Source organism: Polistes fuscatus, unplaced genomic scaffold (genome assembly GCF_010416935.1).
Source record: "Polistes fuscatus isolate 324 unplaced genomic scaffold, CU_Pfus_HIC Scaffold3, whole genome shotgun sequence".
NCBI classification, from domain to species: Eukaryota; Metazoa; Arthropoda; class Insecta; order Hymenoptera; family Vespidae; genus Polistes; species Polistes fuscatus.
Genome location: NW_025113107.1, coordinates 16,310,971 through 16,383,059, shown reverse-complemented (window position 1 = coordinate 16,383,059; position 72,089 = coordinate 16,310,971). Strand labels below are relative to the sequence as shown.

At 30.2% G+C, this 72,089-nt stretch overlaps 1 protein-coding gene across 1 annotated transcript; it reads right to left on the bottom strand.

Moving 5' to 3' along the window:
* Positions 1–23,158: 23,158 nt before the first annotated feature.
* LOC122519451 (sodium/hydrogen exchanger 9B2-like) lies at positions 23,159–65,834 on the bottom strand. Its single transcript, XM_043638872.1, has 6 exons — positions 65,530–65,834; positions 64,934–65,440; positions 64,023–64,397; positions 41,904–42,168; positions 24,003–24,203; positions 23,159–23,347 (listed from the first exon to the last, which is right to left on the bottom strand). Exons 2-6 carry the CDS (start codon positions 65,266–65,268, stop codon positions 23,159–23,161), a joined length of 1,365 nt encoding a protein of 454 aa, XP_043494807.1. The 5' UTR covers positions 65,269–65,440; positions 65,530–65,834.
* Positions 65,835–72,089: the final 6,255 nt, after the last annotated feature.

Sequence of the window (72,089 nt, the reverse complement as noted above, 5' to 3'; positions counted from 1 at the left end):
AATCATTTTTTGAAACGATCATTTCCCTAAGAATATTATATTAAATTTACTTTAAAAATATATCTTCAACATTTTCATTTATTACAAAGTATTTTTATAATATTCCATATGTATATCTAATGTAAATGGATTTACGTATTACTTCCTTCTACCACTTTTATTATTTATTCCCTTTGAAGAACTAACCCTCCTTCCCCCTCTCCCAAGAAAATCAAGAAATGCATGGAAAGAAAATAGAAGAAAAAAGAAAGAAAAAGGAATGGAAAAACGGTAAAAGATATTTTCTCGTTTCGAAAGAAAAAGAAAAAGAAAATGAAAAAGAAAAAGGACAAGAAAAAGAGGTGGGGGGAAAAGAAATGATTATTTTTATTCAGTTCACGTTCGAGGTGTTATGAAATTTTTCGGTGGCATAGAAAAGACTTACACGAGATATCAAAGTGATATAAAAAATAGAATGAAAAAAAAAAAGAAAAAAAGAAAAAAAAAAAAAAAAAAGAAACTAAAGATACCGTCGATAAAAAAGAAATACGCGTTATCTTTTAACCTCAAACCCTCCCATTCCCCCTCCTCCTTTCTCTCCTTTAGCCCCCACCCTCCTAACCCTCTTCCAACTCCTTTTACCATCTTCTGCGCATAGATTCTTTCGTGAATGCGTTGGGATATTGCCGTAAGTCGAGGAATATTGCGTTTTTGTGACACCCATCTCCGTTTTCTGTCCATTTCCATCCCTTTCTCACGATTTTATCGATCATTTTCTCTCCAACACATAGGATTTTGCCTACGTGTGCCTTCGGTCACGCACAAGTGTCCGAGAATGAGAGTGTCAGATATAGACTTCCGGGAAGAAAGAAAAAGGAAAAGAGAAAAAGAAAAAGAAAAAGAAAATAAAAGAAAGAAAAATGGAAGAAAGAAGGAAAGGAAAAAAGGAAGAGGAAAAAAAATCTAATGGTCGTGCGTTAAAACGTGTATTTAACATTAAACGAGCGTTAACAAGAATAATATAATTAGTATGCTAATGTTATAATGAACTAGGTTTTATGTTACGCGAACGAATATTCAAGATTTTAAAGAAATTTGTTGAAGTTTTTTTTTATTTAATTCGTAGATAATTTTATTTGTTCTTTTTTTTTTGTTTTTCTTATCAATATCGTGATAAGTATCGTTTTGTTTGCATATTATTTGGATTTTTATATATTTTATTGTATTTTATTGTACTGGTAATTAATCGATTATTAATGAGTTAGGTTTCTAAACATTTTTAAATATATTATGTTTCTGAAATTATTTAAAAAAAAAAACAAAAAAATAACAAGAAATTAAAAAATAATGCACAAAGATCGTTCTATATAACGTTGGTACAAAGATATTAATTAATAGAAAATAAAATGACTAATACATCTTAAAAGTTAGACAATCGAAGTAGTAACTACAAAAACAAAAAAAGGATATGAAAGAATAAAGTATTGTATTTTGACGTAAGAGAACCACGAGAACGAAGAAGAAGAAGAAGAAGAAGAAGAAGAAGAAAAAGTAGGATTAACTTTAAGAGAAAATCTAAATCATTGCGAATTCGCTAAGAAAACTCGTTCGTAAAGGTTTTGGAGAGATCGAATAGAAAGTGGAAAGCCAAGGAACAAAAGTTACGAACTAAGTTCAAAAGTTGAAGCAACACCTGCTTAAAGCACGAATTTCTTTTTTTTTTTTTCTTTTTTTTTTCTCATTTATTTCTTATTTCGATCACGTTGCACTTACGTATGTATTTTTTATTTACGCACACACCACACACACACACACACACACACACATGTATATATATATATATAGTAAATTATTATACACGCACAAAAACACGTAAGAACGTATTATACACCTAAACACTTATGTTTTCTACCTGTATTGGAAATATCGATTGCCACGAATTTGAGATTCAATTTATACGTTGAAAGTTTGAAAGTTTAGTAGACGACTTTAGGTGCCTAGAAGGTACGCCTATCGATTTGCCCGAATTAAATGTTTGTGTACGAATTCGGCCAACTTGTTTGCCGCATTGGCCACCTGCATTGCTGCCTTCCGTAAAACCTTTTCCCGCGTATACAATTAATCTATCAATTTTGTTGTTTTTTTTCTTTTTTCTTTTATCTATTATTTTACCTTCTAAAAATACAAAACCTTAGCGCGAAGTCTGTCCGTGTATTTAGTATAATTATATTTCGTATTAATTTTAAATGAATACTATTAAAAGAATTGCAACTTAAATGAATGGCCTTTAAACTATTATACGACACAGATTTGAAATTCTTAATTAAATAATGCAACGTTGCATTATAATTTAATTACATTTCTCCATTCGATTTAAATAATTTTGAATTTTGTTTGCGATATAATATAACAAAAAAAAAAAGAATTAAAAAATTGGTGTGTGTACTTATGTACGCACGTAAGAAATTATACTTCTTTTGCGTACCAAAACAAATATAACCTCAATAACCTCAAAAATAACTTTAAAAAAAAAGAAAGGAAACATATTTTCAATCGATCGATATATTACATATAAGAAAGAATACAAAACAAAACAAAAAACAAAAATATCAAAATATAGATATCAGTGCATACTAAATATAAAGGAGATATATCGAATTACTTGACGTGTAAACAGCCATGGCGCTGTGATAGCATAGGTTCCCGCTCGATCATTTAAGGGGTTATACGCAGTTGCGAGGCTCGAAAAAGACGTATTTTCATGAATTTTTTCTAGAAACAGTTTTTATTTCTCAAACAAAAGTGATGGTAATTCAAAGAGAGCCAACTTTTGAGAATACAATAGCGTGTCGATTATGTAAAAATATTAATCTGCACCGTTCCTGTAGATGATTTCCTGAACGTCCTCTAAGAAAAGACGTTTGGCGGTGATCTTCATTTTGGCGGTTTGGATTATTGAAATTAAAAAATATGGTTGATTCTTTTAAAGGATAGATTATAGCAGGTATTAAAACCAAGGAATAATAAAAATTTTGATTTTTAACAAAATGGCGTCTATTTGAAAAAAGTTGTTGTTTTTGACTAAAATTTTCGCTCTAAATTGTTACAAAAAAATAGTAATAAATTTTTTAAAAATTATTCCTTATACTTAATACCTGAGGAATATATCTAAGAAGATTGTGTAAAAATTCGAAACCGATCGGTTAAGCCGTTTTTGAAAAATCGAGATCACCGACTTTGAAAATACCGTTTTGAGAAAAACGCGTTTAAAGTTTCAAAGAGACGTTTACACATAGTTAAAAATTTTTCTTTGCAGCTTACATGAAGTGAAGAATATTTGTCGGATCGATTTGAAATTTTCAGAGAATATACTTAAATATGTACATTCCGAAAATGAAAAAAAAAGAATCGATTTTTTAAAGATTCTAACTGCGTATAACCCCTTAAGTAAAGCAGCGCTGAGTATGATTAGTACTTGGATGGGTGACCCGCTTGAGAAAAAATGCAAAGAAGAAGAGAAAAGACAACTTCATGCCGTAAACTTGAAATCGTTTTTCCGCGCGTCATAAATACCGACAAACTTCATGGTGTCGTTTTTCCAGACGCTCAGAACAAAATCACTCCCCATTACATTTTCCCCAACGCGCCAAAAGAAGTATAACTTAAAAAAAAAAAGATTAAAAGCAACTCGTTTAAAAAAGATGTTTTTTTAATATAGTTTCGATCGAAAGATATTTTTAAATTCCACAAAATCTCACGCCCAATTTATCGAAGAAATTTTCTTCTAATCTCATCGTACGATCGTCAATTTTAATAACAAAAAAAAAACTTTTCAACTAAAATATATTATATATTGTACTTTACGACTTGGTAAAAATAAATGGATGCTTAACCTCTTCTGCATAATATAGAATTGTTGAAACATTCGTTATTCCAGATACCAAGAAGATTGTCTGGAATTTCTCAGGATTCTGCCCAATTATCGTATGTTCTCTAACCCCCCCCTCCCTCTTTCCCCTTACTCCCCACACTCCTATTAGCTATCTAGCAAATCCTTGCCAAAAGTTTCGAATACTTTATCTCACTTTCTCGCTATTTCTCTCTTTTGTTAACTACTCTGACCCGTGAAATTTAAAATCGTTCATCAAGGACAACCTAGTAGTAGTCGGAGGGAAATAGTCGAAATATCGCATGTTTGACTTCTCTCGAAAATACGAGGATTATACGCAGGCTTTGTGTTCCACTACCCTTTAATACCACCTGTTTCGAGTTTATTGAAGGACGCTCCTAGAAAGTTTCGTTGTACGGGGATGGGTGGATGGGTAAAAGGGGGGAGAGGGTGGGGGGAGAGGACGAGGACAAGTGGCTTATGTTTTCAAAGTTTCCTCTGCAGTGTGGGAGGATGGATTTGGTGGGTGGTCAAATTATTTCCAAATTTATACTCTATCTTACATTATTTAACGATAATATAATTTACATTTGCCAGAAAAGAAACAACATCTTGTGGCCCGTTTTAAATATCAATTATAAGAGACATATTTATATTTCAATTATATTATTATTTTCCTAGGGAAAGACAAACGCGTTGTCTACGAACCGAATTAAAAAAATTGTCATCTTTCGCGATAAGTGGAATGACAATTTGAACGACGATATATTGAGAAATTTGTCAAGAAGGTTAAAAAAAATGGTTAAATTAACCGTAAAAATAAATTATCCGAGATAAATCCGATCGTTGTTTCTTTCCTTGGTGCTTCATGCGGAACGCTAATGTGTTTAACCTTTTACAATAAAAAGAAAAAAATAAGAAGAAGAAGAAAGAAAAAGAAGAAAAATGGTAGTACAAGGAAGAGATTAAAAGGAAGAAGAGAAGGATGATTTATGCGGTCGCACGGTGGTATTACACACTGCTAGTGTATCCCGAATGCACATCCTATAACGATTTTCTTTCGTGTTTCCACTTTCCGTTATTCCACCCAGGAGTTTTTTGCGACAACAATAAAACGCTGATTGGTAGGTTGGTTGGTTGGTTGGTTGGTTGGTTGGTACGATGGAAAATTGGATAGCTAGAGGTACTGGCTTGTAAGAATATATGTATCTTTTTATTTCTTTATCCTTCGAAATCCTTTGGTAAAAACCTCTGTCTACCTACCACCCAACTTACCACCACCCCATAGAAGACCAAAGAAATATCGTATTCACGAATTCTCTGATAAATGCAAAATTCAATCCTCCCGGAATTGGAAAGAAGACATTTTTGTTTCTGAGAGTTAGGAAAAACAAACCGTTCTACGATATTACTGAAAGATTTTAAGGACGAGTAAGGGGAACGGGGTGGTGGAGGGGGAAAGGTGGAGGTCAGGAGAGTATCTTCGAATCAATCGAAGAAAGTTTTGCGAGTTAGGTTTTCAAACCGAAAAAGATCATTTTCGAATGACAACAACGAGCCCGTAGTAAAAGATTCGCATTTTTCCTTAAATCTAATGAAAGATTGCATCTTCGACACTTCTATTTATCATATAGCAAAAGAGGGTATATCCTCTGGTAGCTGATAAAAAAGTATATCCTAAATCATATTTCTGAACAGTCGTCGTTTCTCTCGGCGACATCTTACGATAGATCGAATTTATAGATAGAGTTAGTTTCACAAATATATTCGAAAAGTTGCGATTAAGAATTATTCCTTTTTTTTAAATCTTTATATTTCGATCTTTTTTTTAAAAAAAAAAAAAGAAACAATAATCGTAGATATTGTTTCGATGATTTTAAATTATTTCGTAAATAAAATACAAAAATACGAAGCCAAGAGAGAGAAAATGATTCTACACGTTATATAACGTAGGAAATATATTTTTGAAAGTCACTGTACGTGCATGCACAAAATAATACATTCAGGATGCAAACACACATTTGATAGCGTATGCGTATTGAAAACATCTTTGTATCTTGGGGACTATGCTGCTCATGTTTGATGCATATTGCAAATATTCTCGATAGCCTTGCAATATAAATTATCCCCCTCTCTCTCCCCCCTACACCTCTATTGAGGAGTTGAAAGTTCCTCCTCCTCTTCCTATTCTTCCTTTTCTACAAAACTGTTGGATTAATGTCGTTATCCTTCCTCTCTCTCTTCGTGAAAGTAAATAAGAGAAAATGATCGAGAATAGTACTCCAGCCACCAACAACTCGATTAACTCGACAAAAGTTTACGGGTTATTTAACGCGAGTCAAATCAAAGAACCACTTTTTAAGCTCAGCAACCAAATTGATTATTATCCCCCTTCCTCCCCACCCCTCTCATTTAATTGTCCGAGATTAAACTTTTGTTTGAGATCGTACTCGTTAACAACCGATTACGAGAATATACTACAATGAATGCTTGAAAAGTTGATTGTTGTTTGAATTTTCCATTCTCTCGATGTGTTATTTCTTTTATTCTAATTATTATTTAAAAATTGTATTTTTATAATACGTTATTCGACCATTTGTTGCATTGGAAATATGCATTGTCAGGAATGTCGTGATATTTTAGTTCGAAAACATTTTTAAAGACGTTGTTACTGTTTTGATAGTAGTCAGTCAGTTATCCTAAGAATAAAAGTAACGTGTCGCGTGCGTCAACTCGAATTGCTTTTCCACGTCACTTCATTTACGAGCAAACAAAGGTGAACATTTTGTCAAGAAAATTTTCATCCCCGGACGGTTTAAAAAATAACTTCTCGAAAAATGACGCGAAGTATGAGCGAAAAAAAAAAGAGGAAAAAAAAAATGTATAGCGAAACTGTCTAAGAATACAAGCAATGCGTCTCGTTGCATCAAATATTCCGAATTGTATTCGAGTGTATCCCACCCCCTCTCCCACCCCCACAACTGTACAAAATTAATTAATATTCGCGTAAGATGAGTAAAGAGACTAAATTCTTCTCGAATATTATAAATTTATATGATTTATTGAATTATTTAAATAAACTTTTACGAGCAAACAAAGGTGAACATTTTGTCAAGAAAATTTTCATCCCCGGACGGTTTTAAAAATAACTTCTCGAAAAATGACATGAAGTATGAGCAAAAAAAAAAACAAAGAGAAAAATAATTTATAGCGAAACTGTCTAAGAATACAAGCGATGCGTCTCGTTGCATCAAATATTCCGAATTGTATTCCAATGTATCCCCCCCTCCCCCCACAACTGTATAAAATTATTAATTAATATTCGCGTAAAATGAGTGAAGAGACTAAATTCTTCTCGAATATTATAAATATATATGATTTTATTGAATTATTTAAATAAACTTTTACGAGCAAACAAAGGTGAACATTTTGTCAAGAAAATTTTCATCCACGGACGGTTTAAAAAGTAACTTCTCGAAAAATGACGTGAAGTATGAGCAAAAAAAAGAAAAAGAGAAAAAAAAATTTATAGCGAAACTGTCTAAGAATACAAGCAATGCGTCTCGTTGCATCAAATATTCCGAATTGTATTCGAGTGTATCCCCCCACTCCCCACACCCACAACTGTATAAAATTATTAATTAATATTCGCGTAAGATGAGTAAAGAGACTAAATTCTTCTCGAATATTATAAATATATATGATTTTATTGAATTATTTAAATAATCTTTTACGAGCAAACAAAGGTGAACATTTTGTCAAGAAAATGTTCATCCCCGGACGGTTTAAAAAATAACTTCTCGAAAAATGACGCGAAGTATGAGCGAAAAAAAGAAAAAGAGGACAAAAAAAAAACTTATAGCGAAACTGTCTAAGAATACAAGCAATGCATCTCGTTGCATCAAATATTCCGAATTGTATTCGAGTGTATCCCCCCACTCCCCACACCCACAACTGTACAAAATTATTAATTAATATTCGCGTAAGATGAGTGAAGAAATTAAATTCTTCTCGAATATTATAAATGAGCCGTTTATTTTGAAAGTGGCCTAACTCCATTTAACCTTAAATTGAGATATTTAAAGGTTTGCGTTTCAATGCAATTAAAAATATACGTGAAAAATAACAATGAGTTATGTTGCTTAAGTGTATTTAAAGGTGTTCAATTTACAGTTCCTATTAAAATAATGGCAATTATTAAGCGAATAATATGCGTTTTCTTACCAAGAATGGAGTTAGGCCACTTTCAAAATCAACAACCAGATTCGTTATAAAATCTGAAGGAACCGAAGTCCATTCAATATAATTTAAGATGCTTCAAATTGCGAAAAAACAATACTTATTTTATTTTACATATCTTTATAACACTTTAAAAACATAAATTATGCGATTCAAAATATTTTTTGCAAACATAAATTACAAAACAATTTTCTACTCATCTACATTTTGTGTATGTGAAAGGGATTTAAAGAAATCATGATGTTCCGGTGGTATATATCGTAATAAGTCAATTATGACCTTGAATTTTGCGGTTGTAATTTGTCTTATATTTTTATACAGTGATGTCAATACAATATTTTCGAACTTTCTTGGTCTACCCCGACATGGTATTAAATTCAGGATTTTCAAATTTTCGTTCTCATTCATTGATGTCTTATAGAAAATTGTATACGGTTCATTTTTGACCGTATTTACTCGGAATATAAGAAATCTTAAATGCTTTATTGATAGATAATTTGAAGCTGTACACGTTACCGTGGGTAACTGGAAATAATTGACAAATTGAGTTAGGCCACTTTCAAAATAAACGGCTCAAATATATATGATTTTATTGAATTATTTAAATAAACCTCGTTATCGTACAATTATGTATACGCATCGAAACGTAAAAGAAACGAAACTTTGAATAAATCACGTTTATTTGACCGGTTCCGATATATATGCTTTAAAACTGTCGATAGTGTTAACATTTTACCGTGACGATCGTCCGTATTTCCGTTACGCGATTCTGATTATTACGGCCAGATGTCACGTGAAAAAGCAAACATTTACATATTCACTTTTTCATGTGACATCCAAGCGCATATAAAGAGAGAGAGAGAGAGAGAGAGAAGAATTTGGTTCGAGCGTCCTAGAGCAAATATATTCTCCGTTGGGTTTCTTCATTATAGTAACAGACTGCAACACTCGCAAAATGAACTGCTTCATTGACCTAGCCTTTCCTGTATTCGCAATTATCTATATACCGTGTGTTATACGTCATATATTGGGTCGAGGAAAAAGTTTCTTCGTATTTTTCCGATAAAATGTTTTTTTTTTTTAAAGTAACCATAAATTCTGATAATATTTATTGGATCTGTCAATACTTCTTTGGTGTTTACGTTCGATAGATGAAATATCATAGAGTGATTATTGAAATAAAATGGTTGTATTTTACAAACGAATGAAAGTAAAGAAATTCTTCGGCACGTTTTGTAATTTTTATATCACAAACAAGGATAGAATTGTTTTATTCTCAAGAAATTTAGAATATTGGTGACGTTATCGATACACGAGTGGCATAAAACTGGTGAAATTGTTAATCTGAAAATTTGAATGTAAAATAAGCTACGATAGATCAATTGCTAGAAAATTCGATGAAATAATGATAATATTTGAGCAAAATCGGCATATTAACAATAGTAATATACATAAACCATTAAATTTCGATTCTTGAAATTATTTGGAAAAGGATGTATGAGAAAATATAATATAAACAAAATTTGTTTTTTTTTCCCCTTTTTTGCATTATAAAATACGAATAAACTTATTCCCCGACCCAATATAAACGTATATGCGTATAGGTAGGTACGCTTTTATGAAAACACGACGGATTGTTGGGTGGCTATCGACGTAATTCGTCCCTTCGCTACTTTACGAACCCTATATTTCTCTTTTTCATCTCTTTTTATCTCATTTTTGTAATTTGCAATTCATGAGAATGGGGAGAAAAAAGACACTACCTTTTATTTTTTTATTTTTCATTCTTCTTCTCTTTACTTTTCTTTTCTTTTCTTTACGCCATTTTTCATCTCGTTTATTCGAAAAAAGAAAGGTAATATTATATAACATTTCTTTTATATTCTCTGTCTCATTCCATTCTCGTTTTAGGAAGATTTGTTTGATAAATAAAATACCTAATTTTGAGTACTCTCTTACTTTTCAGTAATGCGTTGTATAGTCGTTCCTTTGATAACAAATAGATTTATTTCTATGCTAATATTTTCAAATCATATTTACGCGCATACATACACATTATATATATATTTCTGAGTTATTTTTAATATTTATCATTCATCAAATTTACATATATACAAGATATCCTAGTTATTCTTGTTCTGCAAAATTTTACATGGAAAAATCAAAACAAAATGTTCGATAAATGTTGACATTAAAATACTTTGTTAAAAAATTATAACGAAAATACGAAATGACTAATAAAATGTTTTATTGTTCGATAATAATATAGGAAATAAATTATCGATATCGAATTATAATTTCATTTCATAAATAATCTTTATAATATTATTTAATATATTTAATGATTTAATTAAATTCGTACGAATTCTACATATATATATTTATAAAGAAAACATATGTATATTATAAATATGACGAAGATAAATTATTGGTGAGGGGGAAACTTACTGAGATATTGCAATGTATATTCAGGTAAATAGGATCGATATTCATTCGTCCAAATATCGAGAGATAATACCTTTCGTGACGTAGAGAGTATTTACATTAATATGGAAATTGCAAAACATTATGCTACATTCAATATCCTTTCCCGAATGTGGCATTCATTTGATAGAACGCACAATGTGTGTACATACAACTTATTTTTACAAACTCCGATCATCGATCGTTTTCGTTTATCTCTCTCTAAAACGTATGACAAATATTGAAAAAGTTCAAAGATTTTCAAATTGATTGATACGATGTTAAAAATGGAGAAATAGAAATAAACAAAAATAATAACGAGAAATCAAGAAAGAAAGAAAGAAAAAAAGAAAACGAGACAGAAATTAAAAATAAATAAACGTGTCAATAATTTTAGTTAAAAAAAAGACAAAAAATATATATGTATGCATACATAGTTCTTATCTAACAGAGAATCGTGTTACTATTGAATTGTATGTAAACACCACTCCGCGCATTGATAGCTATTCATCAAAATTTTTGTCTTCCCACCATCTCCTACATACAACGAATTTTAGTTCTATATCATCACTCTTTCTCTACACCCATTGGTGGTGCACACCTGTTTGAAACGGGACAGTGGATGGTTGATAAACGATCTGGGTCGCGTCCGCCGCATTCAAAATTTACGGAAACACTGAATTCGATAGGCTTTCGAAAACCTTTTTCAATTCGATGTAATAAAAAGTCGTGCATTTATTGCCATACACACACACACACACATACATATATATGTATATATACGTAGCAACTTGTAATAGTTACATTTGTACAATGGTACAATTATAACGTTAACACGAGCTGACGTACTCTTCAATGTGTATTATTTAAACAACAGCAAATATCAAATTTTAACATAAATTCATTTCTAACAAATATCGAACTTATAGAAGACTTTGCAGTGTTTATTGTTGTTTTAGAAATTGAAAATATATCAATAATATATTATATATATTATACTCATCTTAATAATATACAAACCACCATTCGTTTGTATATAAAAGTATATACTTTACGTATTCTTGAATGTATATTATTTAAACAACAACAAATATCTAATTTTAACATAAATTCATTTTAATAAATATCGAACTTATAGAAGACTTTTGTAGTGTTTCTTGTTGTTTTTAGAAATTGAGAATATATCAATAATATATTATATATTAGTATATTCATCTTAATAATATACAAACCACCATTCGTTTGTATATAAAAGTATATACTTTTACGTATTCTTGAATGTGTATTATTTAAACAACAGCAAATATCAAATTTTAACATAAATTCATTTCTAACAAATATCGAACTTATAGAAGACTTTTGTAGTGTTTTTTGTTGTTTTTAGAAATTGAGAATATATCAATAATATATATTATTATTCTACTCATCTTATAATATACAAACCACCATTCGTTTGTATATAAAAGTATATACTTTTACGTATTCTTGAATGTGTATTATTTAAACAACAACAAATATCAAATTTTAACATAAATTCATTTCTAACAAATATCGAACCTATAGAAGACTTTTGTAGTGTTTTTGTTGTTTTTAGAAATTGAGAATATATCAATAATATATTATATATATTATACTCATCTTAATAATATACAAACCACCATTCGTTTGTATATAAAATTATATACCTTTACGTATTCTTAATTGTGTATTATTTAAACAACAGCAAATATCAATTTTAACTTAAATTCATTTCTAACAAATATCGAACTTATAGAAGACTTTTATAGTGCTTTTGTTGTTTTTAGAAATTGAGAATACATCAATATATTATATATTATTATACTCATCTTAATAATATACATACCACCATTCGTTTGTATATAAAAGTATATACTTTTACGTACTCTTGAATGTGTATTATTTAAACAACAGCAATATCAAATTTTAAAATAAATTCATTTCTAACAAATATCGAACTATAGAAGACTTTTGTAGTATTTTTTGTTGTTTTTAGAAATTGAAAATACATCAATAATATATATATTATTATTATACTCATCTTAATAATATACAAATCACCATTCGTTTGTATATAAAAGTATATACTTTTACGTATTCTTGATGTGTATTATTTAAACAACAAATATCAAATTTTAACATAAATTCATTTTTAATAAATATCGAACTTATAGAAGACTTTTTTGCAGTGTTTATTGTTGTTTTCAGAAATTGAAAATATATCAATAATATTATATTATTATATTCATCTTAATAATATACAAACCACCATTCGTTTGTATATAAAAGTAAATACTTTTACGTATTCTTGAATGTGTATTATTAAACAACAGCAAATATCAAATTTTAACATAAATTCATTTCTAATAAATATCGAACTTATAGAAGACTTTGTACTGTTTTTTGTTGTTTTTACAAATTGAAAATATATCAATAATATATATATTATTATATTCATCTTAATAATATACAAACCACCATTCGTTTGTATATAAAAGTATATACTTTTACGTATTCTTGAATGTGTATTATTTAAACAACAGCAAATATCAAATTTTGAAATAAATTCATTTCTAACAAATATCGAACTTATAGAAGACTTTTGTAGTGTTTTTTGTTGTTTTTAGAAATTGAAAATATCAATAATATATTATATATTATTATATTCATCTTAATAATATACAAACCACCATTCGTTTGTATATAAAAGTATATACTTTTACGTATTCTTGAATGTGTATTATTTAAACAACAGCAAATATCAAATTTTGAAATAAATTCATTTCTAACAAATATCGAACTTATAGAAGACTTTTGTAGTGTTTTTTGTTGTTTTTAGAAATTGAAAATATATCAATAATAATTATATATTATTATTCTACTCATCTTAATAATATACAAACCACCATTCGTTTGTATATAAAAGTATATACTTTTACGTATTCTTGAATGTGTATTATTTAAACAACAACAAATATCAAATTTTAAAATAAATTCATTTCTAACAAATATCGAACTTATAGAAGACTTTTGTAGTGTTTTTTGTTGTTTTTAGAAATTGAAAATATATCAATAATATATTATATATTATTATACTCATCTTAGTAATATACAAACCACCATTCGTTTGTATATAAAAGTATATACTTTTACGTATTCTTGAATGTGTATTATTTAAACAACAGCAAATATCAAATTTTAACATAAATTCATTTTTAATAAATATCGAACTTATTAAAGACTTTTGTACTGTTTTTTGTTGTTTTTAGAAATTGAGAATATATCAATAATATATTATATATTATTATACTCATCTTAATAATATACAAACCACCATTCGTTTGTATATAAAAGTATATATTTTTACGTATTCTTGAATGTGTATTATTTAAACAACAGCAAATATCAAATTTTAAAATAAATTCATTTCTAACAAATATCGAACTTATAGAAGACTTTTGTAATGTTTTTTGTTGTTTTTAGAAATTGAAAATATATCAATAATATATTATATATTATTATACTCATCTTAATAATATACAAACCACCATTCGTTTGTATAGAAAAGTTTCTCAATTTTGTCAAAATTAATTGCTTTCGATTATTACGAGCAAAATTTGGATAGTATATTCCGATTTGTTTGTTCGATCGCCAAATATAATTTTACAAATAATTTGCAATAACGCGACGATCAACAAATACAACCGGTATAATTTAAAACATTGATATTATTATCTATTTTTACAAGAATAAAATGTGCAAGAAGTGTTGTCTCATTTCTCGTTAATAAAATACATTTTTCGAAAAATATCAAATATTTTACATTGTTGTGCGTATATGCATATAAAAATCTATTCGCGGAGTAGAAGAAGAATACATGAAAAGAATAAAGAAAAATTTGAATCGGTTTCTGGTTTCTGCATTTTCCCTTTTTATGGTAAAGACGGACGTAAAAAGGTCTGCTTTGGCACGAAGAAATGGACAAGTGCATACTATACTCATACACATACACAAACACACACCTATTTGAGAATCATTGAGCATAGATGTAGAAACGTACTAACACATAAATCTTCGGGTTACTTATATTCAACTCAACTATACACACACACACATACGTATGCACTCAACAGTGAAATCTTATATCCTAGAAGCCCAGATCGACATTCGTATCCTTGAAGGGGAACATTTTTGATGCACTTTATACGTACTGCGTCACTATTTTAACTGATGTGAGGTAAATATTAAAAAGAAAAGAAAAAAAAAAGAAAAAAAAAATAATAACCAATTTTGATTAACAAAAATGCATTTAAATGAATAACAATGTGCGATCGATTTTGATATTTTCGCGTTATCTCTTTTGTATCGATCTCTACGCACTTTTTCGTAGCCATCCACGTTTTATTGTTAACAATAGAATAAATAACGAGTTGGCTATAGTTAAAAAATAAATCATACTATTGAATAAGCATCTACATACGTAATAATTTGTAAACCAAACGTAATTCGTATATCCTAACAATTGATATACCTAAATAAACGCGTATATATTCATTGTAAGTATTTATATTTTTTTATCGTATGGCTAACCTCCAACGAGAAATACAATATCGTAAATTTGATGGGCGACCATAGATTAAATTGTATATTAAACCGAATAAATCGATAATGCGATTCACTTCGTAGAGCTTTGCGATTTACGGTTAGCTCATAGTATATTTAGATTTCAAGAATACAAACCAACCAATATTAACATCAACACTAATACCATGCCAACTACTACCACTACTATCAACTATCTCAATTGCAATAGTACTGTCACCTTCTTTTCACCCTCCCTCAACTCCTTGTTCGTTCATTCGTTCGTTCGTTCGTTCGTTCGTTGGTAGAGGAGGAGTACAACCGAAGTAGATTTATTCGACGAAAGTGGATTTATCCGATTCCGTGCAAGAGATCCAGATTTGTAAGCAGCTGTGAGGGTGCATAGGAGAGAAAAAGCCAGAGGGGTGGATGACCCTATGTATCTTCTTTGACCTACTACCCTCTTTTACGTATTCTCTCTTTCCAATCCCTGCATTTACCTATCTGCACTCATACATTTATATATATGTATATATATGTAAACGTAGATAAATTTGATATATTATTTTAGCACATTATACTATTAATTTATATTACTAATATTTATATTCAATTAATATTTTATTTGTCATATATGAATATATTTATTTAGTTATATAATAATATTAATATATACTATATTACACTATTATATAATATAGTAAAGGGCATTTGAAACATCTATGAAGATAAATTGTTCAAGATTATTGAAATACATTTATATATAAATTATTTTCATTGTTTTCTGTGTTTCCTCTTCTCCACTCTCGAATATTCGTCTCACATATCACGAAATATTCTATATATTATTATATATTTACTAGTAATAGTATGTATGAGTTTCTGGACATGTTTTAGAAAGATTTCAATACTAGCTGAATTTGTATAGAATTTTGTAAAATAATTGCGCAAATTCTACGAAATCGAGGATTTTATTTTTTATTTTATCGGTTTTAGACGAGACAAAATTTTGTCTAAATTTGAATACGCGTTGTATAGAAGTACGTCGTTGGTAGCATACTCGAAGAGAGAAGAAACGCAATTGGTTAAATATCCCTTTAACAACTCGACCTACAAGTTTCTCTCTTATTCTCTTTCTCTTTTTCTTTTTCTTTCTTTCTTTTACTCTCGTTTCTAACTAAAAGAGCCCCGTTCAGTTCCGTTCCGTTTTCAAAATCGTCCGGTTTATACTCCGTGCTCTCTTTTTTCGCTGTTTTAACCTTAAAGTTTTTAATTTCCATGCCGTGCTACTTTACCTTGTCGCGTCGTCCTGACGTTTATTCAACGACCTCGAAAATTTTCCAGTTATTTTTTCTCGCTTTTTTTTTATTCAACACCCCCCACCCCCACTCACCCCCCCAGAATTTTGGTTATCAACATTTTTACGTAAATATCGAAAATTAATTTCACGCGTTTCGTACATTAATCCTTTTCCTTTTCTTTTTTTATTCTTCTTTTCTTTTTTTCTTTTTTTCAAATTTATATCTAACTACCTTTAACGAAAATAAATTGATTTCGTTTGAGAGATTATTTCGAAACGCATTTCCATGAAAATTTTACAGATATATTATTATTATTATTATTATATAATAATAAGAAAAATAATATTTTCGTATGTAAACGCGAAACCAGAAATGTTTTCGAGATTAAATTATTTTTGTTTTTATAATATTAAAACAAATTTTTTTTTTAATTATTAAAGCAAATAAAATGAACGCTTTAAAAATGAACCACCTAAAATTCGTACTAACGCTGCCCCGGATAAAATCAAAATGAAATTAAAGAAAATCAAACATTCATACGAATGATAATTCGATAAAAGTTTCATGAAAAAAAAAACAAAAACTCAAATAATAATAATAATAATAATAATGAAAATTCGTGTAACTCTAAATCAGTAATTTGAATTACATTTTTCATAACTTTCATATTAATCGTTTTCGAATACGTATAATATAAATATTTTTTTTTTATATGAGCCGTTTATTTTGAAAGTGGCCTAACTCCATTTTTCATTTTTTTCCGGTTACCCACGGTAACATGTACAGCTTCAAATTATCTATCAATAAAGCATTTAAGATTTTTTATATTCCGAGTAAATACGGTAATTCTGGACACATAAGTTTTCAGAGTTATTTGAATCACTGAACCGTTTATTTTGAAAGTGGCCTAACTCCATTAGGAGTAGAGATTTTGGTGTGGTAGAAATGGCATTAAAAAAAAATAATATACTGTTTGAGAGTATTATAATATTATTAAAAAGTGTCGGGAAGGTAATAACTTTATTGTACATGAAATGAGACAAGAAGATTTTGTATCAACAAAATTATTAGAAGACGCAATTTTTAAAAGGGTCAAGAATTCTAACGGAGAACCAATAAACTGGTTAAAAATATGTTGGATGCGTTTTGTCAAAAATGAATAAGATTTTCTATAAGACATCAATGAATGAGAACGAAAATTTGAAAGTCCTGAATTTAATACTACGTCGGGGTAGACCAAGAAAGTTCGAAAATATTGTATTGACACCACTGTATAAAAATATAAGACAAATTACAACCGCAAAATTCAAGGACATAATTGACTTATTACGATATATACCACCGGAACATTATGATTTCTTTAAATCCCTTTCACATACACAAAATGTAGATGAGTAGAAAATTGTTTTGTAATTTATGTTTGTAAAAATATTTTGAATCGCATATTTATGTTTTTAAAGTGTTATAAAGATATGTAAAATAAAATAAGTATTGTTTTTTCGCAATTTGAAGCATCTTAAATTATGTTGAATGGACTTCGGTTCCTTCAAATTTGATAACGAATCTGGTTGTTAATTTTGAAAGTGGCCTAACTCCATTCTTGGTAAGAAAACGCATATTATTCACTTAATAATTGCCATTATTTTAATAGGAACTGTAAATTGAACACCTTTAGATACACTTAAGCAACATAACTCATTGTTATTCTTTACGTATATTTTGAATTGCATTGAAACGCAAACCTTTAAATATCTCAATTTAAGGTTATATGGAGTTAGGCCACTTTCAAAATAAACGGCTCATATATTTTTTTTTTAAATATTTTTATTTTATTTATACGTATAATAATAAATATTTAAAAAAAAAGCGATTATAAAATATTAGAAATATTATTTCGTTTAACGTGTGCAACTAAGAAAAAAAAGAAAAACAAGATGGAATAAATTGTTTATCGATCGATACATTTGAGTATCGTTGAAGAACGAATAAAATTATCGATTTTTGTTTGAGACAATTTTTAGTAAGACGATGCCTTGGAAAATGTAGGAAGCGAATTTCAATCAGTTTCTCCCACGGCAAATCGATTTCCATTTTCGCCATCGAAAACGATTTATTTCCCTTCGTCGTTCCGCGACTACTACTACGGCAAACTACTACGAGAAAACTCAACGATTCGAAACCCTATAATTCGCTCGCTAGTTTTCTCTTTTATTTTCTTTATTTCCTTATTTATTTATTTCTTTCTTTCTTTCTTTCTTTCTTTCTTTCTCGAGCAACCGATTCCGTTTGCCGAAAAAGAACATTTCGCGAATTGATCGATCGTTTTAAAACTCTACCAATACAAAATCCTATCCTAGATATATTATCAAGAAAGACAATGCGTTTAACAAATTATCTGTCGGGAAAAGGAAAATTCATGTTAAACGTTTAACGTGGAAAATTGTAAATGTCCCGTTGTTAGTTCCAAACACATTTAATAATTCGACTAATATTTTAATAGGATCATTTCTATATATCAAAATAAACTTGTAAGTTTGTTTGTTTGTTTTATTTCTTTTTCTTTGAATCAAAAAATTTATATTCAAAGGTGCGAACATTATTTTTAATCGAATAATTTTTATCTTTGCAAAGTAAATTTTCTTCTTAAAATGAATAGGAGATAAATATTTTTTCTTTTTTATAAGAATTAATAGGAGAGATTAGAATAAGTCGATACATTTTAATTATTTTTATTGAAACCTTTAAACAAAGTATAATATATATCAAACAATCCTTATAAAAAAAGTATAAAAAGAAAAGAAAACGAAGTAACACAATCCAATTTTATACATATATAAATATATACAATGTCCAGATAATTTTCTTGTATTGATCTAACCTTGTATCAAGTTACCCTAATAATTTCTATCTTTGCAAAGTAAATTTTCTTCTTAAAACGAATAGAAGATAAATATTTTTTTTTTATAAGAATTAATAGGAGAGATTAGAATAAGTCGATACATTTTAATTATTTTTATTGAAACCTTTAAACAAAGTATAATAATATATCAAACAATCCTTATAAAAAAAAGTATAAAAAGAAAAGAAAACGAAGTTTTACAATCCAATTTTATATATATATATAAATATATATACAATGTCCAGATAATTTTCTTGTATTGACCTAACCTTGTATCAAGTTACCCTAATAATTTATATCTTTGTAAAGTAAATTTTCTTCTTAAAATGAATAAGAGATAAATATTTTTTTTCTTTTTTATAAGAATTAATAGGAGAGATTAGAATAAGTCGATACATTTTAATTATTTTTATTGCAACCTTTAAACAAAGTATAATAATATATCAAAAACAATGCTTGTAAAAAAGAAAAAAAACGAAGTAACACAATCCAACTTTATACATATATAAATATATATACAATGTCCAGATAATTTTCTTGTATTGACCTAACCTTGTATCAAGTTACCCTAATAATTTGTATCTTTGCAAAGCAAATTTTCTTCTTAAAATGAATAGGAGATAAATATTTTTTTTTTATAAGAATTAATAGGAGAGATTAGAATAAGTCGATACATTTTAATTATTTTTATTGCAACCTTTAAACAAAGTATAATAATATGTCAAAAACAATGCTTATAAAAAAGAAAAAAAACGAAGTAATACAATCCAATTTTATATATATATATATATAAATATATATACAATGTCCAGATAATTTTCTTGTATTGACCTAACCTTGTATCAAGTTACCCTAATAATTTATATCTTTGCAAAGTAAATTTTCTTCTTAAAATGAATAAGAGATAAATATTTTTTTTCTTTTTTATAAGAATTAATAGGAGAGATTAGAATAATTTTAATTATTATTTAAATAAATAAAAAAACATTTATTTAAATAAAAAAACATTTTAATTATTTTTATTGCAACCTACAAACAAAGTATAATAATATATCAAACAATCCTTATAAAAAAAAAAGTGTAAAAAAAACGAAGTAACACAATCCAATTTTATACATATATAAATATATATACAATGTCCAGATAATTTTCTTGTATTGACCTAACCTTGTATCAAGTTACCCTCTATTCCCCAATATGAAAAAGGAAAACTTAGTAAACTAAAAGTAGGAAGTATAGGTATAACGTAGCCTCTCAATCCGTCATTAATGCACTTTATTGTATCTCAAGATGAGAGTGCTCTGCGGCTTTTTCGGTCGATAAAGAAGAGGAAGAGAAAGAAGAGGAAGAAGAAGAAGAAGAAGAAGTGAAGAAAAGTAGGAAAAGAAGAGAGCCAAAAGGGGAGAAAGAAAGAAAGAAAGAAAGAAAGAAAAGGAAGATCTTCTAGCTCTTACCCTTAACTCGATCGAGGACAATCGATCTTCCTAGCGGGATAATGCACGTCTCCAAACTTGTCTTTCTTTTGCTCTCTTTTTTTTTCTTTTTTTTTTTCCTTCTTTGTTTCGTCTTCTTTACACGAAGGGGAAAAAAGGTCGAATGAAAGAGAAAGAGAGGAAAGAGAGGATAATGGAAACAACCGTTTGCTTCGACAGTTTACACGAGATCACGATACTCTTTCTTTGGAAGTCTATAACTTCTGCTAAAGATGTCTCGTAAAACGTGACCCCCCAGCGACGTGAGAAGAATTAATTTTTTTTCTTCTCTTTTTTCTTTTTTTTTCTCTCTCTCTCTCTCTCGATCGATAACCGTATTATAAGAAGCTCGGAAAATGTTGACAAGGTGGTAGATTATTTCGTTATAAACGAATACTTGACCCCCTGTGTATTTTATTTTTCACACCTCGGATCAAATAATATCACGATTAAATGTTTAGCTTAGATCGTTATTCGTTACTTATAATTCCATTTATTATTGAACATTTTCAAACGTAATCGTGGAAATATTTAGAATAACTAATGTTAATGCGAAACGAACGATTCGAAAAAATTAATTAATAATTAATAATTTAGTATCGAGACTAACAGGTGGAATTAGTTGCGAGGGCTTTTAACACCGTTAACTCGATGATACATTGCTCAAGGATTTTACAGTTGATATATCATTTTTAAAGAAGAGTATACAGAAAAGGTGAAGATAGAGCAGTTGTAAGCAAATGTAACAGCGTTCATTTTTTAAAAGAGAGATAAGTAAGAAATCATTTCATCTAGTCTAACTAAAATAAAATAAAAAAAGAAAATAAAAATAAATTATGTTTAATTTTATACGAGCTCCGTGGAAATAGGAAAGATCTTTCAAACGATTCGTTCGAATGATATTACATAATTATCTCGAATAAAATATTCGAAAGAAGAAACGCGTACCGGTATTTTTTTATTTTTACAAATTAGAAGAACACCGATATAACATTAATAAACGAGAATAACTACGAACGATATCGGGAAGAAAATGATAATGCACGAGTAAGATAAAAAGTTCGAAATATCCGTAAAAAACTAGTGTGTGTACTTATATACGCACGTAAGAAATTATACTTCTTTGCCGTGCCAAAACGAACATAACCTCAATAATCTCAAAAATAACTTCAAAAAATAACTTAACCAAAAAAAATATTTATTATCATTATTATTATTATTAAAAAAAAAGGAAGGAAACATATTTTCAATCGATCGATATATTATATATATTAGAAAGAATAATAAAATATCAAAATATAGATATCAGTCCATACTAAATATAAGGGAGATATATCGAATTATTTTATGCGGCAACGGCCATGGCGCTGTGATAGCATTGGTTCCCGCTCGAACATTTAAGTAAAGCAGCGCTGAGTACAATTAGTATTTGGATGGGTGACTCGCTTGAGAAAAAAATGGGAAGAAGAAGAGAAGAGACAACTTCATGCCGTATACTTGAAATCGCTTTGCCACGCATCGTAAATACCGACAAACTTCGTGGTGTCGTTCGGAAAAAAATCACTCCCATCACATTTTTCCAAACGCGCCAAAAGAAGTATAACTTCAATAACATAATATAACGTATAATAACGCAGATAATATAGCAGTTGGCAAGGTACATTAACGAGCTAATACGACCATAATCGTTGCATATGCTTTCTCGTATTCGCGAGAATACAGTCGTCCAAGAAGGGGGGGCGTCGATAAATCAGTAACGACGGGAATCGTCATACGCTTCGTCGAATGCATTTCCCACAACGATGAACAAACGCCGAGGACATTAAGTCCTATTATACTAGTGCGATCATGCCAAGACAAGTGACAGACGATTGCAACGATCTACGGGAACGTAGTTTGACCCTTCTACTGACCTGGACCTGGACCTGGACCTTTCCCCGACCTCCCACCCTTCACCCCTTATTCGACATCCCTCCCCCCTCCCCAATTATCCAACAGATTTCGAATGGAACCTCTTTACGTAATACCAATCAAATTTTCGGATCGATGCGTTTGCTTATAAGTTATATGCTAGTGCTGTGCTGGCAAACTGTAACTCCTAAAAGCTCTTCTATATAGTTACTGAGAGAGAGAGAGATTAAGTTATTTGTTTGTAACATTTCTAGGTTATGTTATTTTTGAACAAAATGTTCTATGAATCGCGAGAAATATTATAGCTTGTATTAATATCGATATAAATGGAATATCAATATATTATTTTGATGTATATTAATTAAATATTCTACATTTTTGTTTGATGTATTTAAATGTATAATAGTTATGGGCGATTTTGAATACTAGGATTAATAGAATTAGTGGAAATTTGAACAGCATGTTGGAGAATTATAATTCCTAAAGTTTCTCTTTGTTGTTGCCGAGAGATTATGTTAGATTTTCGTTCGTTGAAAATTTGTTGGTTCCTTATTTCAAACAATTGTTGTATGGATGTTGTGTGGTATAGTGTTGTCTGTATCAATGTTGACTTTTATGTATTATGTTCAAGTTTTCTCTCTTTTTTTTTTTAAAGATACATTAGTTACAGTTATGGACAATTTTAAATACTAGAATGAATATAAAAACCAATGGAAAAATGATTTATAAGTTATATGCCAATGGTGTATTGGCAAACTGCGATTCCCAAAGCTACTCCTGTACCGGGTCCTGATATATTGGACTTCGTTGCAATATTTTTTTCCAAACTTTTGTATTAACAATTTATGGTAGTGTAGTGTCTATCAATGTTAGAATAATTTTTTATTTCTTTTTTTTATTACCGAGCACCGAACTTTTATCTCGTCCACATATAGGATGTAAATAAAACATTTTTATTTATTATTTCAGAAATTGATCTATTTAAAAGTAAAGTAAAAATAAAATAAAATAAAAAAAAAAGAATCATAAGTTTCATAATAAAAAATGCGATTTGAACAATCATTCCACGTATCATTGTCAATTAGATTTCAATTAGATCGTAAGATATTTCAAGTAAGTAGTATCTCGAATAAAATGATAGTATACCCTAATTTAATCTAGCTCGTTGATTTATTTTAAATGTCGCAATAAACTGCAACGTTAAACAAATAGGAAAAAGATTTAAAGAAAGAATGAAAGAAAATACTCACGTCTCCCTTTTCTGGAACGTATTTCGCCAAACAGCCCCAGAGTATACCAAAGCCGAGACCACCGACTATAGCGATAGGTCCTTGAAGAATCTGATACCAAAGCTTGTCGTGAGAGAACATGACGCTTTTTACGATGCCGTATATTGCAACCGATGCAGCATCGTCAATTCCTGCTACTGCTATGATTAGCGTTGGGATACCCTGTACGAGAAAAGAAAAGAAAAGAAAAGAAAATAACAATAAAAAAAAGAAAAGAAAGGAAAATGACGATAATAAAAAAAGAAAGTAAGAACATTAAGATAAAAAAGGAAAAAAAAGAAAGTTAGAAAATAATTCAACGCGTAATATAGTTGCGCGAAATGAAACTTATTCGTTCCCTTTTTTTTGTTATTTTTTTATTGAAAAGTCAATACAGGAAAAAAGAACAAACGGGGTTAGAATTAAATTTATATTTGATTATTATTCGAAATCGGTTTTTTCTTTTCCCCTTTTTCAATTTTTATTTTATTTTCATTTCATTTTATTGAAATTTATAACACGAATTATTCCCCCTTTCTTGTCAAACGTGTTTGAATTTTGATTGCATAGAAAAAAAAAAAAAAGAAAATAAATAAAAGATCGATGAAACGATGAAGTTATACGTAGAAAAAACGACGTTCTAGGTGAAAAATATTTTTGGTTAAATTTTGATAGTAACGTTTTTATGATTTTAATCCCTTAATGTTCGCATTTTTCTGACAACCTTGAAAAATGACTAGATACGGGAATGAAGAAGTTTCATTTCGGTTTTGAAAGGAAGTTTAATCGTGAATATATATTACCCCGGTAGGATAACTCGAACGATTTCGTTCGTTTAATTTATCTTTCGGGTTTTATCTTTTTAATAAATCGTTAGACAAGTTTCGAAACTTTGCCGATAGATTAAAAGATAGGGCATAAACGTTCGACTATAATTCTATGAAAACTATTTGGTTTGGTTGATATCTTCTTCTACGAGGTAGTGGTTTAACTAACTCGAACGTTTGAAATATTTATTTGGGATTTGCATTGATAACAATTTAATCGAAATATGAAATCGTTCGATTTAACAACAGCTAGTAGTTTTCATTTACACAAGTTTGCCTAGGGTGTGAAGATTTTTTAGCGAATTAGGGCTGGATCTAGGATACATGGATACATTAAGTACCATTGTTTTGTTTATTGCTAATTATTTAATATATTTGAAACTACGCTTATTTCTGTATTTTAATTCTTTATTCCTAATTTATTTTTAATTTTATTTTAAAATTCTTTACTCTATATAATTTTTCATCCTAAATTATTTGCTCAATTTGTTAAATTAATAATTTGAATTTCTCGTCCTTTATTTCCTTATTTAATTATTTTATTTGAATATTTATTCTTTAACTTTATATCTTCTTTTCTATCCCTCTCTATTAGTTTAAAATAAATGTAAAAAAATCGAGTAAACTTCATTATAGAACGTGATTTCATTTTTTATAACAGGTAAGATATCTTAGAGTCTCAGAAGAATGGAAAATCGTAAGTCGGATAGATGATAGCGAAAAGTTTTGTCAGCGTGTTCGGTGTCGCTATCGAAAAGAATTCAAGATTTCTAAGATAAAAGTTAAGAATGAAGAAAGGAAAATGAGAAGAAGTAAGGACACTCGAGGACTCGTTTGTAATCTCCTCTGAGCTATCGTCAAGGAACACGACGACGAATACCATGATGATAGCTCTACTGGGATTTCAGATTGTCGATTCTTATGTGTTCTTCCAAAAAGACGTTACACGAATCGTGACTCACGTTCGTCCAACCTTCTGGTCTCTTAAACTTTCTCTACTGTTTTATTGAACACGATTCTATTCTAAAAACTTTGTTAGATAATACAATTTTTAGTTTAAAAGTAGTCATAACCAAATATCAGTTTAGTTTTCCATATTATAATAATATAAAATTAAGTTACTTTTTTTTCAATGGAAAATAAGTAGCTGAAAAAAGAGTACAAATAAAATTATGAATATCTGAAAAGCGATGAGAGATCACACGAAGATTCATTATGGTATTGGATCTGAAAAAGATTAATTGTTTATTGATTAATGATTTTATTAACAAACATATTTAAAATCATCGATAAATTCCCACTAATATTAGAAGTTATTTTTGTTACAGAATTGTAAATAATTTTATTTCCTATTAAGCGTTTATGTATGTGTACCTTCAGAAATGCATTTATAAGTATATGTAAAGATGAAGCAATTTAAGACACTCAAATAAAAAAGAATCCACAAGGTTCGATGAAAAATCCAACGATGATCACCTGCAGCAAGAAGAAAATTATATTACCCATACAAATCAAGTGACACAATAGCCTGACATATAAATCGTCCAATTCGGAGATACACTTTTCAATTGAATTCTCTATTTATTTTTATCAAATCTTTATTTAACGTTGCAATAAAAAGAATTAACGCGTGATTTTACATATACATAAAATGAAAAAAATAAAAAAATAGAAAAAGTGAAAATACAAAATTACTAAAAAAAATAATATCTATTAATTATTGTGAAATACTTCTAAACTGCATTTTATAGAAAAGAAAAATTGCAAATTTAATAAAATACGAACACAATAAAAATTTAAAAGACGAAACAAGAAAAAAGAAATTACTGTAATATTTGCCGAACGTTATTTAAGCTTCATAATTTAATGATTCAAAAATTTAAATATTTCTGACTACAACTAAACACGTATGCATCTTTATGACGATATGGACACAAATTTGATGTCCCAAGGAGATGAAATGGTCCATCATCTCTAATTACAACTACAAATTAATGACGAGCAGAAAAGTGATATAATAAAATATAAAAAATGACTAGAGAGCTATTTTCGAAAAGTTCGAACTTGCTGTCGAACCTTTGAAAATAACTCAATAACCTCAATAGTAGTTGCCCTCTTCAGCCACATTAAAGTGGGGACCTCTTCAGCATTAGCCTCTTCGACATTTAGCCTCTTCTTTCTTCATGCCCTAAACTCTGCTGTGAGGCTTATTCTAAGCGCATTTTACAATACAAATCGTACAGTTACGTTAACTCGCATGCCTCAACATATATTGATCTAATCGATGAACCTATTATTAACACTTTGCATTTAAAAAATTAAATAATATTAAACAAAAGCAGAAACTTTGTCATACACATCTTATGGTCTTACTTTTTTACTCGATCACTTTTATCATTTATCTTTACTCTACTTTGCATTTACTATACATGTATAACAAATAAAGTATTCAGTAAGAATTACTAAAGAGCAAAGCGTTAATATGCGTAATATTAAGTAAGTATCAAACGTATTTAGCAATCTTCACTTTTTCGAAAAAAAATAAATTTTTAAGAAAACGCAAAGAATTGTGAAACGTTCGATACTGATTTATATCTCGCAGTACAGAGTATCAGCCATATATGGAAAAAATACAAGAAATATTTAAATGAGATAAATGAGATTAAAGGTTGCTGAAACTTTGTATAATATCCGGAGAAGAAATTTTCCACTCCTGAGTGGAAATTAAAATCGCGCGACTTCTCCGGTCACTACCTACTTACAGATTAAATAAACATTCACACCTAAGTACGCTACCTGTTTGTCTATTAGACATATTTAAAAAAGCAAACATGCATACCCACCCACTCACTCCACGATTCTCTCACATACCACCAGGGTGCAAAAGCCTAAACTAGAGAGCATGCCCCGGGGCACCTCCGACACCCAAGTTCAAACGCGTGTTTTCTAAACTTATGGGAGTACGTACCAATTGCTGTAATCGTCTGCCAAGGCTAGTGATTATTGCATAAATGACTAATGCAAAAATACAAGTATACACTAGTATGTATGCATACTAGTTATATACGAGTATATTATAGTTTCCACAAATAAATGCCGTAAACTCTACTATGCAAAGCGATTGTTTAAAAAAATAAAGAAATTCGTATCGTACGCGTGATTCTACAAGTTATTTTTATTTAATAACTTTAAAAAATGCGCGGTATTACGTATCGCGAAACGATGTACAATGCACACACCTAACGCGCACACAAGTGCAATGTACACCGTGCAATCACTAACACAATGACAGCCGCCAATATGGGGGAAAAACTTAAAACGAAACCTACACTAACCGTTTCTCACCCATACGAGTAGCACCTGGGCACACGCATAGATGAGAACGCAGAAAGAATAGGGGTGAGAAACGGGAGATTAGTATATTAGAAGCTGAAAATCCTGATCTAAAAAATACGTTTAAAAACACATAAATACATAAGATATAAATACATTTTTATAGAAATTTATCTAAGCGGCTAAGGACTCTACAATTTATTTGATAAATATTAACTTTTAATATATTTTAACATCTTTTAATATATTTTAATTTATTTTTAAAAACCTCGGACGACTCCTTTCATTAAGTTGGCTGTTCTAATAAAAGAACCACCCAGTAACCACCACTTAATTGCTAGAATCTATCCGTCGCGAATTGGTTTGTCTTCTTGCTCAATTATTTAATAATATCGACGTATCGATACATCAAAATTAATCGCGATTAGAAAAACTAAGTACGAAGCGATTCATGTAAGACATTTATTACATGCTTTTCTGAATGAAAACGAGTAAATTAATGCTCGATTTCACCACTACTAATCTCAAACAAAACACGTAATAAAAAGGAAGTTCATTAATAAATTTCCTTATTAATTAAATGAATTTAATCGGTGAGACAAGAAAACCTATCCTGAACTAATATCATAAAACATACAACACAATATAATATAATACAATATAAATTTTCATGAGTAATTCCTAGAAAGGAATTACTCATGTGCTCGTCAATAATTTATTTAATAATTACAACCAGTAGCACGTGCCAATTAGGACCTTTCATCCTCGACATGATTCAGCACTGGAGGGACTTTAAATTTTTGTACTCACGACATAAGAAGTTCTACGATGGCTCCAAAACACTCCTACTTCGTAGCAAGTATTGCTGTTCAACGCTCGCAAAGTTCCTCGGTTTTCTATTGCAGAAGATCCATCGAAGATCATCCGAAGATCTGTCGAAGAATTATTCGACATCTTTTGAAAGGTAAAAAATCCGTCGTCATATCTATAACATAACATAAAACAAAACAATAAGTTATCTGCAATATAATCCAAAATCATATAAAATAAAATCGAATAAAATGTAAATGAAAATGAATACTTACAATGCATTCTAATCGGACGAAGCATAATGGCACCATGGCGATGCATCTCGCGTGAATCTAATAACGCGGTATAAACGAAAATAAGAAACTATAGATGAGTTTCTTATCGCGAAACCGAAAGTTAATTATACGGCGAACAACACTGATTCTAATTCGCGTTTGATTTGAATTTCTGGTTTACGCCCGATCACTGACTTTACACAACTAATCCAAAGACTGCTTTGCACGCAGTTAATGATTGTAAAAAAATTACACACTTTATTTTAAATCTTCATGTATGCACTGACTTTAAGACGCGAACAGTCTGTGCGACTGTTTAGAGATAAAAATAGAACTTTACTCGAACAAACTCTAATGCAATTACTGCTTTGATCGCAGTTAATTAATTATATAAATTTCAAAAAAAGTTCGCGAAACGCAATGGAATTGAAATTGACGAACGAATGTGCTTCTAATCCGTGATTTTAATTATATTTATACGATCAAACACTCCCGTACATTGCTTCGCGCACGATAGCAATCTAAAACAGAAATAAAAAACAATACTTATAATATCATTACTATTATTGAAAACCATTGAAATATCTGTGGAATTATTGAATAAAAAAGTATACTTACTTCGAATCTTCATCGATGAATGCACGATGGGTCTCCTACCCTTAGGATGACGATGAATAAAACTTTTTAAACGAAAATAAGAAACTTGCGAGTTTCTTAACCGAGCAACGAAACTTTAACATGCGACGATCAACACAGACTCTACTCTTTCCGATTCTTTTATATTTTATTTTATCGATGCAACACGCGATTACTACATTGCCTACGCGCTCGATTGCAATGATGTTCTGAAACGGAAAAAGAAAAAGAACTATTAATGTCATCGTCGTAATAAAAAACCATTGAAGTTATCATAGAAATGTTTGACAGAAAAATATACTCACTTTTAGTCTTCATTGATGACTGCAGGATGGGTATCCTACCCTCAGGATGACGATGAATAAAATAAAATAAAATAAAAAATCTGAAAAGCTGAAACATTCTAAAGATTATAGAACAAAATTCCCTGTAAATCATTTCTGAAGGTAAAATACATTAAAATAGTACTTGCTTTGTATTTTAATATGCAAATTCAAGCAATATCAATTGATTAAATCTCCTTACTTGTATGAAATTACATAGAAAGGATGTAATGTTAATAAAAATTGTTAATAAAAATCTTTAAAATTGTCTAAAGATGACAATAACTGTAACAGTAAACACAATGAAGAATAAGCAAACAATTATATCAATTTTTTTACTGTCCAATGCTATAAAGAACTTCCTACAATATTAAATTAATCGTTATAACGTTAGAAATAAAATTAGAAAATAGTTTAGTACGTTACACGTTCGTTAGATCTTAACTCGTTGAAGGACGTAAGGGGAATGGAGATCTCTCTGTGTGTATCTCATAGGAGTGTCGAATGCTCGGTGCTCGTCTGTTTTCGTTTTGTTTTTGGCTGTTTTTCTTCTCTTCTTAGCTCGTGAAATTCCTGGAAATATACATACACGTTCGTTATTGCTTGTAGGTCGAATGTATTGTATTCTATTTCTTTCTTTCTCACTCTCTCTTTCTCCCTCACACTCTTTCTATTACTCTTATTTACATTATAAAAGAAAAGAGATAGATTAACCTCGTCAAATATGAAGGGGATAAAAAAGTTAACACTATAATAAGATTAAGTACGTGTATTAGTTCTGGACTCTCTAAATGCTTGGAAATCTATAAAAAAGTAAAACAAAAATTAAAATACATTAGTACAATATAAAGAAAATCAAATATATGATTTTACGTGTACGAGATACCTATACTTATGTATATATGCCTGTATATGTTTGAAGGTTATAAAAATTGAATTTAATACGAAATACGATCTTTGAAGACATAATTTTGACAAATAATTAATTAGAGCATCATTAAAGATTGTAATAAGTATTGATACCGTGAAAAAGGTGGAAATTAGAAAAAAATATTTTTTAGTAACATCAGTGAAATTTGACGCGACGCCGAGAATAATCGATAATTATATTTTTACAAATAACTTTCGAACTTTTTAATACTTCGTTTTGAAAACACTCCCGTATGAAAATCTTGCTTGTAGCTATCGTTTAATATATAATAAAATGCTGTACGTTAGAAAATATCTTTTAATTACCTGAGACTAACGGGACGACGTATTATCCGTGCGATTTCCACCACCGACGCAACGAAAAAGGAAGAAGGACATTAGCAATGAGCGCTGCTGATTGGCTGATAATTATTTCGAACGTGAAGAACCAATTAGAAATCATTTTAGTAGAAATGAAATACGCATACAAGCTTGCCTTACTCACACGTACTTGCCGTAACTCGGCTTTCTTTATAACCACGTTAGTCAAGGGTGATATGATAATTTATATATTAAATAAATTAAAAAGTTATCTTTTTTTTCTATTTGAGCTACCCGTGTCCTGTTAATATTTAAAAAATAACCTGTAGTATAAAGACAATACACACTAAAAACTTTATCACATCGCACTGAAAAACACAATCGTAGAGAAAGGAGACGTCGTTGCAAGTATTCAAAAAACAATTGACATGTTACATGCAGCTGTTGTATGGAACTTAATAGATAAGCCAGATCATTAAGGCGAATTTTGCCATTATCGATACAAATTACGCGAATTTTTTGTTTCACAGATGGCATGCATTGTCACATACGATTTCAATTGTTTTTTGAATACTTGCAACGATGTCTCCTTTCTCTACGATTGTGTTTTTCAGTGCGATGTGATAAAGTTTTTAGTGTGTATTGTCTTTATACTGCAGGTAATTTTTTAAATACTATCAAGATACGAGTACCTCAAATAGATAAAAGAATAAATTTTTGATTTATATAATATATAAATTATCATATCACATTTGACTAACATTGTGTAAAGAAAGCCGAGTTACGGCAAGTACGTGTGAGTAAGGCAAGCTTGTGAGCATATTTCATTTGTACTAAAATGATTTCTAATTGGTTCTTGACGTTCGAAATAATTATCAGCCAATCAGCAGCGCTCATTGCTAATATCCTTCTTTCTTTTTCGTTGCGTCGGTGGTGGAAATCGCACGGATAATACGTCGTCCCGTTAATCTCAGGTAATTAAAAGATATTTTCAAACGTACAGCCTTCTATTATATATCAAATGATAGCTACAAGCAAGATTTTCATACGCGAGTGTTTTCAAAACGAAGTATTAAAAAGTTCGAAAGTTATTTGTAAAAATGTAATTATCAATTATTCTCGACGTCGCGTCAAATTTCACTGATGTTACTAAAAAATATTTTTTTCTAATTTCCACCTTTTTCACGGTATCAATATTTATTAGAATCTTTAATGATGATGTAATTAATTATTTTTCATAACTATGTCTTCAAAGATCGTATTTCGTATTAAATTCAATTTTTATAACCTTCAAACATATACAGGCATATATACATAAGTATAGGTATCTCGTACACATACACTCATATATTTGATTTTCTTTATATTGTACTAATGTATTTTTATTTTTGTTTTCCTTTTTTATAGATTTCCAAGCATTGGGAGAGTCCAGGTCTAATACACATACTTAATCTTATTGTAGTGTTAACTTTTTTATCCCCTTCATATTTGACGAGGATAATCTGTCTCTTTTCTTTTATAATGTAAATAAGAGTAATAGAAACAGTGTGAGAGAGAAAGATAGAGTGAGAAAGAAAGACATAGAATACAATACGTTAGACCTACAGGCAATAACGAACGTGTATGTATGTTTCCAGGAATTTCTCGAGCTAAGAAGAGAAGAAAAACAGCCAAAAACAAAACGAAAACAGACGAGCACCGAGCATTCGACACTCCTATGAGATACACACAGAGAGATCTCCATTCCCCTTACGTCCTTCAACGAGTTAAGATCTAACAAACGTGTAACGTACTAAACTATTTTATAATTTTATTTCTAACGTTATAACGATTAATTTATTATTGTAGGAAGTTCTTTATAGCAATGGACAGTAAAAAAATTGATATAATTGTTTGCTTATTCTTCATTGTGCTTACTGTTACAGTTATTGTCATCTTTAGACAATTTTAAAGATTTTTATTAACAATTTTTATTAACATTACATCCTTTCTATGTAATTTCATACAAGTAGGGAGATTTAATCAATTGATATTGCTGAAATTTGCATATTAAAGTACAAAGCAAGTACTATTTTAATGTATTTTACCTTCAGAAATGATTTATAGGGAATTTTGTTCTATAATTTTTAGAATGTTTCAGCTTTTCAGATTTTTTATTTTATTTTATTTTATTCATCGTCATCCTAAGGGTAGGATACCCATTCTGCAGTCATCAATGAAGACTAAAAGTGAGTATATTTTTCTGTCAAACATTTCTATGATAACTTCAATGGTTTTTTATTACGACGATGACATTAATAGTTCTTTTTCTTTTTCCGTTTCGGAACATCATTGCAATCGAGCGCGTAGGCAATGTTGTAATCGTGTGTTGCATCGATAAAATAAAATATAAAAGAATCAGAAAGAGTAGAATCTGTGTTGATCGTCGCATGTTAAAGTTTCGTTTCTCGGTTAAGAAACTCGCAAGTTTCTTATTTTCGTTTAAAAAGTTTTATTCATCGTCATCCTAAGGGTAGGAGACCCATCGTGCATTCATGGATGAAGATACGAAGTAAGTATACTTTTTTATTCAATAATTCCACACATATTTCAATGGTTTTTAATAATAGTAATGATATTAATAGTATATTTTTTATTTCTGTTTCAGATTGCTATCGTGCGCGAAGCAATGTACGGGAGTGTTTGATCGTATAAATATAATTAAAATCACGGATTAGAAGCACGTTCGTTCGTCAATATCAATTCCATTGCGTTTCGCGAACTTTTTTGAAACTTATATAATTAATTAACTTCGATCAAGGCTGTAATTGCATTAGAGTTTGTTCGAGTAAAGTTCTATTTTTATCTCTAAACAGTCGCACAGACTGTTCGCGTCTTAAAGTCAGTGCATACATGAAGATTTAAAATAAAGTGTGTAATTTTTGTACTATCATTGACTGCGTGCAAAGCAGTTTTTGGATTAGTTGTGTAAAGTCAGTGATCGGGCGTAAACCAGAAATTCAAATCAAACGCGAATTAGAATCAGTGTTGTTCGCCGTATAATTAACTTTCGGTTTCGCGATAAGAAACTCATCTATAGTTTCTTATTTTCGTTTATACCGCGTTATTAGATTCACGCAAGATGCATCGCCATGGTTCCATTATGCTTCGTCCGATTAGAATGCATTGTAAGTATTCATTTTCATTTACATTTTATTCGATTTTATTTTATATGATTTAGGATTATATTGCAGATAACTTATTGTTCTGTTTTATGTTACGTTATAGATATGACGACGGATTTTTTACCTTTCCAAAGATGTGGAATAATTCTTCGATGGATGTTCAATGGATCTTCTGCAATAGAAAACCGAGGAACTTTGCTAGCGTTGAACAGCAATACTTGCTACGAAGTAGGAGTGTTTTGGAGCCATCGTAGAACTTCTTATGTCGTGAGTACAAAAATTTAAAGTCCCTCCAGTGCTCAATCATGTCGAGGATGAAAGGTCCTAATTGGCACGAGCTACTGGTTGTAATTATTTAAATAAATTATTGACGAGCACATGAGTAATTCCTTTCTAGGAATTACTCATGAAAATTGTATATTGTATTGTATTATATTGTTTTGTATGTTTTATGATATTAGTTCAGGATAGGTTTTCTTGTCTCACCGGTTAAATTCATTTAATTAATAGGGAAATTTATTAATGAACTTCCTTTTTTATTACGTGTTTTGTTTGAGATTAGTAGTGGTGAAATCGAGCATTAATTTACTCGTTTTCATTCAGAAAAGCATGTAATAAATGTCTTACATGAATCGCTTTGAACTTAGTTTATCTAATCGCGATTAATTTTGATGTATCGATACGTCGATATTATTAAATAATTGAGCAAGAAGACAAACCAATTCGCGGCGGATAGATTCTAGCAGTTAAGTGGTGGTTACTGGGTGGTTCTTTTATTAGAACAGCCAACTTAATGAAAGGAGTCGTCCGAGGTTTTTAAAAATATATTAAAATATATTAAAAGATATTAAAATATATTAAAAGTTAATATTATATTTATCAAATAAATTGTAGAGTCCTTAGCCGCTTAGATAAATTTCTATAAAAATGTACTTATATCTTATGTATATATGTGTTTTTAAACCTATTTTTTAGATCAGGATTTTCAGCTTCTAATATACTAATCTCCCGTTTCTCCCCCTTATACTTTCTGCGTTCTCATCTATACGTGTGCCCAGGTGCTACTCGAATGGGTGAGAAACGGTTAGTGTAGGTTTATTTTTAAGTTTTTCCTCCCATATTGGCGGCTGTCATTATGTTAGTGATTGCACGGAGTACATTGCACTTGTATGTGCGTTAGGTGTGTGCATTGTACATCGTTTCGCGATACGTAATACCAAACATTTTTTAATGTTATTAAATAAAATTTACTTGTAGAGTCACGCGTACGATACGAATTTTTTCTTTTTTTTTAAACAATCGCTTTGCATAGTAGAGTTTACCGCATTTATTTGTGGATTCTATAATATACTCGTATATAACTAGTATGTATATATACTAGTGTATACTCGTATTTTTGCATTAGTCATTTATGCAATAATCACTAGCCTTGGCAGACGATTACAGCAATTGGTACGTACTCCCATAAGTTTAGAAAACACGCGTTTGAACAAGGGTGTCGGAGGTGCCCCGGGGCATGCTCTCTAGTTTAGGCTTTTGCACCCTGGTGGTATGTGTGAGAATCGTGGAATGAGTGGGTGGGTATGCATGTTTGCTTTTTTAAATATGTCTATTAGACAAGCAGGTAGCATACTTAGGTGTGAATGTTTATTTAATCTGTAAGTAGGTAGTGACCGGAGAAGTCGCGCGATTTTAATTTCCACTCAGGAGTGGAAAATTTCTTCTCCGGATATTATACAAAGTTTCAGCAACCTTTAATTTCATTTATCTCATTTAAATATTTCTTTTATTTTTTCCATATATTGCTGATACTCTGTACCGCGAGATATAAATTAGTATCGAACGATTCAAAAGTCTTTGCGTTTTCTTAAAAATTAATTTTTTTTCGAAAAAGTGAAAATTGCTGAATACGTTGGATACTTACTTAATATTACGTATATTAACGCTTTGCTCTTTAGTAATTCTTACTGAATACTTCATTTGTTATATATGTATAGTAAATGCAAAGTAGAGTAAAGATAAAAGATAAAAGTGGTCGAGTAAAAAAGTAAGACCATAAGATGTATGACCAAGTTTCTGCTTTTGTTTAATATTATTTAATTTTTTAAATGCAAAGTGTTAATAATAGGTTCATCGATTAGATCAAATATCTGTTGAGGCATTCGAGTAAACGTAACTGTACGATTTGTATTGTAAAATGCGCTTAGAAAAAGCCTCACAGCAGAGTTTAGGGCATGAAGAAAGAAGAGGCTAAATGTCGAAGAGGCTAATGCCGAAGAGGCTAATGCCGAAGAGGCCCCCACTTTAATGTGGCTGAAGAGGGCAACTACTATTGAGGCTATTGAGTTATTTTCAAAGGTTCGACAGCAAGTTCGAACTTTTCGAAAATAGCTCTCTAGTCATGTTTTATATTTTATTATATCACTTTTCTGCTCGTCATTAGTTTGTAGTTGTAATTAGAGATGATGGACCATTCCATCTCCTTGGGACATCAAATTTTTGTCCATATCGTCATAAAGATGCATACGTGTTTAGTTGGAGTCAGAAATATTTAAATTTTTGAATCATTAAATTATGAAGCTTAAATAACGTTCGGCAAATATTACAGTAATTTCCCTTTTCTTGTTTCGTCTTTTAAATTTTTCGTTGTGTTGGTATTTCATTAAATTTGCAATTTTAATTCCTAAAAAATGCAGTTTTAAAGTATTTCTCACAATAATTAATAGATATTATTATTTTTAGTAATTTTGTATTTTCACTTTTCCTATTTCTTTATTTTTATTTATTTTATGTAAATGTAAAATCACGCGTTTAAATTCTATTTTATTGCAACGTTAAATAAAGATTTGATAAAAATAAATAGAGAATTAAATTGAAAAGTGTATCTCCGAATTGGACGATTTATATGTCAGGCTATTGTGTCACTTGATTTGTATGGTTAATATAATTTTCTTCTTGTTGCAGGTGATCATCGTTGGATTTTTCATCGAACCTTCTGGATTCTTTTTTATTTGAGTGTCTTAAATTGCTTCATCTTTACATATACTTATAAATGCATTTCTGAAGGTACACATACATAAACGCTAAATAGGAAATAAAATTATTTACAATTCTGTAACAAATATAACTTTAAATATTAGTGGAAATTTTTCGAAGATTTCAAATATGTTTGTTAATAAAATCATTAATCAATGAACAATTAATCTTTTTCAGATTCAGGACGATAATGAATCTTCGTGTGATCTTTCATCGCTTTGCAGATATTCATAATTTTATATGTACTCTTTTTTCAGCTACTTATTTTGCATTGAAAAAAAAGTAAATTAATTTCTAAATAATCTAACATGAACGAAATTTAAGAAGGAACAAAAAAAGAACACTTATTTCCTCTTTCGAATTAAAATACGAAGAAACATGTTCTTCGAACTAAATATATCTACTCATTATTAAACCAACGGTTCTTCTATCACAAATAGCAAAACGATGTAAATCAAATGAGTTACGTCGTATACTTAAACTGTTTGAAATCGTCGTCATCGATCTTATTCACGTTATTAATGAAATTCCTCGTATGAAAAAAACAGAAGGGGTAACAAAAAATAGGAGGAAAAAATTTAACGGAAAAGAAAGAAAAAGAAAAAAATAAAAAGAAAGAGAGAGCGAGAGAGTGAGAGAGAAAGAGGGAGATTATTCCATAGCACACATAGCATTTAAAGGACGCGTTCCGATCGCGTGCTTCGTCCGGTCCGATTAAACGCATTCCGCGAGTACTCGTCGCGTGGTTCGTGCTTTGAAAATCAATGTCCATTCGAAGCTACGAGTCATAAAGTAGACTACGACAGAGATCGTGTGCCACCGGACCTTGTATGTCATTGAAATCTTCTGTCTCTTTTTATCTTTCACATTTTGCATGCAATATCTCTCTATTTCTCTCTCTCTCTCTCTCTCTCTCTCACTCTCTCACTTTCTCCCAATCCCTTTTCCCTTCTCTCAATCACAATCTCATTCTCATTCTCTGTCCCTCTCTCTCACACACACACATACTTATTCACTCACTCACTCACTCACTCAGTCACTCTCTCTCTCTCTCTCTCACACACACACACACACACTTATTCGCTCACTCTCTCGATCCCTTTCCTTCTCTCTCTCTCTCTCTCTCTCTCTGTTTCTTTCTTTTTCTTTCTTTTTCTTTCTTTCTCTTTTTCTCTTTTTCTCTCGGTGTTTTTCTCTATCCTGACTGTCTGTCATTCATTTTCACCGTATCTCAATTTTCGACGAAGCTAATTTTTACCGTAAGAACGTATTAACGAGGACGGCTTAATGAGAGTAATTAAGCTCCATAATCTATCGCAGATCCCCTATCGTATTTTAAAAGATGTTATTTAAAAACCGTTTGACGTTCTTTCCCCCGATGAACATCGGGAAAAAAGAGAAAAACAATGAAAATAAAAAAAGCGGAGGTAGAAATTAAAAATATAAAACCGAATGAAATGTTAAAAGGAGAATACGCGCGTTTGTAGGAATTCGTTCGTACGTATTTTTACAAATGCGTTTTTATCGCAGATACGTAAATAATATCCAGCAACGTTTGCGGTATCTTTTCGAATCTAATTTTTACGGATTATTGTAGAATATTTTGTTGTATGTGAATTTTTTTTTCCTTTTTAATTTTTTTATTTATTAATTGATCGGTAAAAAAGTATTCATATATTGTTGAACGTGTCCGATAAGCTTTTATACAATACTTTTTTTTATTTATAATTATTAATAATTATTTTTATCGGGATCTTAGAAAAGTGTAATGTAAAAGTCGGTAGAAATGAAATTTTGAAAATGGTTTGAATAAGGTTAACAACTTTTTGCAGGATTTTAATCATCGATTCTTAAATCATGATTTAGGTTTATTTCAAACTAAAATGTTATATTATGAAAACTGTCATGTATGAGTTAAGCACGGAAGTATTGTACTTGACAGCTCATCTCCAGTTTACAATGTTTTAATACTTTTTGCGTATATTCGGTAAAACTCGAACTAAAACTCATAGTAATGGAATAACTTTAGAACAGGAAAACCTGTGGCACATGTGCACCAGAGGCAAATGAAACTTTCGAAAAGGAGAAACTTATATTCTCTAATTATCTATCTACTCTATGCGCGCTCTCATATATCTTATATATTTCTCTTTATTACTTATCTAAATTACAAAAAAAAAGTACTCTTTTATCCTAATTTTAAACTCTGACAGGGTCGTTAAACATCTAAAAACCAAATTGTCTAAAAAATAAATTCGCGTTAAGTATAGTAAAGGAGAAATTAATAGAAAAGATGATTCATTTTCTAAAACACACATACACATTATCCATATTATAGTATTTTATTTTTATAATTTTTTATAGGAAACAAAATCGTAGGTAGTATAAAACAAAAATAAATGCGTTAAAATATGATCAAAATCGAATGCAAAGTATCAAACAATAATTATTTGTGAGATGCGAGCACCTCCAGGCCAAACACTTAAGTAGGCATTCGTGAGGAGATTGGACGGTGGGCCCTGGATAGCTCAATGGTTAAAGAGCAGTCGCCCGGAAAGCGGAAAATCCGGGTTCGAGTCCCGGTCCAGTCTGTCCAACGGCCCAATTTTTTCACGAATCCTACATATTTATTATTCATTTATCCATTTTCATTGTAAATACTGAAACCGTGTTCAAAAAAGAAACTATCTAGAATTTTGAAATCGCGTTTGAACGAAGAGATTGAAAATTTGATTTTTATTTTATTGCGTACCGATGGGGGAAATATTCGGTCCGACGAAATTCATCGCGATGAAATCAAAAGTATCTTCCAATATTTCTTTAATTTCTCCTTATTCTCTCCCGTATGTAATATTTTTTTCCCTTTATCTACTTTCTTTTCCATGTCTTCCATCGAACCGTAAATTCAGACATACCGGTTAACATCAAAGGGTTTATTCGCGGTATGGGGAAATTGTGGAATCGAGTTGCGATTAAAATTCATTCCGATGCACTTCCCGCATTGACAATGGAAATAAATCTGTATTCGTTTACTTCCATATTCCAAGCACTCTACCTACCCCCTGTCCCCCCTTCAACTTCCCACCCCTCCCCCAAACCGCAAATTCTCCTTCCCATCCCCCTCAACGTTCTTTTTATCAAAGGCGGATTAAATCTCCGTAACTTTATTCTTTGTTTGCGGGTTTGAAAAACGGTGGAAAGAAAAATATTTAAAAAAAATAATAAAAAAAAAACATAAAAAAAAATAAAAAGTAGAGAAAAAAAGGCAAAACTAACAAAAGAAAAGAGAGAAAAATAGAGAGACGGCTAGCCGTAAAACGCACACGTTACAACAAAAGGATTTAATTATGGTTGCTTTTCTTTCTACTTTTCTCTATTCTCGGAAAGACAGATATATAGAAAGAGAAAGAAGAGACCAGTATATTCGGTTAAAAAAATTGTCTACCACGGTGTAACTAGCTAGTAACTTTATCATGAGATATGAGAGTAAAAGTTAGACACTAACGCATTATCTCGACGTGAAATAGTCCTTTGTCAAAAATGTTATTTGAATTACATTTCTTTTCTTATTATTCTTGTAACCGTAATTCAAATTCTTTTTATATGCTTTCCCTAAAACACCTAGTTATTTCCTAGAAGACGTAGGGTTTTTATAAATTAATCGAATTATATATTTACACTTTAATGATAACATAATAACAGACATTTTCATTAATCAATCTAATTATCAATTCCACATACGAGTAATATTTAATATGATACGCCAACGTATCATGTTTGGTATATTAATTGTTATATTTATATGCTTCGTGGATCGTATTTAATACCCCGCGAACTACCCCTCTTTCATCAATTCACGCGAGTAACGCTAATTATTGTTAATAATAATAATAATTAAGAATTATAATGCATCGGGTTGCCCGGAACGTACGTGCCAATTTTTTTAAAAATTCATTCGTTAGCAAAACTCGTTTATTTATTTTATATTTTTTGTTTTGTTTCATTAATAATATATCGATATTTTTTTTAAATACTTTTTCTTATTTTTTTGTTGAATAATATTTAAAAAGTTAAATTTCTATAATTGTCCGCAAAGATTGATAAATTTTATGAACAATTTATTAAAATAAAATGATAGTAAATATAATAAAAATTAGATTAAAATCGAACTTCTTATGTAAATATAAAATATATTTGAAAAATTAATACGAACATTTCGAGCAATCGAATAAAGTGAAAATAAATTTACCTTAGCGACACCATAACCTTTCTCGCGTAATCTGAAAAGACATGGTACCACTACTGCTGGGGATACTGCAGCTATTATACTTCCAAGTAAGAAACCCCATATCCATGGTAATCCTAAGAGGTATTTCGTTAAAACGGTAACCACTCCAGCTTCGACGCACCATGGTATCAAACCTAATTTCGGAACGGTGATTTTCAGTCTCTTCAATGCACTTGGATCCAAATCCAATCCTGCTCTTGTTAAGATGATTACGAGAGCGATTTTTCTACAATCAAAAACACATCCCAATTAGGGTTTTAAAATTTTTCAATATTTAGAAAAAGTATCGGTTAAAAAGGTTTACATATTTGACAAAAAATAATAGCGATGAAAATATCATTGAAAGAGTAAAAAACATACTTTTACGTTTATTTAAAGATGAAAAATATTATATAAAAAAAAAAAGCTCGTAACTTAAATTTGAATAATCAATATTAGGTATTCGATATTATATTAAAATTGGAAATGTAAAAAGTGAAAAGATATTATCGAATGTTATTTTAGTAGAAAGTTATGCTTAATCATGATCGGCGTTCGAATGTAGGTGACAAGAAATTCTTCTTTCTTCGATAGGATTTTGTCAACATTCCCAGATTAGATATTATTCTGTTTGTATTTGACGTGAATTGATATGTCAAGAATAATATTTCGCGTTTTCTTTGCTCTCTTCGGATAAAGAAAATATTATTTTTTAATTGAAGTGAAATATTTATCGATTATTCCATCAACATTTGATTTCCATTGGAAATACGACTTTTAACTTGGAAGATTACCCTGTGTGTCTTTCGCATTGGCTGCTCTCAAACTACAATACAGTTTCCTTGGTTCTATCGAAACTGTGTACACGTCCCCTTTTGCCGAAGAGGAAACTCCTAATAGGATAAGTTTTCGAAGGTTCACCTCCCTAAACCGGTTTTACAAAGTTACACTCTTCTCCTCTATTCCACGATTTTAACGATTTCCGAACTCGAATTTTACAAAGTCTGCCAAACGATTTCTGAATTCTTACATTCGACTTTTATTTTTATTATTTTCTTCAAATCGTTCGCAGAATTTTTACAATTTTCGAACGATATGAAAAATACTTTTTATTTTTATTACATCTTTTCTCTTACATCCTTTTTTATTTTTACGAAATCATTTGCAGAATTTTTCATGATTCGAGTAACAACGTTAGAAATTTCATTTTGGAACTTATTTTTCATGTATCGTGTATACATTTATTGTTTCAATTTTCGACGTCTTATCTTTAGAATATTTTTACTATATATTTCTTAATTCGTCGTGTTTTATTTTGCAACTGCAAATAACGTAGAAATTTAGAATAAAGTTTTTTTATCGGTAAAAGCGACAAACGAACTTTCTGTACAAAATATTAAATTATTTCTCACACAATCGAATTATGTTTTCCAATGGTTTTAAGAAACGTCGAGTTTTTCTAATATTCGTTTTACCAATTATCTCAGATACTTTTGTTATTTCAGTATCACGATTGATTATATATTTATCGATATCGAAAAATTGTATTAGAACTAATAACGATATCTTATCGGTATTAGAATTGATAAAAAGAATAATCTAATGCTACCGATCGTTAATGCAATCGAAGGATTTATTTTGTATTTTTTTTATATAGGTTAGAATAGTTTATTTAATCTTACTTGAATAAATCAATGTGGTCGAAATAATTTCGCAAACACACACATACAGAAATGTACATTAAGGGGTTATACGCAGTTGCGAGGCTCGAAAAAGACGTATTTTCATGAATTTTTTCTAGAAACAGTTTTTATTTCTCAAACAAAAGTGATGGTAATTCAAATAGAGCCAACTTTTGAGAATACAATAGCGCGTCGATTATGTAAAAATATTAATCTGCACCGCTCCTGTAGATGATTTCCTGAACGTCCTCTAAAAAAAGACGTTTGGCGGTGATCTCCATTTTGGCGGTTTGGATTATTGAAATTAAAAAATATGGTGGATTCTTTTAAAGGATAGATTAATGCAGGTATTAAGCAGAAGGAATATTAAAAATTTTGATTTTTGACAAAATGGCGTCTATTTGAAAAAAAGTTCGTGTTTTTGTCTAAAATTTTCGCTCTAAATTGTTAAAAAAAAATAGTAATCAATTTTTTAAAAATTATTCCTTCTACTTAATACCTGAGGATATATAGATAATATCTAAGAAGATTGTGAAAAAATTCGAAACCGATCGGTTGAGCCATTTCTGAAAAATCGAGATCACCGACTTTGAAAATACCGTTTTGAGAAAAACGCGTTTAAAGTTTCAAAGAGACGTTTACACATAGTTACACATTTTTGTTTGCAGCTTACATGAAGTGAAGAATATTTGCCGGATTGATTTGAAATTTTCAGAGAATATACTTAAATATATGTACATTCCGAAAATGAAAAAAAGAAAAAAAATCGATTTTTTGAAAATTCTAATTGCGTATAACCCCTTAATGCATACAAATATGCATAAATATGAAGGAAGGATGTATTTTAATAAGCATGTTGCGTCATTTGTCGTTTCTCGTTTCTCTCCAATCTTAATCAACCCTGACGCCAAGTGTTATGTTTTTTTAATTGAGATTAACACCCCTTTTTTTCCTTTCCCTCCCTCCACCTTTCCATTTCTTTTTCTCGCTTGGAAAAGAAATGGAAAAAGAAAATATAAGGAAAGGGGAGGGGGGAAAAATAGAATTTAACCTGTTCTAGCAAGCTTAGAAGGAGACTTGATCTTCGTTACGTGCCAGAATCACGAAACAACAATCCCAACGCGATATTAGTTTATCTCGGAATACGATAAATAACTCGAAAACTTCTCGAGTTCAAATTAGTCGCAGTTATATTCATTTTCACTTTAGTTCTTTTAAACTGGCAATCGAATAAAGATTTGTGTACAAAAGTTCCTTGAAAAAATGTATTACATTTTCTAGAAATGCGAAAGAAATCACGATGAAATCGTGGCTTTTCGATCGGTTTTTTAAATTTGATCGTTGATTGGAGGAAAACGAGAGAAGAGTTGATTGATCTTTCGAAAAAAAAAATCATTGAACTAGTAAAAATAAGTCTTATGCTTAGGTAATATCGGTGATGAATAGGAAAGTAAATAAATAGTGGTAGTGGTGGTAGTGGTGGTGGTGGTGGTGGGGGAGATATCTGAAGTGGAACGTTATTTTTTGATTTCTTTTTGTAGAATATACATACATACATACATACATATATATATACGAAGATAAAATACAACAAACAGGTAAACACCATCGACGTTTAGGAAAACCGCTGGAACTCCTGTTGGTTTGGGGGAAATCCCCGAGAAAGGAAGGAAGGAAGGAAGGATTCGCTCGTTCTCGGGGATTTGCGAGGGGGAGCTTTATCGTTCCACGCTTTCGATCCATCTACTACTACTACCCCTATCGTAAAATCTATCGAGCGCGTCCCATGCTCGCTTTTACCGCATTCGACGAACTTACGTGCAACCCCTAGTCCCCCTTCCCTCCCCCTGCGGAGTGCAACGGCAGTGCCACGTTTCGCTTAAAACGTCTCTCTTCTTTTTTCGTTTCTCCAAACGAAAACTTTAACGGTACTTATCGGTAACATCTCTCCTCTCTCTCTCTTTCTCTCTCATTCTATTTCTACTTCTACTTCTTTTTTTTTACCCCCTTTGGTGACGATGTTCTTTGAATTTTTAACTGTAATCGATAGATCGTTCGATTGACTCGACAATAAAGTGCCAAATCTTACGACTTTTTAATCATTCTTTACCATTTTTATTTTTCTTTTTGAAGTTATACTTCTTTTGGCGCGTTTGGGAAAATGTGATGGGAGTGATTTTTTCCGAGCGTCTGGAAAAACAACACCATGAAGTTTGTTGGTATTTACAACGCGCGGCAAAGCGATTTCAAATTTACGGCATGAAAAGTTGTCTTCTTTTCTTCTTCCCCCCTTTTTTCTCAAGCGGGTCACCCATCCAAGTACTAATCGTACTCAGCGCTGCTTTACTTAAATGATCGAGCGAGAACTAATGCTGTAACCGCGCCATGGCTGTTGACGCGTGAAGTAATTCGATATATTTTTCTTATATTTAGTGTGGACTGATATCTATATTTTCATATTTTCTTTTCTTTTTTTATTCTTTCTTATATATATAATAACAATTATTTTTTTTTAAGTTATTTTTTTTCTTTGAAGTTTTTTTTCGAAGTTATTTTTGAGGTTATTGAGGTTATATTCGTTTTGGTACAGCAAAGAAGTATAACTTCTTACGTGCGTACATAAGTACACACACCAGTTTTTTTTTATCTTTCATCTTAATAATCATAAATATATTATTTATAATAATAATAATATAATAATAATAATAATAATAATAATAATAATAATAATAATAATAATAATAGAAAAATTTCAGGACAGTTTTCACAATAATTTTGATAGTAGCAATAAAAGAAAGTAGATGAGATGGAGATACGATTGCGAATATAATAATATGATTGGAAAAAGGATTATCGATGACAGATTATGTTTATTGTGTAGTTGCAGATCTTGCAATTGTTCATTTCTTCAATCGTTTTCGTTAAATATCGTATAAGATAAAAAGAAATAGAAGAAGTAGACACTCGACGCCGTCCTAAAAGCCTACTTGGCTACGCCTCCGCTTTCAAATCTTTTATTATACCCGCAGTTCTTTATCCATCTTAAGAATCGTAAGAATACATGAAACTTTGTTCTATGCAATACAGAAATAAAAACGATTAAGTAGATGGGAAGTAATATAATACATCATTAATAATGATACGTATAATACGCATACATCAAATCGTGTATAAAATAAAATTAAAAATTAGTTTAAAAAAAAAATATTAATTAGAAATATATATTTCGTTAGAAATAATTTATTAATAAAAATAATTCGTATAGATAAAATAATAGATAATCACGCGAATAAATGATAAAAAGATATTATAATTTTAATTATTTAACTTATTAATTGATATATATCAATTTACAAAAGTTTCAAATAATAATTATTATATCAATGGAATATTATTTTTCTTTTATTTTATTATTGCTTCTTTTTTATTTTTGTTTTTTTTTTTTATACGTAGTAATACTAATCGCGAAAAACAATTAGAAAAAGAAACCGTAAACAGAGTAGTAAATCGCGAGACATCGTTCCAAAAGAGTGCTCGTAAATTTTTCGAATTGTTTTTGTTCCTTTTTAGAGATAAAAAGAACAAAAAAAAGGAAAGGTAAGATAGAAAAGATTTCTTCTTATAAACGGAAAAACGAATGGTAATTTGGTTTCTTCTCCTTACTTTTGGAAGAAGAATATAAAAGACGAATGGCGAATCGTGGAGATATTATCGAGCTTAGTTGAACGAGTTGCTGGCGGTTTGCTGAGCGCATATATTCGCCTACATAGGAATCGGCCTTAACGCTCCTAACCTAGAAACGACGAAAATTCTTGGCATGCCTTTGCGTCTCTCGATAACGTCGGTTCGCGCAAGATGAACTTAGAAAGAGACAGAGAGAAACAGAGAGAGACAGAGAGAGACAGAGAGAGAGAGAGAGAGAGAGAGAAATACGTTCCCGGTTGCGGCCACGGTCGTCGCATGCGACACGTCACTTTAATCCTCGATATTAACTATAATACAATCTCATCTCTCTCTCTCTCTCTCTTATTTCATCTCTTTTATCATTAACATAAATTGAAAAGAATAGGACCAGTTGACACGCATGGAATTATTTGAACACCCTGTAAGATTTACTTTTTATTTCATTCGACACATTTAATTTTATTTAATTATAAATTATTAAATACAATTAATTATTAAATGCAACCGGGAACGTATTTCTCTCTCTCTCTCTCTCTCTCTCTTATTTCATCTCTTTTATCATTAACATAAATTGAAAAAAATAGGACCAGTTGATACGCATGAAATTATTTGAACACCCTGTAAGATTTACTTTTTATTTATTCGACAGATTTAATTTTATTTAATTATAAATTATTAAATACAATTAATTATTAAATGCAACCGGGAACGTATTTCTCTCTCTCTCTCTCTTTTATTTCATCTCTTTTATCATTAACATAAATTGAAAAGAATAGGACCAGTTGACACGCATGGAATTATTTGAACACCCTGTTCAGTAAATTACAGGGTGTAAGATTTACTTTTTATTTCATTCGACACATTTTATTTTATTTATTATAACGATCGAATACTGCGTAAGATTATTTTTATTCGATAAAACAATTCGCATTTTTATTAATTTTTTTTCTTTTTTTTTTTTTCTTTTTATTTTTTTTTTTAAGTAACTTTTTCTTTTTTTAACATTTTTTTAAGTAACATTATTGGTCAGAGGTTTGAAATTATTATAGAAATTGAATAGAATTCATTTGATAAATTGTTTGAATTTTGTTCGTTTTATTATCTTCTTTCATCACTGTTGCACGGTAACTGTCGTGTAAATGAAAAAAAATAAAAAAGGTAGGGCATGGGCAGGGTGGGAAAGAAGTATATATGGAGCAGGATATGTTCTGCAGAAGATAGCTAGTTTTCTAACACTATCGTTCTTCCTTCGAGAAGAGGAAAGATCGAGAGGAACGATAAGTCTCGGGTTCTTTCGAAGAAAGCTTCGATACCTGTGCGGCATCTCTGATTTACGATCGCTGTCCGCGAACGTTCAACGAGACCTGTCGATCGACAAAACGAAAGAAAAGGTATTTTAAGAAGATCAAATAAAAAGAAAGAGATAGAGAAAGAGAATGAGAGAACCTTAACGATCGTTTTTTCACGCACCAACACCATTTTACTCTCCCATGCTGATATTGGTTAATTAGATTTGTACGTTCACCCATACAACTCAAACTAAATTGCAATAATTCAATCGCAATCGATTCATTTTCGTCGATATCATAAAAATGTGAATTTAATTGAAAATATATTTTTTTGCAAAATTTTATTATTATTATTATTATTATTATAACATATTTTATCTAGGATAATTGTTATTACGAGTCGTCGGAGTTACGTAAAACGTTGGAAATCTATAAATTATTATTATTATCTGGTAGGATTAAATGTAAAATGTTTTTTATATATTGAATTATTTGTTTAAGAGATTTGCGTTAGGATTATTACGTTATTATTTCAAATGATTTTATTTTATTTATCTTTTGTTCGTTGAAAAAGTCAGAGTCACGAATGACGATTACTTATATCGATAAGAAAAGGAATTATCGATTAGGTGAGGATTAATTTTTTTCTCGCAGTACGATTGTGCAATAAGCATTCTCTTACGCTTTTGTTAATTTATCGATTAGATTTTTAAAGTTTCATTTCAAACTCTCTGATGAATTTATTATCTACGTGAGAGATTATTCCTTATTTTTTCTTTCATTTTCTTATTGAAAAAATAAGAGTAGTCAATAGATGGAAGAAGATTTAATCAATAACAATAAGATTGATCGATTGTAAATGGATTAATCGATAATAGGATTAATTTTTTCTTTATTATAGAAAGTATTTATCATATTTTTAATATCGCACTAATGTTCTTGCAATTGAAAATTTAACATGAAACACAATCGATGTTATTCGAACGAAATAATTTATTTTCTTTTATATATATATTTTTTTTTTCAATATAAAACAGGAATCACGAAGGACGGTTTCACAACCTTAAGACGCGTCCTTATTCTTATTTCGATTTCTCAATATTCCTAGGAGTACTCGATCACTCTTTGCTTTCGCAGACTGAATGCAAGTAGTATGTGCATAATGATCCCAAGGATAGAAGAATTTATTGACCGGTTATGCTTTCTCATGAATTGTTAACGACTAACTCTTACCCTCCTTTTGACTATCGGTAAGAAAAAAATACAAGAAAAAAAAAAGAATAGAAAAGAAAAATGACAAATAGTGAATAGCAGTAATCGAGTTTTTTTCTAGGATATCGTAGAAGTCTCGCGTGGTAAATCTTCGCGATTAAAAAATAAAAGAAATAAAAAAAAAGAATCGAACGAGAAATGAAAATAAAAACAAGACGAGAAAAAGGGAAGAGAGGATTAAGAAAAGACAATTCTTACAAGAGAGAGAGAGAGAGAGAAAAGCTTTTTGAACAATTAAACGAGTTACCGAAGAGAAAATAGGATAACGAATGAAGAAAAATCACTCAAAATAAAAAAAAAAAACTCAAAATTAATAAAAAATTGATTAAAATTAGATTTAATTAAACAATCACACAAAATTCAATTCAAATTTAAAATAATCAAAAAACTCAATATTAATAAAATTGATCATTCGTAAAAGTGGTTAGGGTATACGGGGTCGAATATAATATAAATTGAGAAACTAACGCGTATTTGAAGATATTATTCAAATATACGGAAACGTAAGATTTTGGAGTGATGCAAAAACGCGCGAATAAGTGCGCTAATGCGCTGGTGCACTGGTGCGCTCGTGCGCACGTCTGCCACGTTAAATATAATAGTAGCAAGGTCTTGTGCTTCGAGTCTCGAACAACATTCTTCTCAATCGCCATCACCGAGAGAATCATTTAGAGTACTACTCGAGGTCTTAACGTTAGAAAAAGATAGCGATAGAGATAGAAATATTCAACTTTTACAGGATCGGTCAAAAGTATGTACTTTTTTTATTTTCTTTCATTTCCTCGTTGTTTTATTTACCCCATTTGTCATAGACAACGAGAAAATATATAAATAAATGTTTCTTTTTACGATCATTTTTTAAATAATTAAAAAACAAACGATTATTATCGAATAATAGTATCGAAAATATAAATAAAATGATGATTTGATATAAATGATTATTTATATTTCAAGTATATTGAATTTATTATTTCGATAATGAAATCTTTTTTTTTTAACCTTTTAAAATTTATCAAAATTATTTAATCGTGTCCTCATATTAAAAATGAAAACTTTTGACTTATGCTGTATACTTAATAATATCTAGGATAGCATGGAATGTCGTCCCGCATCCCACACTAATTTTCTTTCTAACTTCGTCATTATTTTTCTTACGTTTACTATCAACGTTGCTTTGACAACGTTAGATTAATGTTTTGAAAATTTATCGATAAATAATTATACAAAAAAAAGAAAAAAAAAAAAAAACAAAAAGAAACATACAATTGACATTACAATTAATATCTTTCGATCGTTTCTATAAGATAAATAAAAAAGAAAAAAGAAAAAAAAACACGAAGCATCGTAAATTTAATGACATTTCATCAATCATTGTATAAAATGTTTCTATCCGTGTTCGTTGAAAATCCGTTTGAAATTTAATATAATATAATATAAAATTTGATCACATCGTTCGCGTTAAACTGTTAATAAATTTCGCGGTTAAATCCTACATGATATAAACGTAGAGAAATGTTAGTGGATTTCGAGTAGTATGATGATTGGTTTGGCGTTAGAAGAGCTACCACCCCCCTCCCTCTCCTGCCACCTCCTCCACCGTTCGTCAATCCGTGAGACGTGCACCTGCTTTCATCTCGAATTTCAACGTTCTCGATCAAAACGCACTGGGATTTTGGACGTTGATCTTCGACAGTAAATACTCTATTTGCTTAACGTTTTCTTGTATAGATAGATAGATAGATAGATAGATAGATAGATAGATAGATAGATAGATAGATAGATAGATAGATAGGTAGATGGATAGATAGCAGATTTCTAATAGTTAGCTAACGTAGAGTAAAACGTGACTGGTCGAGTTGTCAGCGAGCAAACGTTTACGGGATAAATATTTTCCAATCGATTTATTTCCTTTCACTAACTTTCTATCATGTCCAGTATAACTTTTGAAGATCATCCTATTTTCTCGATCGATTTTACGTACAATTTAACCATCCCCCTTAAACGCGTTACTTCATAGACATGTCAAATTCATAAATCACTTTTTTATTTTTTTCATATCAATAAATTATCCTATAATACGAGATTGTTATATAAATAAATCTATAACATTTATTATATTTTTTAATGTTGTTAAGTTTCCTTTATGTTTGTTTAATTTCGAATGTATTCGTGCTTTTTTTCTTTTTTCTTATATTCGACTTAAAGACCGATGTATAATTATAGATATTATTTTTTCATATCAATAAATTATCCTATAATACGAGATTGTTATATAAGTAAATATATTACATTTATTATATTTTTTAATGTTGTTAAGTTTCCTTAATGTTTGTTTAATTTCCAATGAAATTAAATTCTTATATTCGACTTAAAGACCTATTATTTTTTTTCTATTTAAATATCTCGCGTATATTATTAGCAACGTCATATTTTATATGCTATCAAACTTAGTAAAGTGAGATTAATTATGGATAAGAAATAATTGTGACAGTTAGTACGTCGAGACAATGTTAAGACAATATTGTTGTTGTTGTTGCTGTTGCTGCTGTTGTTGTTGTTTCAATTACACTTTGAGCACTTTGCTCGAAGTTTACCTACGCTAGAAAGCATATCCACAATGCGTTTAGACGTGGTCATAGGTTAGCAAACGCACAGAAACTAGAATGGATGCATTCCAGTGTTAAACGACCGAGATGCACGCTCGTTTAGGTAGGTCAAGCCGTCGTGTGCACCTATTAGAGTAAAGCAGACCGAATCGAACGGTTCATTGTGATCCGATCTAACAAAGTACTTCTATTCGTATCTCGACTATCGAAAAGGCTTATCGAAGTACTAAATGATTACATCTACATCTATTTGAGCCGTTTGTTTTGAAAGTGGCCTAACTCCATTTTTCATTTTTTTCCGGTTACCCACGGTAACATGTACAGCTTCAAATTATCTATCAATAAAGCATTTAAGATTTTTTACATTTCGAGTAAATACGGTAATTCTGGACACATAAGTTTTCAGAGTTAGTTGAATCACTGAACCGTTTATTTTGAAAGTGGCCTAACTCCATTAGGAGTAGAGATTTTGGTGTGGTAGAAATGGCATTACAAAAAATAATTTACTGTTTGTCCCCCGAGAGTATTACAATATTATCAAAAAGTGTCGGAAAGGTAATAACTTTATTGTACATGAAATGAGACAAGAAGATTTTGTATTAACAAAATTATTAGAAGACGCAATTTTTAAAAGGGTCAAGAATTCTAACGGAGAACCAATAAACTGGTTAAAAATATGTTGGATGAGTTTTGTGAAAAATGAATAAGATTTTCTATAAGACATTAATGAATGAGAACGAAAATTTGAAAGTCCTGAATTTAATACCACGTCGGGATAGACAAAGAAAGTTCGAAAATATTGTATTGACACCACTGTATAAAAATATAAGACAAATTACAACCGCAAAATTCAAGGACATAATTGACTTATTACGATATATACCATCGGAACATCATGATTTCTTTAAATCCCTTTCACATACACAAAATGTAGATGAGTAGAAAATTGTTTTGTAATTTATGTTTGTAGAAAATATTTTGAATCGCATAATTTATGTTTTTAAAGTGTTACAAAGATATGTAAAATAAAATAAGTATTGTTTTTTCGCAATTTGAAGCATCTTAAATTATGTTGAATGGACTTCGGTTCCTTCAAATTTTATAACGAATCTGGTTGTTAATTTTGAAAGTGGCCTAACTCCATTCTTGGTAGGAAAACGCATATTATTCACTTAATAATTGCCATTATTTTAATAGGAACTGTAAATTGAACACCTTTAGATACACTTAAGCAACATAACTCATTGTTATTCTTTACGTATATTTTTAATTGCATTGAAACGCAAACCTTTAAATATCTCAATTTAAGGTTATATGGAGTTAGGCCACTTTCAAAATAAACGGCTCATTTAAACGAAGAAAAAGAACAAAATACGATATCGAATTATTCAAATATTTGTCTTTTGTTCTTTTTTTTTTTTCAATACATATTTGAAATCATTTTGATAAGCACAAATATGATTTTTGAATTTTATCGGAAACATTTGACAAAGTAAATATTATTTGTTTTTTTATTTTCATCATAAATATCATTAATGATTCTCATTGGGATGAATTTTTCTTTTGAGGGGCGGGGTAACTCGATATCCAATAGTGTATCTTTCTATAAAAATAAAATAAAACAAGAAAAGTATTATTCACCTTCCCTTTGAATATTAATTTTCTTCGTGTTCCGGTTAAATAAATAATCAATCAACAATGATATCTAAAATTCTTTTGAATTATCAATCGATTGATTTAAATTCGTAATGTATTTGATCACCTTGAAAGTTTTTCTTTTGAGGGGCGGGGTAACTCGTATCCGATAGTGTGTCTTTCTACAAAAATAAAATAAAACAAGAAAAATATTATTCACCTTCCCTTTGAATATTAATTTTCTTCGTGTTCCGGTTAAATAAATAATCAATCAACAATGATATCTAAAATTCTTTTGAATTATCAATCGATTGATTTAAATTTATAATGTATTTGATCACCTTGAAAGTTCGTATATCAAAGACAATACCAAAATGTATATTCACGTTAGATAATTTAAGTTTTTACCAAACAATATACGAAATAACGGAGTAGTATCCAGGTGTATGTGGTAACATTAATGATTCTCATTGGGATGAATTTTTCTTTTCTGGGGGGGGGGGTAACTCGTGTCTTTCTATAAAAATAAAATAAAACAAGAAAAGAATTATTCACCTTCTCTTTGAATATTAATTTCCTCCGTGTTCCGGTTTAATAAATAATCAATCGACAATGATATCTAAAATTCTTTTGAATTATAAATCAATTGATTTAAATTTGTAATGTATTTGATCACCTTGAAAGTTCGTATATCAAAGACAATACCGAAATGTATATTCACGTTAGATAGTTTAAGTTTTTACCAAACAATATACGAAATAACGGAGTAGTATCCAGGTGTATGCGGTAACATTGGAATATATATATATATATCGTAGAGATTTGAAACTTGTAGTTGAAAGAAGAAACATTGTAGATTCCCAGCTGTATAGACCGTAGGTAAACTGAGAGATAGGGGAGTTTGTTTACGTTAGGAGTAGACAATACGATAGCCAGCAATTCGCGTATGTACCTACTAATACCATTGCATTGAGAGATTCGTAAGTGCATGGCGACTAGATAAATACATACAAGTAAGTATATGAACGTCAGTAGACCGTTATTACTATTCGTGTTTCCTACACGATCTATACAAATCTCACGCGACGTTTACTTCCTTTAGAAATAACGTAAGGAAAGTAAAGGAATAGTGTTTTTCACAGACATTGTCAAATATTTTCACTCGATAAACTTTTTTCAAAACGAGAGCAGGAGGAGTCAAGGAACCAACAACAACTTGCTATCCTTTATCGATTAGAATTCACCTAACCGAATAGAATTTCTATTATTCTTTACGATAAAAAAAAAAAAAAACAAACGATGTTTGGTGCACAACCAATTGAATTTCCTAACTGACAATGACAAATGTTAGAAAGTGTGATTTAAATAAAAAAAAAGAATAAAGATAGAAAAAAAAGAAATGTCGTGTTAAATCTATTTTCTTTATATTTTTTTTCAAAATATTCTTACATTTATTCGAAAATCGGTAGAAACTTAACGAGCGTTCCAATAGAAAATCGATTCTCTCGTTTTCTCGACCTTATCGAAATCGTAAATTTTCTATAAGATTTCAATGGTCGTTTGAATATTTCGATTAATAATGCGTCTAACTTTATTTTATATTTCATTTTAAAAATAACCGTAAAATGTATCGTTACACGAGTAATAATGTTTAATTTAAGAAAAATCCTACGAATCACGTAAATAAAATAATAAAAAACAAATAAGACACGTGTTATCGCCCACAATGACGAAAAAAAAGAAAATAAAATTAAAAAAAGAAGCATAATTTACATCGATGTTTCGAGATCGAGTTGACAGGGGTTGTTGGGGGTTCGAAGATCATTCAGGCCACGTGTTCGACACCCCCTAGTTGCCTGCTACCGGAATAAGAATAAAATTTCGTATAAATAAAAAGAGAGAGAACGACACAGCGTCTTTCCTGCTACGTATGTTCTACTCTCCTCCTCCTCCTCCTCCTCCTACTCTTCCTCCTCCCCCTTCCTTTACCCATCCTTTGCACAATTCTGTTCTGTTTCTGGTCTACTCCAGTTTTCTCGTGTAAAGTCACAGAATGGAATAGTGCGGATGGGCGTCTCCTGGGTACGCTCCTACAGGAATTTTATAGACTGCTCCCGAATGCCACATTTACTCTCAACATCCTTTTTTCTTTTTCTCTTATTTTTTTTCCTCTTCTTCTTTTTTTTTAATTTCTCTCTCTCTCTTTCTTTCTCTGTTTTTTTTTCTCCTTTTTTTTGCACTTTTTTTCTTTTCTTTTCTTTCCTGTTTTCACAGCAAGGACGACAGGTTTCCGAGTGAAGGGAGGCCTCCTCCTCCTCCTCCTCCTCCCCCTCCCCTTCGTGCACCTTTTACCTCTTACCATAGGAGAAAAAGCAGCAAGGAGTAGAGTTCTTCTCCTCTGCTACATTCGGAACAGGTCGGAAAACTCTTTACCGCAAGTACGCTAGGATTCTACACGAGGGAATTTCTTTATAACTCAACGATAAAAAGACGTTTCTGATGCGACGAGAATTTCAAATCAAGTTATTTGCACCAGATTATACGCATGTATATATATATATATAGGATGTCCAGATAACCGATGGTACGAATAACCAGGTGTGGCGATTTCTGCATAAAAAAATAAACCGAAAATATTGAATACAATTTGTTTCATAATAAGTCTGGGGTACTTTTTAGATTCTCTTTTTGTTTTTGTTTCTGTTTTTCTTTTTTGGAGTAAAATAAGTTTGAAAATTCGTCGAACACGCGTGAACTGTACTCAATACGCAATTTTGGAAAATACAAATTTTCTTTTGAAATAATATTATTACATTACAAATATAATTTTTATTTATTTAGAATAATTTCTTAATTATTCTTGTAGAATCTATTACACAATATCTTGTAAATGTAAGATATAGGTATAAAAAAAGGTATCTTTAATTTTTATATTTTTATTATATGTTTTTTTTTTTTTGGAGTAAAATAAGTTTGAAAATTCGTCGAACACGCGTGAACTTTACTCAATATGCAATTTTGGAAAATATACATTTTCTTTTGAAATAATATTATTACATTACAAATGTAATTTTTATTTATTTAGAATAATTTCTTAATTGTTCTTGTGGAATCTATTACACAATATCTTGTAAATGTAAGATATAGGTATAAAAAAGGTATCTTTAATTTTTATATTTTTATTATATGTTTTTACTTTTTTTGTTTTTTTTCAATTCTTCGGAATTATGATTCCCCTTATTATTGTTCTTTGTTTTATTTTTCTTTTCGTATTTGAAGAGTCTCATCGATTATATACCAAGTAATAAGTATCATTAAAAATTGTTCATATACTTTATCTCCTCGTTGCGATATTTTTCATATAATCGTTTCAGATAACCGTTATATTTTTATTTTAACTCGAGATAAGCTTAGGCTACCGTGCTATAAAGTATCTAAATGATTAAAAAGATCTTTATTTATTTTTATTCTTTTTATTTTTTAGAAATGTTATTCGTTGAGTCAGTAAACGATAAATCCATAGGAATCGATTTGAATGTTTCGAAAATTTATTTATATCTAATAAAAATTCATATTTTTTTTTATTTCATATTGAGAGTTTGAAGAGAAAAATACACCATAAGCTCGTTCTCTCATGAACGAACGAAAGTATAACGTGGATAATATGCAAATCGACTTGTTTTTAACTATAAAACCGTGTACCAACGGAGTTTACTCTTTCATGCAAAAAAAAAAAGAAAAAAGAAATTAAAAAACAACTTCAGGAATGTAAGAGAACAACTCTTCAAAACTTTAGGGCAACGTATAAGAGAAAGGAGAGAGGAGTAGAAATTAAACTTTTCTATAATCTCGCTATTTTTGAATTAACTTTGTATTCTTCCCAGTCAACCAAAAAAAAAGAACGTTACTTTCTTTTTTTCTTGTTTTTGTATTTTTTAATCAAAATTTTTTATATTTTTATTTTTCTTCTTTATTAAACCGTATCGACAACATTTTTTATGTTAAATAATTAATATAATAATATACATAATCTTATATTAAAATATTTACTATTTCGTATTTTATAATATAATTATATTATACTGTATCATACTTCAATGCAGTTTATTATACTTTACAGTGATATACTGCATTATAGGAAGTATGAACTTTATATATTATTGAATAATTATTCAAATAGAAAAACATATTAATTATATATATATTTATTAATTATATATATTAATTATATATTATATATATATATATATATATAATTAATATGTTTATATTACTATATTATAAACTATATTATATATAGTTAATAAATATATATATTAAAAACGAATATATTATCGATAATATAATATATTATAAAATATATTAAAAATAAAAGTGTGTATTTTTGTATTAATAATAGATATTATTATCCTAATTACTTCAACGTGAACAGTACGTGATAAAGGAAGCATGTGTCGTCGATTCTGCATTATGGATTCCGCATGCGTATCGAATACTATCGTGAATATTAGTAGGCAAGACGAGTCGTGTTAAAGAAATTTCAGTTGGCTGGTAATGGAGGTGATGGTGATGGTGGGTGGTGGTGGTGGTGGTGATGGCGGCTTATGTATTAGTTGAAGAAAGTTTTAACTGCATGCGTATTTGAGCATACTACGTATGAAATTATCGATATATTATGCAAATGTTACTTCTCAACTTCTAAGTCTCCTAGTTATTTCTTCCTTTCTTTTTTTTTTCTTCATTTTTTTTTTCTTTTTTTAATACCAATTTTATTTTAAAACGTAACTAGTTCGTTATCGAGGCATTAGCATTCTCGCATTTTCATTCTACGTCGATTTGGAAGGTCAAGATTTTTGAACTAACTAAATGAACAAATAAAATAAAATAATATATAAAAAGAAAATACTTTTCATATTTCGTATGAAAAAAATGTATTGGAATTGTTATTCGGAGAACGAAAAATAATTTTCCGGTATTAATACGCTGTTCTAGAAAATATATCAAAAATCCCCTCCCCCTGTTCACCCCACATAACAACGCCTCCTTCCCTCTCCCAAAGAAAAAAAGAAAACACATAAACACACACACACACACGTTCGAAACTGTTGTATTCCCTGGCGTTGCACGCATAGTCGAGAATAAACTTTATTCCCGTTTGTCTTTTCCCTTCTTTTTTTTTTTTCTTTTCTTTCTTTTTTTCTTTCATATTTGTTTTTTGTTTTTGTTTTATCGGTAGTGCTTTTATAAAACACAAGACACTAGCGCGAACGTATAAATTTTGTATATGCGTCATAAAAATCGATGCAATCGATCCAAAGTTTATATTTCATATATAGGAAAGGTGGTATTCGTTGTTTCCAATTCGAATTTGAGGGGTTGTACGACGAAACGTTGTTAAATTTCTTCTTTCAATGCGAATATACTTCTTTTTTATTTTTTTTGTCTCTTTTCACGACTCGTTGTTATTTTCATTCAATCCTTTCATTCGTTTTTATTCGCATGATATCGCCGTTTCTACCTGTATGATGTTAATTCATCGAAATCCAATGCAAGTCGTGTCATAGATATCAGCATTTGCCTATCATCGTCTTATCCGATTGTTACGTTCCATTCCATATCATCCTCCCCTCCCCTTCCCTCCACTACCCCCCCATCCTTATCCTATTCCCTTCATCCTTCTGATACTACTATCATTACTATGAACACTATCGTATCTATTATTAATATTATGATTATCAGATTACTATCACCGTGTCATCATTTTGATATTAATTATATCATTATTATTATTATTATTATTATTTTATAATATTACTTTATTATTATCATCATTATATTATTATTTTAATCATTATTATTGTAATCATTAGACACCGTACATATTATAATACTATTAAATCTTAACAACCCTTACACATCGCAAGACCCTTTTAACTCTCACCTATAAAAACCTTTTTCAAATCTTCGATAGACAACTTTAAACGAAGTCTACTATTTTCTTAATTTAACCTGACAAATATAACTCAGCATCCGACCGAATAAAATGACTCTAGTATAAATGAAAACTTATCTTTTGATAAAATCAATCTCAACGTAAAATAAATTAAAAACAAATTTTAACGTACACACTTACAATTATTCCTTAATTATTGATTCGTATTATTACATTTCACGTTAGACTTGAACCCAATACACCTAACGCAACGATGTCATCAAATATTCTCTCATTTGCGTCGAAAGACAATCACATAATCTTCATCTTACTTAGCGTAGCTAAACGTTGTTCGATGAATCTCTCTTCTCATCGAAAGAGATTACAGAAGCAGGGATCGTACTCATTATCTAATCTCGTATAAAACAGAGAGAGAGAGAGAGAGAGAGAAGAATAGGACGGAGAAGCGTATTAACGTGATGCGAAATGCTGCGGTGCGGTCAGAACGCAAGCCGTTTTGAACGGCAACCCGAGTTCCATCGTAATTATGCAGTTTGATGTAGCCGTGCACTCGAGTATAAGGTTCTAACCAGTCGAGTGTACAATGTAGAGAGAAAGAGAGAGGAAGAGGAGGCTTCTGGATATGTGTCTGTGTCATTGTCTATGTCTATATGGCATAGTGTCTCTATCCTATGTGTATGAGTGTTTCTGATTGTATTTGTATATCTTTGTGCGTTTGTATGTATCTGCTGTGTCTCTGACTGTCTGTGCATCTTTGTGTGTCTCTGTATCTGTATGTTTGTATGTGTCTGCTGCTGTGTCTCTGACCGTGTATCTGTGTATCTGTAGGTTTGTATGTGTCTGCTGTGTCTCTGACTGTGTATCTGCAAGTTTGTCTGTGTCTGTTGTGTCTCTGACTGTGTATCTGTAGGTTTATATGTGTCTGCTGTATCTCTGACTGTGTATCTGCAGGTTTGTACGTGTCTGCTGTGTATCTGCAGGTTTGTATGTGTCTGCTGTGTATCTGCAGGTTTGTATGTGTCTGCTGTGACTCTGACTGTGTATTCGTGTATCTGTAGGTTTGTATGTGTCTGCTGTGTCTCTGACTGTGTATCTGTAGGTTTGTATGTGTCTGCTGTGTCTCTGACTGTGTATTTGCAGGTTTGTATGTGTCTGTTGTGTCTCTGACTGTGTATCTGTAGGTTTGTATGTGTCTGCTGTGTCTCTGACTGTGTATTTGCTGTGTTTCTGACTGTGTCTGTACGTTTTTCAGTATGTGTATGTGTGTGTATGTGTGTGTATGTGTCTGTCGGTAGTATCAAGCTGGCTGTTGGCTGATGCCTACTCTCTCCTAGTATCATCGTGCGTTATTAGACTAGCTTTAATGCTGGCGCATTACGACGCGGTGCTATTACGCGAAGGCTAATACGCGTTCACATTTGGAGGGACCTCGCGAGCCTAGCGAAATAATCTCGTCGTTTCCTAAACACACGATACTACGACTACGACGACGACGACGACGACGACGACGAAAACGACGATATTATCGAGTCTCTCTCTTTCTCTATTCCGATAAATTTCTATTAATGTATAGGTAAGCTTATGTATATTACACGCCTCGTTAGAGGTTCCTATAATATTCTGTCTTACAGGAATTTGGGGTAAAGTTAGATCAAGTGTTGGTATAATGAATAGAAACTGAGAGAGAGAGAGAGAGAGAGAGAGAGAGAAAAGGGAATTTAAATGAAAATAATTTCATGAAATTGTATTGTTTTATTATTTGGATTAATGTATGAATATAATATACGATATTATGTTTAACGCGAATTTGTGAGAAAATTATATTAAGGGGTGACAAAGAGATGAAAAAAAATTCGGCTTAGGTTTCAAAAATTTAACAAAATGGTATTATTTAATTATACTGTTATAATTAGGAAGCGTACCGAAATAATGTTGTCTTATGCGAATACGCGTTAGATTGAAATAAAGTTATTAGTATAAATATATAAGCGGAGAATTTAGTTTTCTAACATTTTTATAAAAATGATATTTTATTACTGTTTTAATTAAGAGTACCGAAAAAAAGTGCTGTCGGATGCAATTTTGTGATAAAACAAGCTTAAGAGTTAGTTAGCACGGAATAAAATAGAATTTAGGTTCGAGAGAAAAATGTAATAATATGATATTATTTTATAATTTTGACAATTTTTAAAAATAGTCTCTACAAAATATTCTGTCTTACGTTAATTCGTATTAGCACCAAACCAAAAACAGAATGAGCTTTCAAACGTTAACAGAACATTACTATATATCGTAATTATTTTAATTAATAAAAATATATATGCTTGAAGAGATGAAAAATGCGAATATTCTCAAATTCCGTAAACAAAAATATCAAGACCACAGAAGCCACGTTCTCAAATGCAACATTAAATAAACATCTATTTCCAAATTTTAATCTAATTTCCCGTTTTGGGAAATTTCTTCGATTCACGAATCATACTAAAACAAAACAGTGCTCTAAATATTTTCTAACAAACAGAAATTACGCGTTACGTTAAAAAATGTTTGAATGCATGCATCGATTTGTAAGTTTCACGATACACATTGCACATAATTCAGCATCGAATTCAACTGTCATGAATACACGAAAACAGCATATATTCAAACTTTGTTATATCACAGAGCAAACTATAAAGTATCGATAATGTGGAAACAAACTGAAATTGATGCATGCATCGTAGCATGTGTTCAATATAAGGATTTCAAGTATTGTGCAGAGATAAAAAAAATTGGACATTGAAAGGAATGCAGTTAATTGCTTACTCACTGCAATTTACTGTTTCTTAGAGTATAATCAAAATTATATATCACACGTATTTTATTTATTTCTAGGAAGGATTACGTCTATTAATTAGATTCTCGATAAAGAAAATATATATAAAAATAAAAATCATTTAAATTATATTATTTCATATTTGAACAATAAATAATTCAAGTACGTTATTCTTACTCGCGATAGACCTTGAAGTATAAGTATGATTATCGTAAATATAAAAATCCCCTAATTATATAATATTAATTTATAGACTTTGAGAATATTAAAGGGGAAAAGGGACGTGCGTGGGAGGAGGGGGGAGAGGAGGGGGGAGGGGTAGATGAAAGAATAAAATAATCCTCCGAAAGGTGCGCGATATTTTAAATATTTAAATAATGAAGATTTATATTTAAGAAATGTTATGAAATATTTTTCCAATTGCGAGACTTGATTAAATTAAATGAAAAGGGAAAGAAAAAGAAAAATAGAAAAAAGAAATGCGAAAGAAAGTAGTAGCATCATTTACCGATCGTAAACGTAACTTCGACCAATGCATATAAAATAAGTTTAATATAGATATATATATTCCGATTGACTAGGAAAGAATAAGAATTGATATTCCTGGTGAGCCACCAAGAGGAATCAACGTCGTCGACTTTGACGTCGTAGTTGGACATCCAAGTGAAAAGAAAAAAGGGGGCACCTTAGGATCGTTCACGGATCGTGGGGCTCGTTGCTTGCCTCATGACAAGGCCTCGGCAACGTTTAAGCGCGTGAGTTGAAATTACAATTCGGATCCGACCCGTTTCTTTTCTTATATTTCTTTTCTTTTAACGTCGCAATCAAACAGTTCGAATAATTCGATAAGAAAAGAAGAAGAAGAAGAAGAAGAAGAAGCTTTCCAATTTGATTGGTAACTCGTATAACGTAAATTTTGTATAAATTACGAGACAGGGTTTTTAGAAAAATTCAGTATAAACAAATAAAGAAATAAAACTTGACTAAAAATCGCACAAATTGTAGGAAACGATGATACGATTTTATCAAATTCGATGCGAAGCACGAAATAACGAAAAAATCGATAAATTAGTTAACAATTGCAAACTCGTAAATAAAAGTTAATGAAATTTGGATGAAATTGATGAAATTGAGGAAAAGAAAAAGAGTATAAAAATAAACTTACCGCAAGTTGGAAACAACGATAGAGTAACGGCCATCGATACTGATGAGGTCAGCGTTCTGTAGTACCAATCCGGTAATCAGCATACCGATCAAAGCTGGAAGAGTCGTCAAGGAAAATAGCCAACCACCGAAATGGGCGGCTATGCATAACGCGGCAAGACCGAACAAAGGACCACCTGGTGCTGCGTCATCTCCTGCTATCGAGTAAACTACACCCCAAATCAAAAGACCCAGCAGGAAAAGGCAGAGTATTCTTGCAAATTTGCGATAACTCGGACAGAATGGTTGTGGGCAGGCTTTTTTCCATCCTGGTGGTTCCCACGAGGGTGTATCGTCGCGTCCATGACAACGGGCGCAAAAAAGGTACAACCACGACCTGGTAGAAACAAATTGTCAAGATTTACAATAGGATGGAAGTTAGCTAGATTAACGTTTATAAACAAAACAATAAAAATACTAATGATATATAAATAAGTACGGAACAACGATTCGGATAGAAATAAATAGAAGAATTCCTAAAAAATAGATACAACTACGACCTGTTATAAAAACAAATTTTAAAGATTTCTATTTTAATTGTTAATTAATAATTAATCGACAATACTTCGTTAGATGAATTAAAAAACATTTATTTCTAGAACAAAGTTCGTGCGTTTATTGTGTTACAAATTGTATTACAAATTGCATAATGGATTGCATTTTTTTTTTTGTAAAATTTATTTTGAAAATATTCATTTCAAAACCACGCGAACTTTTGAATTCGGCCTAATATAATAAGATAATAATTAACGATGTTTCTCGGATGAATTATTCGTCTAATCCGTTATAATCTCGTTAGATAAAAAATCAAATAATAATAATAATAATATTCTTTTCGATTAGAATTGGTTTGGATTATGATTATGATCTCACCTCTCTAATTCTTCGGAGTACTCGATCTTATCCCTTATCGAACTGGTCATACTAAACGCTGATTTTTTCCTGTTATCGTTAACCCTACCATTCTCAGCTAAATCTAACTTGTTGTGCTGCGGTAGATTCTCTACGCTGTCGTAATGACTCCCGGTATGATGAAGTATCGACTTCCTTCTACCTTGATCCGAATTGTGCTCGGAACTGGAGCTTATACGACGATGATGTTCGAATGCAGGATTGTCTACGCCAAATACTTGATCGGATATCGAAACACGTCTTTTCGATATTTCCTCGCACGGTGGTCTCGTTATCGTTCTACTTTCCATTTCCATGTTTTGTGTACTTTTTCTTTTTCTTTTTTTTTATTTACCCTTTTCCTCTCCTCCTAACGTTTTCAATGTATTTTTTTTCTTTATTTTCTTTATTCCAAACGCGCGTCACTCGGAACAACGACGATCACTCGAAATAAATTATTAACGTAAATGATGATGACGATGATGATAACTATACGAGGAAGAATTAAATGTATTAAAAAAAAAAAAAAACAAACGAACTCTCTTGATTAAGATAAAAAGAAAAAAAAAACTACACACGAAAGGTGTAGCGGTGTCACGCTCTCGACCACGATCGGTGTAATAATAATGTTTTCCAAAGATACGCCGCGTTCCTACTACGATTCGCGTCTTTCACACCTTGGCCCGGTTTTGCCATCGGTTTGTCTAACACTTTGGAGAGGATACTCTCGTACACACCTTATTTATTATTTTACCAAACACTCGAACAACCGAAACTTGTGCGATCCTCTAACACTCTTTGTTCACCTATTTAGCGCGCGATTTATTTTTCTCGATTTATTCTTTTTATGTTTATGTATTCTCTTCTCACTTTCTTCCCCTTCCCCTCCCCTTTTACGTACGTACATACGTACGTAAGTAAACAAAAAAAAACAACAACGTTTCACGGTTAAACAAAATTTTGTAACGAACGACGACGACGAAAATCAAAAATTTCAAATAAAAAATCGGAGAAACGCGAAGCAACCCCCCCCCTGGTGTCTGTCGATCGAAAATTCGTGTTCTTGAAAATGATTCGAAAGGAATGATCGTTCCAACGCGGTTAACTATCGACTAAACGTCGCGTAATGTCCGTCGCGGACACTGCCCGTGGTATGTTCATACGTTATATATATATATATATATATATGTATATACACGTAAGTACTTACTTACTTACCGTGAGTGCTTGTGCGCCAGCTCCTCCTCGTATATACGTAATCTCTACGATATAGGAATATGGTGGGGCTACGTAAAAAGTACTTAACGTATAGACCCGTATGGTATGCGTCGTCGTGAACAGTGCGCTAATCATTCTTACTATACCACCACGTTGTTCAACCTAGCACAGGATGGGCGCAGCTGGACGCTTCATTGACTGACAGCTAGCTAACCCGTTCGATGGGTCCACGAGTGTGTGTCTAAACTCGTCATGGTTATAAGCTTTAACAAAAGTTCATTCTATTCTTTCTTTTTTTTTTCCTTCTTCTTTTTTTTTTTTTTGCTTTTTCAAAACCTAATCTGACCAATCGATCGATAGTTATGCGTCTGCTCGAAGGTGTGTCTGAGTTTGGGTGTTTGGTAGGTTTGTCGTGTGCGTGTGTTGGGATTTGGAAAAATTGGGTTTTTAATTGGTTACTGTTGTTGTTGTTGGTTTGTCGAAGGATATTCGTCTGTTTTAGGAAATTGGATTTTAATGATTTGTTATTTTGAAAATTGGTATGAGGTATTAGGATTGGTTGTTTGTTAAGAATCGAATTATTCTTAGGATTAGATTTATATTGTTTCGTTTTTTTTTCTTTGGGGGTATATCTCTGAATATTTTGTTTTGTTTTGTTCTTATGTTCGTTTGGTATTCGTAATCGTTTTATATCGCGAGGGGTTTAGCAAATATTTTAGATCTAACTTACAAATATATATAATTGGAAAAATCACACGTGGAATATATTATTTATATTTAAATAAAATAAAGAAAGAAAGAAAAAGAGTGAAAAAGCAATTGATCCATGGAGTACTTCATTTATTACATCGAACATTCTTTCTTATTTACTATCACGAGTGTTGACAGAGTCAAGTGGACTCACATGATTAAAACGTGAATTCGAATCTCGTGAGTACGATCACGAGGTGTTTTATTCCGATACAGAATAATTGTATCATTTAATAATAATCATAATACGATATCACAAGGTACGATCTATCGATAGCAAAGAATAATAACCTATGATTCTACGAAGTAGAATCTTATGAATATAAATCTATGATTCTACGAGTAGAATTTGAAATAAAAAGAAGAAAAAAAACGACGACGAAAGAAAACAGATAAAAGAAAAATAAACCTAAGGCAACGTCAATTTCTCGAAAAACAATTACAACGCGTATTTGCTAATTAATTTTTTTAATTCAATTATAATTATCTATGATTATTATATACGTGTAAAATTGGAAATTAAAATTAAAATGAAACAAAACGAAAAAAAAACAAAACAAGATAGTTTTTATCGGAGAATATTTCAACGCGAATTTTGATAATTAATTTTTCAACTTTTAGTTTCTTCTTTTATTTCTTTTTTTTTTCTCGTCTTTTCTTTTCTTCCCGATGATTCGTTCGAGTGTAAGGTATTATTTAATCGATAATCGAAAATTTCGTGGAGAGAAGTAGGAGGATCGTTTATAAACCGTTCGAGAATCGTTGCTGTTGCCGTTGTTGTTGTTGTTGTTGTTGTTATTGTTGTTTCTAATCCGTTAACGCAATTCATCTTGTTGGCACGTAGGAACGCGAATGCATGTTCGCGGCTCGATTGCACCGGTATTACGGTCAGTGTTGGGAATTAATTACGTTGCATACTGCACGTTTCGAGAGCGTTGATTGAAAATTTCATTGCTACCAAGTATTTTCCCTTAATCATTTTCTAACTAACCGATTATTTTCTAACTTCTTTTCTTTTCTTTTTCTTTTTCTTTTTTTCTCGTCGTTTTATATCTTTTTATTTTTTCAATCATTCACTCGACTAGACACGTTTCAATGTAAAAATAAAACGTATTATTGATCGTAATTAATTATATATTATCATTTTTTTTACGTGTATTTTTAAGAAATTTTTCTATTCTTAGAAAAAACGTTCTGAGATTTTTTTTTTTTCTTTTTCTCTCTCTTAGAAAATAACGAAGATAGCAATGATGAAATTTCATTGGCGTATTTATATTCGCGTTTAATAAATAAAATAATTATATTATATATATATATATTATAATTTATTATATATTATAATAATAAAATAATAATATTACATGTCAATTTGTAATTAATAACAATTATCATTGTATTCAAATTACGATGATTTGAGAGTTATATATATCCTGTAAAATGTTTCTTTTTTTATTTTATTATAATTTTCGTTTAATCGCTCATAATTGTCAAGAAAAAAAAAAGAAAACATAAATATATTTATTTCGATGTAGAGAGTATTATTTCAAATTGATCGATCTATCGGAATTTCCGATATTACTCTTGATCAAAAGGAAAAAAAATAGCCCTCTAGCTTCCCCTATACCCACCCCCATGGATTGGTTCGTCGAGACGGTGAAGAATCACATGGAAAAGTTTTCCTTTACTCCTCGAACAAAAATCAAATCGATCTCCGAACGTCGAAAACTCTCTCGTCCTATTTCCAAAGTGTAATGTATATGTATATATTCATGTATGTATGCATGTATGTGTGGTAGAGATTCCAACGGTGTTACTATTGCAACGCACACAAGTTTACGGCAATCGCGTTCGCCAAAAAATTGTCCATTTTTCTTCCCTTGAACAACAAAGCTTGCCTATGTTAAAAGAAACAAAGAAAAGCTTCGAAATTCTACGAAACTATTTTTCTTCTTTCAACTGGATAACGTATAATATATATTAAATACACAAACACATACAAATATTACATATATGTTTATATATATTATTTATATATATTATATATATATTTAAATTATAATAATATTAATATTATTATAATTTATATATTATATTAAATTATATTATATTATATTTTTATTATATTATTAATTATAATAATATATAATATTATATATATAATTCTTCATAGATATTCAATTTTGATATATAATTATTTTATTGCGAAAATTATGCAGCTTAAAACATATACATACATTCTAATAATTATCAAATAATTCCAATATCGTTATAATAAATAATATCTATAAATTTCTTATTTCAACACTTTACGTATGTGAACTTAATATGATTTTGAAACTAGAATGTGGTAGAAAATTCAAATTGCATTAAATAATTCCTTAATTGTATTCAATATTTGGAAATTCGAGTAAATACAATTAGTACGGTATACATATAGTATAATATGATTAGATAATTTTAATTTTATTTGTACTAAATAATCATTCAAAAAATGACACTTTTATTAATATCAATGGTAATGGATTATATTTGTTAATTGAAAAATAAAATGTAAAATATCGAATATTGAAATATTTTGAAAAAAAAAAATTAATCGGTAAGAAATTTTTTTAGAGGCAACCATACACACACACACACATACACACACACGTGTATATATATACTGAGAACTCGTGACAATTTTGTGATTTTTTGTCCTTCATCGGACATTCCGCGGATGTTGAAGTAACGCGAGAATCCGTCAGCTTAGTTTCTCGGAAACGAGAGTTAGAGTTAGAGTTAGAGTTAGATTTAGAGTTAGAGTTAGAGAGACAGACAGAGAGAGAGAGAAGGTGATAGAGAAACAACGACGAGGAGAGGATGAGGTCGAAGATGGGATTAGAATTGCAAATATCCATCTCCTTTGGTCTCTTTTCCCCTTCTAATCTTTCCCCCTTGTTAAACTCTTGTGTTCGTGCACACACATGCAAATAGATGAATTTGTATATTCGTAGAAGTCCTCCTATTACGTTTAAAACACTCGTCATTGCTAGTGGGAGAGAGAGAGAGAGAAAGATTGATAGATGACAATTTATTTATATATATTTTTTGCAATGAAGAATTGTGATAATATATTAACAGAAAAAGATAAAAGTAAATTTAGTGTTTTATATTGAAAGAATTGAATTAATAAATAATTTAATATTAATGATTTCTAAGATTAAATATAATGGAATGAGATAATTATCGTAGTGGTGATGATGATGATGATGATGATGATGGTATATTTATAAAAAAAAAAATTATAATTTAGAAAGAATTTTTAATAAATAAGTAATTTAATATTTATGATTTCTAGGATTAAATATAATGGAATGATAATTATCGTGGTGGTGATGGTGATGGTGGTGGTAGTAGTATATTTATAAAAACCAAAAAAAAAAAATTTTATATATAAATGATATCTAATGAAAATGTATTAGATAAATAATTAAATATAAATGATTACTCTGGAATAGAAAATGAAAGATAATTAATCATAATTAGAATAGTGGCAATGGATATAAGATACATTTATTTTTCTAGAAATATATACTTATATGAAAAATGTATTAAGTAATTATATTTTAATATAAATGATTTCTAGAGTTGAGTAAAGTATAATGATTAAAAATTAAAATAATGATACTCATTTATAAAAACAAAAGAAGTATATGTTACTTATAACTCGTACTTATTAAAGATGTATTTAATAATATTAATTAAGTATAGAAGAAGAGATACTTTACAGTTTACAAAAAAATCTAAAAATTGATAACAATGTAAAACAATATTTATCGTATACAAATAAATGAGCCGTTTATTTTGAAAGTGGCCTAACTCTATTTTTCATTTTTTTTCGGTTACCCACGGTAACATGTACAGCTTCAAATTATCTATCAATAAAGCATTTAAGATTTTTTACATTCCGAGTAAATACGGTAGTTCTGGACACATAAGTTTTCAGAGTTAGTTGAATCACTGAACCGTTTATTTTGAAAGTGGCCTAACTCCATTAGGAGTAGAGATTTTGGTGTGGTAGAAATGGCAAAAAAAAAAATAATTTACTGTTTGTCCCCCGAGAGTATTATAATATTATCAAAAAGTGTCGGAAAAGTAATAACTTTATTGTATATGAAATGAGACAAGAAGATTTTGTATGAACAAAATTATTAGAAGACGCAATTTTTAAAAGGGTCAAGAATTCTAACGGAGAACCAATAAACTGGTTAAAAATATGTTGGATGCGTTTTGTCAAAAATGAATAAGATTTTCCATAAGACATCAATGAATGAGAAGGAAAATTTTAAAGTCCTGAATTTAATACCACGTCGGGGTAGACCAAGAAAGTTCGAAAATATTGTATTGACACCACTGTATAAAAATATAAGACAAATTACAACCGCAAAATTCAAGGACGTAATTGACTTATTACGATATATACCACCGGAACATCATGATTTCTTTAAGTCCCTTTCACATACACAAAATGTAGATGAGTAGAAAATTGTTTTGTAATTTATGTTTGTAAAAAATATTTTGAATCGCATAATTTATGTTTTTAAAGTGTTACAAAGATATGTAAAATAAGATAAGTATTGTTTCTTCGCAATTTGAAGCATATTAAATTACGTTGAATGGACTTCGGTTCCTTCAAATTTTGTAACGAATCTGGTTGTTAATTTTGAAAGTGGCCTAACCCCATTCTTGGTAAGAAAACGCATATTATTCGCTTAATAATTGCCATTATTTTAATAGGAACTGTAAATTGAACACCTTTAGATACACTTAAGCAACATAACTCATTGTTATTCTTTACGTATATTTTTAATTGCATTGAAACGCAAACCTTTAAATATCTCAATTTAAGGTTATATGGAGTTAGGCCACTTTCAAAATAAACGGCTCAAATAAATAAAAGAATGTAAAACATTTTCGGTCAAGTAAAAATAATATTAATGAAAAGTGTATTAAACGCGATATTCATTAAAATATGTAAAGATATTCGAGAAAGCAGTAATTTTTTTCAGAATTAATAATTGGTTTTTCCATCGAATTCAATAAAATGTGATAGATAAATCTAGACGATACATTTGATAGAACGATTTAACAGTAATAATAATTCTATAGAGAGAGAGAGAGAAAAAAAGAA

What these genes read in the sequence shown, in the direction of transcription:
- LOC122519451 (XM_043638872.1), bottom strand. Translation starts at nt 65,268, where the DNA reads ATGGAAATGGAAAGTAGAACGATAACGAGACCACCGTGCGAGGAAATA. An exon ending in TACTCCGAAGAATTAGAGAG is followed by an intron (nt 64,398 to 64,933) that starts GTGAGATCATAA and finishes TGTTTCTACCAG; the next exon opens with GTCGTGGTTGTACCTTTTTT. An exon ending in AAGGTTATGGTGTCGCTAAG is followed by an intron (nt 24,204 to 41,903) that starts GTAAATTTATTT and finishes TTTCTCGTACAG; the next exon opens with GGTATCCCAACGCTAATCAT.